We start from the raw sequence: 72089 nt of genomic DNA, 5'->3' as shown, positions 1-72089 counted from the left end.
AAATCCAGAAGTAATTTAGGACAGATCTATTAGCCTTGCAAAGTTATGATCCAGCCTTCTCTGGCTTGTAAATCATAGATAGATCTTAGTTAGAATATAGAATAACAGAATTGGAAGGGATCTTGGAAGTCTTCTAGTCTAACCCCTTGTTCAAGTAGGAAGCCCTATACCCGTGATGGCGAACCTATGGCATGTGTGCCAGAGGTGGCATGCAACGCCCACTCTGATGGCACGCAAGCCGTCGCCCCAGCTCAGCTCCACCGCGCATGTGTGTGCGCCTCCCGCCAGCAAATTTTCAGGTTTCTGCCACGCATGCGCTGAAGTGAGACACATGTGGGAGACGCGTGCGCATGTGGTGGGGTGGAGGGGGTCCTGTGCACATGCATGGGGGACAGAATGGGTCGTACGTGCATGCGCGGAGGTCGCACATGCATGCACAGGGAGCATGGGAAGTCGTACGTGCATGCAGGGGGTGGGGAGAGCATGGGAGCATGCACGCATGCGTGGGGTCACACATGCATGCACGGGGAGCATGGGGGGTCATGCACACATGCGCATGGGGTGGGGGAGCACGGGGGCAGTCACACATGCATTGCATTGTGGGTGCGGGGGGCACGCGCGGTGTCACACACACACTTTCGGCACGGAACGAGAAACAATTTAGCCATCACTGTCCTATACCATTTCAGACAAATGGTTGTCAATTCTCTTCTTAAAAGCCTCCAGTGATGGAGCACCCACGACTTCTGAAGGCAAGCCATTCCACTGCTTACTTGTTCTAACTGTCAGGAAATTTCTCCTTAGTTCTAAGTTGCTTCTCTCCTTGATTAGTTTCCATCCATTGCTTCTTGTCCTGCCCTCAGGTGCTTTGGAGAATAGCTTGGCTCCCTCTTCTTTGTGGCAGCCCCTGAGATATTGGAACACTGCTATCATGTCTCCCCTAGTCCTTCTTTTCATTAAAGTAGACATACCCAGTTCCTGCAGCTGTTCTTCATGTTTTAGCCTCCAGTCCCCTAATCCTCTTTGTTGCTCTTCTCTGCACTCTTTCCAGAATCTCAACATGTTTTTTTATGTTGTGGTGACCAAAACTGGATGCAGTACTCCCAACTGTGCTCTTATTACTTACATATTATAGAAAATTATGGGAATTCTAGCCCAATTGTGGTGGGTGAGAAAAACTACTTTCATTTTTTTATGGGGGTTTGAAAACATCTTTTCTGCCACTGCACATTTACTCTCTAATTATATCACCCAAACTTTTAATTTCCTGCAGGCAGTAAGCTACAAGAGTTTTCCAATTACGAAAGATCATCTTCAAAAAGCATGCTTGCTTTGTTTTCTTGGCAACAGGTCTAAAATGGTGACATCAGCAGCCACAAAAATCCAGCTGGGCTGGGATTGTGCGCTCTCTTAGCAACATTCTGGTAACAAAATCCGAAACTATATTCATGCATTTATGGAAATTTGTTCTGGAAGACATATGGAAAGAGAATTAGGTTTCACCCAAGAGGAAAAACAGGAACCATCAGAAGAGTACAGGTAGTCCTCTTAAAACAGGGGTGAAATCCAGCAGGTTCTGACAGGTTCTGGAGAACCGGTAGCGGAAATTTTGAGCAGTTCGGAGAACTGGCAAATACCACCTCTGGCTGACCCCCGTGTGGGGTGGGAATGGAGATTTTGCAATATCCTTCCCCTGGAGTGAGGTGGGAATGGAGATTTTGCAGTATCCTTCCCCTGCCACGCCACCAAGCCACGCCCACCAAGCCACACCCACAGAACCGGTAGTAAAAATATTTGGATTTCACCACTGACTTAAAACCATTCGTTTAGCAACCGTTTGAAGTTACAATGTAAAAAAAGTGACTTAAAACCAGTCCTTGCACTTAAGACCACTGCAGCATCTCCATCAAAATTCAAGTGCTTGGCAATTGGCATGTATTTAGGACAGTTGCCGTGTCCTGTCGTCTTGTGATGGCCATATGCAATCATCCCAGCTGACTTCCAACAAGCAAAGTCAGTAGGGGAGGTCGGATTCACTTAACGACTGCCTGATTCATTTAACAACTGCAGCGAGATTGTCTTAACAACAAGAGTTTTTTAAAAAGCTGATTAAAAAGGGGTGCTACTCACTTAACAACCGCCTTGCTTTGCAATAGAAATTCTGATCCCAGTTGTGGTGATAAGTCGAGGACGACCTGTACAGTCCAGTGTGATGCTTCTCAAGACAGATCGCTTCTTCCGTTGTGAAATATTCATAATTTGCAAAGGGATAGTCCTGCTATCTCGTTGCAGCAAAGCAAAATAACGGGGTTTGTTAGTACTTGCTGTGCTCTGCACATTCCTGGTGACGTCTGCCAGGGTTTTCAATCAAAGCTAGCTGTCAATCACAGGGCCTTAGGTGAGACACTAAGGCCTCTTTAACTATGATGCCGAAGGTGTGCTTAGCCAATCTCCTGAAAGGGTTTTGGGGTTATTAGTGACTAAGGTAAAGGTAAAGGTTCCCCTCACACATGTGTGCTAGTCGTTCCTGACTCTAGGGGGCGGTGCTCATCTCTGTTTCAAAGCCAAAGAGCCAGCGCTGTCCAAAGACATGTCTTCGTGGTCATGTGGCCGGCATGACTAAACACCAAAGGCGCACGGAACGCTGTTACCTTCCCACCAAAGGTGGTCCCTATTTTTGTACTTGCATTTTTTACGTGCTTTCGAACTGCTAGGTTGGCAGAATCTGGGACAAGTAATGGGAGCTCACCCCATTACGTGGCACTAGGGATTCGAACCGCTGAACTGCCGACCTTTCTATCAACAAGCTCAGTTTTTAGCCACTGAGCCACCGTGAAACTTAAAGCCAAGATGATCCACGTGCCTGAGGGAGGCAAGAATCATGTGATGCATTTAAGGTACTGAATTAAAAGTGGGGAGACCCAGGTTTTAATTTCCCCCCCTCTGCTATGAAAACGTTGGACCAGTCCATCTACCTCAGCGCAAGAACCAGGGTGGGATAGTATTGAAGATGTTAGTTTAGGAGTGGGTGAATGACCAAGGATGAAGCCCCACTACTTACCCGTGGTAGCTCTATGAATAAATTGGGGTTATTCAATTTCTAACCCAGTGTTTCTCAACTTTGGCCACTTTAAGATGGGTAGACTTCAAGTCCCAGAATTCCTCAGCCAGCTGGCTGGGGAATTCTGGGATTTGAAGTCCACCCATCTTAAAGTGGCCAAGGTTGAGAAATATGGCTCTAACCCATCTAAGAAGAAGAAAAATAAGACCACTTCAATATACCGATACACTCACACCCACTAAATTTTAACCATTTTGAGGATATGGCTTGATTGATGGAGTATACCAGTGGTGGGTTTCAAATTTTTTTTACTACCAGTTCTGTGGGTGTGGCTTAGTGGACGTGGCATGGCTTGGTGAGCATGGCAGGGGAAGGATACTGTAAAATCTCCATTCCCACCCCACTCCAGGGGAAGATACTGCAAAATCCCTATTTCCTTCCGATCAGCTGGGACTCGGGAGGCAGAGAATAGATGGGGGGCAGGGCCAGTCAGAATTTTTACTACTGGTTCTCCGAACTACTCAAAATTTCTGCTACCGGTTCTCCAGAACTGGTGCTGAAACCCACCTCTGGAGTATACCAGGGGTGAAATCCAGCAGGTTCTGACAGGTTCTGAAGAACCGGTAGCGGAAATTTTGAGTAGTTTGGAGAACTGGCAAATACCACCTCTGGCTGGCCCCAAAGTAGGGTGGGAATGGAGATTTTGCAATATCCTTCCCCCAGGAGTGGGGAGGGAATGGGGATTTTGCAGTATCCTTCCCCTGCCACGCCCACCACACCACGCCCACCATGCCCACCAAGCCATGCCCACAGAACCGGTAATAAAAAAATTGGATTTCACCACTGGAGTATACATTTACTAAATGAAATGTTTACGTTATGGTGTAAGTGTTCTGGCTGATTATTGCCCTTGGTTTCAGTATTGTGCATCTTTCATTCCAGTTTGAATGGGTATTGTTCACCACAATTGTTCTCAGAGTTGCGTTTTGCTTCATCCCTGTGGGATTGATGTAGCAAGACTGCCTCATCAGCAGATCAATACATATTTGTGTGCGCATTAAATGCTTTCCTGTATAGATTTATAGTTCTGCATCATCTGATGTTCTACATTGCTTTATTGACCAATGCCACAAGCTTGACTGAAAAGCTTCTAAATGAATCAAAGCTGGCTAACTTCAAAGGCATCCGATGGGAAAAAAAAAGCAAAGAACCAAATAGGAGAAGTGGGGCAGGGGAAATCTATAAATAGACTGTAATTATGATTAAAGCATTTGAAATATCCCAAAAAGGCTGCTTGAAGGAGCATGCCTACTTATTATATTTAAGTAATTAGCATCATTATTGTTCTTAATTTGCTATATATTTAAATCTAAGCACAACATGACCCATTCTTTAAACATAAAAGATATTTTCTGCCGTTCCATTTCCTAAAACTCATTTAACAATGGAGATACTCTCTTCTTAGCGAGACAAATACTGGTTTCTTAATTTTGTCAAGAACACAAAAAATGACAGAGTGACATTTTCTTTCTTTCTTTTTCTTTCTTTCTTTCTTTTTCTTTCTTTCTCTCACTTTCTTTCTGTCCTTCCTTCCTTCTCTTTCCCTTCCTTCCTTTCTTTCTATCCTTTCTTCATTCTGTCCTTCTTTCTTTTCTTTTCTTTCCTTCCTTTCTTTACTCCTTCCTTCCTTTTCTTTTTCTTTCCTCCTTCCCTCCCTCCCTCTCTCTCTCTTTCCCTCTCACCCCCTCAATATAAAATGGGACCCGATGGCCTTGAAAAGGGGGTCAAGGCGTGGCTGTTTCTCCAGGTGTTTGGGTCTAGATCAGGAGTGTCAAACTCGACTTCATTGAGGGCCACATCAGGGTTGTGTTTGACCTTGGGGGGGCCAGGGTGGGTGCCGCTAGCTCGATGTCAATCGTCTCGGGGGCATCTATGGTGGCCCGAGCACTCTGCCAGTGAAAACGGGCTCCAGAGCTCTGTTTTCGGCTGTGATAACTTCCTGCAACCCTCTGCCAGCAAAAACAGAGCCTGGAAGGCCACCCGAGCCCCGTTTTCACTGGCAGAGGCACCGTGGGATGGTCCTTTGCTGTTTCCAGGGCCAGATCTAAGCACCCCACGGGTCAGATCCAGCCCACAGGCTTTGAGTTTGACACCCCTGGTTTAGATGAATGGAGGCTTCTATTACATCTTTTAATCTATGCACTCAGGTTGCACATTGGCAGGAGTGAAATGCTACCGATTTGCTCCGGTTCGGGCAAACCGGTAGTGATAAAAACTACCGGTTCAGGTGAACTGGTAGTAAAAAAAAACTACAATCTGACGATCAGCTGTGCCGTGTGGTTTAGCTTTGCTAGAAAACAGGAAATCCTTCTTTCTAGCAAAGCCAAACCGCGCAGCACAGCTGATTCCTCCCCCCCCCCGTTCTACTTACCTTCCCAAGCCTCCCTTTGGCAAGCACTGCACATGCGCATTCATGCAGTGGCATGCGCATGCAGTGCACGTTTGGTGCACACGGCACATGCAGCACGCGTTTGGTGTATCATTCTCCCATCCATGTATCAATCAGTTACCAGTTCGTTCTCACAGGGAGGGACTACTCAGGGTACCGTCAGTCAAATTATGCTGACTGGCGACTCCCAGGGGGAGGGCCTTCTCTGTGAGGGCTCCAACCCTTTGGAATGAACTGCCCCCGGAGATACGGAATATCCCTGATCTCCGTGCTTTCCGCTGTGCCCTCAAAACCCTGATGTTCCAACAGGCGGGGCTAAACATATGAACATGTGAATGAATTTTTTAAATGTTATCTAATTCTGGGTTTTATTTAATTGACCAAACTAAGTAATAATTTTAATTAGCAATTTTATGATGTTTGTGTGTCTATATTTTTCTTGACTATACACCGCCTTGAGTCCTACGGGAGAAAGGTGGTATAGAAATATAATAAATAAATAAATAAATAAATAAATAAATAAATAAATAAATAAATAAATAAATAAATCAGATCTGGCCCTGGTTAGTTTCAGAACTTGGAAAAAAGTCAACCAGCTAGAGAAGGAAAGCTAACAGTCTACCAGTGGTTAAACCAGCGGTGAAATCCGGCCAGATCTATCCGGTTCACGTGAACCGGTAGTGCCAGTGGCGGGAGGCTCCACCCACCCGCCAAGACGTCATTGCGTCCCGTTTTTGACCCTCTGCGCATGCACAGAAGAGGCACGCATGCTCACATTCCCGAATCGGTAGCGAAAATAAGTGCATTTCACTCTCTCCAGCACAACAGGAAGTAGGAGAAAAATTCTCTCCAGTGGCCCAAAGTCATGGCAGGATTCCAAGAAGAAAACAGGTTAATGGTTTACTAAGGGCTCAAAGCTTTGCAGTAAAGAATGCACAAATGTTGATAGTAAAAGCACTCTCGCAGTGGTTGCTTTTCTGGAGGTCCTGGGATCAAGTGAAGTACAACAACCTTCCCAACAGGGGCCTTCCAGACATGCCAAACTACAACTCCCTCCTTTTGAGCTGGCAGGATCACCATGTACTTAATGAGAATTGTGGCTTCATGCACCTGGGAGAATGCAAATAAAGTTCTAAAAGGTTTATTTGCAGGAATGAAACCTCTGATGATTCTTTTTCAGTCCCACAGGAGTTGCTGTGAAGACACAACTGGAGGCAGGACAGAAAGCACACATTACCCATGATATGGATGATATCTAGGGAAAATAGCAATTGATATCCATCCATGCTAGATGATGTCTGGATTCATAGATTCCTTGCGCTTGCATTTTATGTCCATTCAGACAGAAACAAAAGAGACAAATGACTCCATTTTAACCACATGAGAATATTCAGCACAAAGATTCTCAAACATGCTTTGCTTAACCATAGTTTGCAGACTAAATTATAATTGCTAAGTTCACACGTTAAATAAAAAAAGCAAGAAGTCTGCATTAGATGGCTCATTGAATCCACTCAGATTGAGTTCACCTATCACATGAAACATTGATTAGTTGATTGATTGATTGATTGATTGATTGATTGATTCATTCATTCATTCATTCATTCATTCATTCATTCATTTTATATGCCACCCATCTCACTTTGAAAAATGAACTATGAAAATGGCTCTGGATGGCAGTTTGTTTGATTTTGGTTTAGCATGTTATATGAAGCTATCCACTGTAATTTGATAATCATAGCGTATGGCTTAATGTATTCTACAGAACCAGCCAAACAATGGCCTTAATGTATACTATAAAGCATGATTACATAATTGATGGCTTAGCATTTTGTACAAATATTGAAAAATGTTTGAGAATCTTTGTGCTGAATATTCTCATGTGGTTAAAATGGAGTCATTTGTCTCTTTTGTTTCTGTCTGAATGGACATAAAATGCAAGCGCAAGGAATAAACTGAAATTGTTCATAATTAAAATAATAACGGGTTTTATGGCATGAATGAGCAGGCCGTGGGCTTCCCATTACGGAAAATTAAAATATAACACTAAGAAAAGGAGCGGGGATGACAACACATCATTTGACCCACATCATTGCTGGGAATTTGGGCAGAATGAATCCTCTCTTTCAGGAACTTAAGACCGTAGCAAAACTTTTTAACTAGGAAACATGTGACAGCATGTTCTCAGTTACAGCAATTACACATAAAAACTGCCCAAGTAGATCAAATCAAGGTCCATCTTGCCTAGTAGTCTGTTTCCAGGGGCATCCAGCCAAATTCCTGTGCACTCATAAAATAGTACATACCTTAAGCTGAACACTTTTGCTTGTGAAATGAATTATTTTGGCTGTCAAACTAGAATGCAGACAAGGGAGATGGAATCTATATTCTGAATATGTCTCCGAAGAAAGCCCAAGGACCTACAAAAGATAACAATGAGAACAGTAATAGCAGGCTACAAATAACTGAAATCAGATGGCCAGATGGAGGCAAGCTGCATGGATGTGGCTTCTGACTAAACCCAAATGTTGTCATGTAATGAGAGCCAGTTTGGTCTAGCACAAGGGTGGGCAAATGTGGCCCTTTTACAACCTGTGGACTTCAACTCCCAGAATTCCTGAGACAACCAAGCTGGCTCAGGAATTCTGGGAATTGAAGTCCACAGGTCATAAAGGGGCCATATTTGCCCACCCCTGGTCTAGCGGTTAAGGCAGAGGTCTTCAAACTTGGCAGCTTTAAGACTTGTGGACTTCAATTCCCAGAATTCTCCAGCCAGCTATGCATAGCTGGCTGGAGCATAGCTGGCTGGAGAATTCTGGGAGTTGAAGTCCACAAGTCTTAAAGCTGCCAAGTTTGAAGACCTTTGGGTTAAGGCACCAGGCTAGAAAGCAGGAGACTATGAGTTCAAGTCCCATCTTAGCCAGGAAAACCAGTTGGGTGATTTTAGGTCAGTCTCTCTCTGACAGTCAAGCCCACCTCACAGGGTGGTTGTTGTGGGGAAAATAGGAGGAGGAAAGTGTAAGTATTTGTAAAAATAATAAAGATGGGATATACTGTAGGAAGTTAGCACCCACGTCTTTCCTAGAGGAATGAAATATTTTTAGGAAATATTAAAAAAGGCAGAATATTATATTTCCCTGGATGAGAAATGGATAAGCATGTTTTGAAGCAGCTCCCATCTTCCTGCCCCCACCCTTTGTCAATGGGCCATTAAGGCCTGGGCCAGTCTATTCTACATAACAAAGATCTACCTCCTTTAGGCAGAGCTATAGTAGGAATTACCAAAGATCCAACAAAGATAGGATTAGCCCTCTACACAATAGCAGCAGAAACTCACCACATGTGACCTGGGAAGCACATGTGACCATCAGCCAGCAAGGCTAGCTAAGACCCCCACCCCTTGGGAGTCTGACAACCAATCAGAATACTCTTTCGGGGCCCCATGAAATGCAAAGCCAGAGAGAGCATAAAAACTCGAGGATTCGCTGTATCTGCCCTTTTTTTCTGTTCAGGAACTCAAGCCATGTGATCCTGTCCACCATTAAACCATCTTTCCAAGCAGTCTCCATGTTTCCAGTGTCTTTTTCCCCACTTGGAGCAGAACCCAGAAGGATATTTCTTCCTACAATACATCAATTAAAAAAAATATCATAGAACTGAGGGGTGGATAAGTAAGGCCCTTTTTAGCAATGCTGGCTCAGGAATTCTGGGAGTTGAAGTCCATAGGTCATAAAAGGGCCATAGTTGCTCACCCCTGTTCTAAGTGGTAAGATCTCCTTAGCTAGAGGAAACAAAACTCATGCTAAAGGTCTGTCACAATGCTATCTTTGAACACTGTCAGTCACTGAAGGTACAAACAGACGACTTCTATGATCCCTTCCACTTCTAAGACCAAAAACAATGAATATAGATACCAGCTCCCAAGATTTGTTTAAATATCAAAATGAGATCTAGTCAACCGTGGAACAGTCTTCATATGGAGATTCTCCACGAATAGAGGTTTTTTACCAATAAGCTGAACAGCCATCTCTCAAGGATGATTTAAACTGGCTTTCTTGCACATTGCCAAAAATCAGTCTAAATGAGCCACGGTGGCGCAGTGGTTAGAATGCAGTATTGCAGGCTACTTCTGCTGACTGCAATTTGGCAGTTCAAATCTCACCAGGCTCAAGGTTGACTCAGCCTTCCATCCTTCCTGAGACGGGTAAAATGAGGAGCCAAAATTGTTGGGAGCAATATGCTGACTCTAAACCGTTTAGAGAGGGCTGTAAAGCCCTGTGAAGCGGTATATAAGTCTAAGAGCTATTGCTATTGCTAAATGATCTCAGCAATGTAGGTGTCAGTTTTGGAAGCCATATTAAGCCGGAGGCTTCCATGCTGCCACTTTCTCCTGTGTGGGAAAGTAGGAGGGGGGATTTAGTAAAAGGGTTGTCTTTAGACATAATAGCATTCTTCCTGTCAGTCAAGGTCAGGCCGATCCTGCATCTGGAGAAGGAGTGGTTGGAGTGATGTCTCGAGATGGGATGGATGGTGATTGGAGCATGTGATCGACTGAGGAGTGAGGGGATGGTTTTGGGGGGTTTGATTTACTGAGGGAAAACCCGGACCTCTCAGATTCGGGTTTTCCCAGATGTGCCAGTTTACCTATTCTAGTAAATAGAACTTTGAAAAATGCTTGCTTCAGAGTTTTTACTTGGAGTGGGGGGTTTTCTGGAATGCTGACAGTAGGTTTCTTACGGCAGGGTTCATGCATCAGCCTGAGCCATGATCTGTTCAGTTTGGTTTTGACTTGATTTGCTGCAGAGATCTAATACAGATCTCTAATTTGACCAGAAGTCAGTCCCACTGAGTTCAGTGCGCTACACTCTCACATAAATGTGCAAGAAGCCATCATTTTATTTTATTTTTTATTGAAAAGTTTTACAAAAAAAAAGATTTTTCCCCCAATACTCCCCCCACCCTTTTTCCCTCCCCCCCACACCCCCCACACCCCTTCCTCGCATCCCACCCTCCCCCCCAGACTTCCCAGAGCAAAATACAGGGTATTTCAGTTAACAATCATAAGCTAAATTAACCTATCTATCCTTAGACTACACAATCCCCCCCGAAACCTTAACTCCACTATAATAACGTACTTCTAAAACTTAACATTCATTCATAAGCTAGTTGATATTTTCTTGTCTGATACTTATTTTGAATATAATCAATCCATCTTCTCCATTCTGATACGTATCTTTCTTGTGTATAGTCCTTCAAATATGCTGAAATTTTCGTCATTTCTGCTAAGTTCGTTACTTTCAGTGTCCACTCTTCAATAGTAGGCAGAGTCCTTCTTCCAATATTGCGCTACCAACAGCCTAGCTGCTGATATTAAGTTCAAAATCAGTTTAGTCTCTAATGCCGTACAATCCATCGTTATGCCCAATAAAAACAATTGAGGAGTAAATTTCAACCTTTTTTTAAAAATGTTCTGCATCACCCACCAAATTTTTATCCAAAATGCCTTAATTTTCTTACAAGTCCACCATATATGATAATAAGTTGCATCATCACATTCACATCTCCAACATTTAGCTTGCAAGTTGCATAAGTTGCATCACATTCACATCTCCAACAAGAAGCCATCATTTTAATAAGGCACAAACTGGTGTACAGGTTCTCCTGGACTTATGAGCGCTCGGGACCAGAATTTTTGTTGCTAAGCAACAGAACCCAATTCCACAAGCTTTTTTTTTCCTACAGTTGTTAAGGAAATTACTGCAGTTGTTAAGTGAACCATGCGGTCATTAACTGAATCCGGCTTCCTCCATTGACTTTGCTTGTCAAAAGCCAGCTGGGAAGTCACAAAGGGCACAATCCCAGGATGCTACAACCGTCTAAAATACATGCCAGTTGCCAAGCACCCAAATTTTGACACATAGCTGTACGGATGCTATTTCTGGTTGTTTCACACTATTCAAACTGAAGTTGTTTCTCACAACTTCAAACTTTCACTAAACAAACAGTTATAAGTCAAGGACTACTTGTAATATTTTTAACAACTATGTACCATATTTTTTGGAGTATAAGACACACCTTTTTCCCCCCTAAAAGGGGGTAAAAATTTAGGTGCGTCTTATACACCGAATGTAGCCCTGCCCACCCACTGGCCCCCACCCTTTGGCCTCTGCCTCGCAGCAGTTACCTCCTTGCAAGCAAACAGCAAGAAAAAACAGATTCTTTCAGCTTCAGCACCGCCTAATTAGCACAAGTTGATTGGATTGGCCTCCCGACTCTCAGCTGATTTGCTCTCAGCGCAGGTCTCTGCTGCTTGCTGAAAAGAAGTAAATTGCTGGAGCAGATTTTTTTTTCCTTGTGCTAATCAAGTTATGCTGAAAACGAAAATGAAAGTAAAGCAGGCTGTTTGCTGTTTGCTGCAACCAGGCAAAATTGCTCAGAGGCAGAGGGAGATTTCTTTTTCTTCTTTTCCTCACCAAAAAAGGTAGGTGCGTCTTATACTCTGGTGCATCTTATACTCCGAAGAATACGGTAATCTAGTATCTATCATGAATTCCATAGGATAATAATATATATGTTTAAGTGTGCCAGTCAGTTCTACTGATTGATCCTAGTTTTAATTCTTACGACGAGGAACTAGATTAAACCCTAATTAAGAGTATACCAAGTGAAATCGGAAAGATTCATATTTAATCACTCTCAAAGCACTCATGGCTACTGAGATTCATTGATTTCAATGAATCTAACCTAAGCCAAGTATTTAAAATTTTTACTTCTGAAAACTTTCAGATAACATTCCCAATTCCTCCTCCATTTAATTTTCTCAGCAACCCTGCCAGCTAAATTAGATTCAGATTTCCTAAACTGGAAAATCTATCCAAATCCTTATTTCATTCTGAGAAGGAAAAGGAAGTCTTCCACCCCTCATCCTGATTTTAAAGGCATCTTCTGCCACCTCATAACAAGTCCCTAGTCCATTCTGATGGAAAGAAGGTGATTGGTTCCAGTCTCAAAATACCGCAGTAAAATTGGCTGGAACAGGTTGCTATTACAAATCCACCTTCTTTCTACAAGAGAAGAAAGCATATTTAGTGGATGATGGTTAGACAATACACTGGAAATGCACACCTGTTCCATAGTGGAAAGGTGTCCCGTTCTTTTACCCTTCTCCCAGATCCCACCAGGAGGATTCCAGTGACTAACAGAAGCTGTAAAGTGCCATGTGGTACTTTGGGTCAGAGTTTGAACAAGTCAACCAAAAACAGCTGTTTCACCACTGACTCACAATACTGTACCAGCTGGGGAGTGAAATTTGAGTTGGTTTTGGTTCTCAGAAGACCATGACAGCTACTTAATCCTACCCAGAACTTCTAGGGCCGGGAAAATGCAATTGGGCACCCTCCATATGATGAAACAGATGCTTGGAAGTTGTAATTTAGCAATATCCTTGGAAGCGTAGATTTCCTATCTATGTTCTAGTGAAAAAGGATGAAGGGTAGATAAATTTAAGACATAAATTTATGAAGTTCTATTTATTTATTTCTATTTTATGTATTATAAATTGTCAAACAAAAACAAAAACAGGAATAATATAAAAATACAATGACAGGGAAGATAGGCACCACTTAAGCAGTGGTGAAATCCAATTTTTTTTATTTTTTTATTTTATTTATTTTATTCAATTTGTATACCGCCCTTCTCCTAGTGGACTCAGGGCGGTGCACAGCCAGAACTAAAACACATACCAATACAAAATTTAAAATTTTTAAAAGAATTACATGACTTTGGCCCAAAATTTAAAACATTCAAACTAAAACCCATTGACAATTTAAAAAGCTAAAAAAAGGTGGGGGGGTTTACTACTGGTTCTGTGGGCGTGGCTTGGTGGACATGGTGTGCCTTGGTGGGCGTGGCTTGGTGGGCGTAGCAGGGAAAGGATATTGCAAAATCTCCATTCCCACCCCACTCTGGGGCCAGCCAGAGGTGGTATTTGTCAGTTCTCCGAACTACTCAAAATTTCTGCTACCGGTTCTCCAGAACCTACTGGATTTCAACCCTGCTCTTAAGTATGAAGTGAGGTCTACAGAAGTCAATTTGTGACTAAAACTGTGAAAATTTGTAGCTGAGACAACTGAATCAGGTAGAGCATTTTTATTTTATTTTTGCTTTTGAACAGCTTTTTAAAACATTATTTGCTATTAAACAGCTGTCTTCTTCTGCTTAGGATGCAACTACAGCGAGAGGCGATATTGAGATGAGACGGATCACTCTGAACTGGAAGGAGGAGCAAAGAAAGCGGGAACCAGAAGGTTACTATAACTCAACATTATGTCATATGTCAGGACTGAGAGCGGTGTGTATTAATGAGATAACAGAAATGGGGGAAAAAAGACCTTAGAACGACACCTAGTGGATTATATTATGCTAGTTCTTTAAATTAACATACACACAAATGCACACATCCCTTTCTCTCGTATAGTCTTCTAGTCCTCCAGTTCAAATCTTGAAAAAGTTCCTGTGTTCATATACAATATGAAAAAAATGTAATATAAGGCTATCAAGGATGCAGGTGATAGGATTCTACCAGTGGTGAAATTCAAATTTTTTTACTACCGGTTCTGTGGGCATGGCTTGGTGGGCGTGGTGTGACTTGGTGGGTGTGGCTTGGGCGTGGCAGGGGAAGGATACTGCAAAATCTCCATTCCCACCCCACTCCGGGGAAAGGATACTACAAAATCTCCATTCCCACCCCACTCCTGGGAGAAGGATATTGCATAATCTCCATTCCCACCACACTCTGGGGCCATCCAGAGGTGCTATTTGCCGGTTCTCCGAACTCAAAATTTCCACTACCAGTTCTCCAGAACCTGTCAGAACCTGCTGAATTTCACCCTTGGATTCTACCCATTATGGTGCAAAGGTTTTCATCAATGAATACAGGAACTAGTTTTAAAAGATCCGTTTATTCTATACTCATACCAAAGACTTAAAAAAAAAACCCTGTCTAGGTATCAGCTATATTTGTTAGAGTCCCGTATCTTATTTGTAAACGGCCCACAGTCACTTAGATGAGATGACTGATGTAGAAATTTGATCAATGAAATAAATCTCTAAAGTGAGTTGTCTGATCTATAAAACTCCTTATAGCTTAGTACCAGCATATCTCATGGAGTTCTTACATCCATGTAAAATTTGTCAGGTTGTCAAAATCATCAGCAATCATTTACAATAAGATAGACTAATTAGGATAAAAGATTGGGCTTTGTCAGCCAAGGCAGTTTATCTTTGACATTCTCTATTCACAAAAGCTAACACTTCTAACACATTTTTAAAGACCATTAGACCACGTTTTTTTTAAAGACCATTAGACATGCTAAGGGGTTTTTCCTTCCTGGACCAGCAATTTTAAGTACTGGTATTTAGTATTTAGTGAACGGCCCTTGTTATTATCATCTTTCATAGTACAATCCTGTACAGATCATCTCAAAAGTGAGCCTCTATAAATTGAATGATACTTATCTCCAGATCAGAATTTGCAACTTTGAAATGTTTTTAAAGTTACAGAATAACAGAGGTGGAAGAGACCTTGGAGGTCTTCTAATCCACCCATCTCGAGAATGAGATCAGTCAAATGGCTGTCCAATCTCTTCTTAAAAATCTCCTGTGATGGAGCATCCACAATTTCTGAAAGCAAGCTGTTCCACTAATTGTTCTCACTGTCTGGAAATTTCTCCTTGGTTCTAGGTTGCTTCTCTCCTTGATTAGTTTTACTCCATTGCTTTTTGTCCTGCCCTCAGATGCTCTGGAGAATAGATTGATCCTCTCTTCCTTGTGGCAGCCCCTTAGATATTGGAAGTTGTTGAAGAATGGGAAAGAATGCCATTCTGGGGTTTTATAGGGGGTCTTATTTTACAAAGGATTTTTAAATGTTCTCAGCCACCCAGGAGTTATTTATATGTGAATTGGGAAGCTATATACATTTGTTTAAAAAATAAATAAAAGCTGATCTATCATCTATCTATCTATCTATCTATCTATCTATCTATCACTATCTAACAAAATGAAATTCAACAGTGAAAAAAGTAAAGTTCTACATTTAGGCAAGAAAAACAAAATGCACAGGTACAATATATGTGGTACCTTGCTCAATAGTAGTAACTGTGAGAGGGATCTTGGAGTCCTAGTGGACAACCATTTAGATATGAGCCAGCAGTGTGCAGCAGCTGCCAAAAAAGTGAACACAGTTCTGGGCTGCATAAACAGAGGGATAGAATCAAGATCACATGAAGTGTTAATAACACTTTATAATTCCTTGGTAAGGCCACACTTAGAATACTGCATCCAGTTTTGGTCGCCATGAGGTAAAAAAGATGTTGAGATTCTAGAAAGAGTGTAGAGAAGAGCAACAAAGGTGATTAGGGGACTGGAGGCTAAAGCATACGAAGAACGGTTGCGGGAACTGGGTATGTCTAGTTTCATGAAAAGAAGGACTAGGGGAGACATGATAGTAGTGTTCCAATATCTCAGGGGTTGCCACAAAGAAGAGGGAGTCAAACTATTCTCCAAAGCACCTGAGGGTAGAACAAGAAGCAATGGGTGGAAACTAATCAAGAAGAGAAGCAACTTAGAAGGAGAAATTTCCTGACAGTTAGAACAATTAATAAGTGGAACAACTTGCCTCCAGAAGTTGTGAATGCTCCAACACTGAAAATTTTTAAGATGATGTTGGATAACCATTTGTCTGAAGTGGTGTAGGGTTTCCTGTCTAGGCAGGGGGTTGGACTAGAAGACTTCCAAGATCCCTTCCATCTCTGTTATTCTATGTTCTATGTTCTATGATAATAATAACCTTTAGCACCATCAAACAAACATTTGCCTACCCCAGGTCTTTGAAAATGACAAATCCAGTCTAAACATCTGGCTGCCTATGCGATGAACTATAATAAAAATATCTAGAGAGAGTGTTGCAAGTCTATCTCTCTATCGATTTGAATATAATTAGAAGACAAGATTCAACTGAGTTGTCCATACACTCGTGGAAAAAGTTAACCTCGCAGGTTCCAAGAAAAAAAATAATAAACAAAATGGCAATGGAAAAAAAGATTTAGATCTAGAAGTTAACAATTCTGATACATCCCACCACCAGCCCTCTCCTTGTCTAGACAGTTTTTAATATGTCCCTTTGAAGATAACAGAAGTAATAGCAAAATTTGAAAGCGGGCGCAGCTGGAAATGAGGACAAAGGAAATGAGAAGAAAAAAGAAAAACAAGTCTGTAAAGGAATAACAAAATTGCAAACTGTGGGGGTAAAAGGGAGAGGGGTGCAAAAACCCTGCCAACTAAGAAAAGAAATGCAGAATGTTGGCATTTGGGTTGCTAAGGGATGTCACGCAAGGCTCCCGATGAAGAGATGGTTTCTCTAATCCTTAGCTTTACATGACTATCTTTTCAAAATGGGGAAGGGGGGGGAGAGAGAGAGGCTAGGTGGGAGTTAAGAAAGTAGGCCTTGGTTTTAGCCAAAGTTGAGAGTCGGATCTTAAGAAAATGAATCTGTCTTGGGGATACGAAAGCTAATCGAAAATTGTTTTTCCATGAGCACAATGGCGACTGAATGATTTCTAAGCCCCTCTCATGCAGTGTTTCTCAACCTTGGCAGCTTTTAAGATAAGTGGACTTCAACTCCCAGAATTCCCCAGCCAGCTAAGATTGTTTTAAACTTAACACGGGTGTCAAACTTGCCGCGTCACGTTGCTGTCATGTGACGTATCGTGACATTTTTTCCCTTTGCAGAGCTGGGGTGGGCGTGGCCTACACGTGACGCATCCTGCTCGTGGGCCGCCATTTTGACACCCCTGAATTCTAAAGAATAGACAAGAGACAAGAGATGGCAGCGGTCGACCCCGAGGCACCTTGCTTGTGGGGTGCCACAAGGGTCGGTACTCTCGCCCCTTCTGTTCAACATTTATGTAAAGCCGCTGGGTGAGATCATCCGTGGCTTTGGGGTGGAGTTCCATCAATACGCTGATGACACCCAGCTGTATATCTCCACCCCAGGCCACCCCAATGATGCCCTTGAAGTGTTGTCCCAGTGCCTGGAGGCCGTGCGGGCCTGGATGGGGAGAAACAGGCTCCAACTCAACCCCTCCAAGACCGAGTGGCTGTGGCTTCCGGCGTCCCGATATAGCCAGCTGACGCCATCGCTGACTATTGGGGGTGAATCACTCGCCCCCACGGAGAGGGCTCGCAACTTGGGCGTCCTCCTGGACGCACGGCTGTCCTTGGAAGATCATTTGACGGCCGTGGCCAGGGGGGCTTTTTATCAGGTTCGCCTGATACGCCAGTTGCGTCCCTTTCTAGATCGGGACTCCCTACGCACAGTCACTCAGGCCCTCGTCACCTCCCGCCTGGACTACTGCAACGCTCTCTACATGGGGCTCCCCCTGGGGTGCACCCGGAGGCTCCAGCTGGTCCAGAACGCGGCCGCGCGGGGGATCATGGGGGCGACGAGGCGCTCCCACGTGACACCTCTCCTGCGCGAGCTGCACTGGCTCCCGGTGGTCTTCCGGGTGCGCTTCAAGGTGTTGGTGACCACCTTTAAAGCGCTCCATGGCTTAGGGCCGGGGTACTTACGAGACCGCCTTCTGCCACCAATAGCCTCCCACCGGCCAGTACGCTCACACAGAGTGGGCCTCCTCAGGGTGCCGTCCGCCAGGCAATGTCGGCTGGCGACCCCCAGGGGGAGAGCCTTCTCTGTGGTGGCGCCTACCCTCTGGAACACCCTCCCCCCAGAATTACGCATAATAACAGACCTCCGGATTTTTCGTCGGGCCCTAAAAACCTATTTATTCCAACAAGCTGGGCTGGCTTGACCAAATTTTTAATTTTTAAATTGATTTTAAATTGGAAATGGTTTTAATTCGGCCAAAACATTTAATTATTTTAAATAGTTTTTTTTTTTTTTTTTTTTTTTTTTTAGATTCACCATGTTTGTATATATGTCTTGTTTTTACCTTGGCTGTGCACCGCCCTGAGTCCTATTTTGGAGAAGGGCGGTATAAAAATTTAATTAAATAAATAAATAAATAAAGTGCAATCCATTTCTGAAAGAATAAAATGAGACTGGTTCTCACACTTACAACTACAGCATCCCCACAGTACATAAATTGCAAACCTGGGCACTTAGAAACTGGCTTGCCCTTATGAGTTGCAGCATCTAGCAGTCACATGATCATTTGTGAGAGTTCCAGTGGGGAGCCAATAAGGAAAGGCAAGCCATTAGGGAAGGCTGGAAGCTGCAGGCAATATATATATATATAATATATATACCAGTGGTGAAATCTAAAATTTGTTACTACCGGTTCTGTGGGCGCGGCTTGGTGGGGGGGGTGTAATGTGACTGGATGGGCATGGCCAATTTTTTTTTTTTTACTTTTAAAACCATTTTTTCTACAACCTCTTCAGCAAAGAGGTTGTAAAAAAATGCTTTCAAAAGGCTCTGACGATCCCAGCTGAGTTGCCTGATCGGCAGAGACTTTTTTTCTTTGAAATGCCTCTGACGATCAGGCAACTCAGCTTGGATTGTCAGAGGCATTTAAAAGAAAAAAAGGGTTTTTTTCTTTTAAAAGCCTTTGGATGATCCCAGCTGAGCCGCGCAATCATCAGAGGCTTTTTTTTTTACTTTTAAAAGCATTTTTTCAGCTGAAGCAGTTGTAGAAAAAATGCTTTTAAAAGTAAAAAAAAAGCCTCTGATGATTGTGCGGCTCAGCTGGGCATGGGGGGGGGCAGGGATTTTTGCTACCGGTTCTCCGAACCACCCACCTCCATTGCTACCGGATCTGGCGATCCAGTCCGAACCGGGAGCATTTCACCTCTGATATATACCCTGTTTCCCCCAAAATAGGACATCCCCTGATAATAAGCCCGATCGGGCTTCTGAGCGCATGGCACTAAGGCCAAGCGCTTATTTCAGGGTTCAAAAAAATATAAGACAGGGTCTTATTTTGGGGAAAACACGGTGTGTGTGTGTGTGTGTGTGTGTATGTATATGTATGTATGTATGTGTGTGTGTGTGTATATATATATATATATAAATAAATAAAATATATGATCATAAATCAACCTATACTAAAATTTCCCTTTCCTGAATGACTATGCCCCTGTAATTTTCTTGTCATAGAGGAGGTGCAGTGTGTTCTGTTGCAATGTCATTTCTATTTAAACTTCTCTGATGTACTAATGTGGCCTCTTATAAAGGAGCCTGCAGAGAGGGTATATTAATAATTTATTAAATACATATATTGCCCAAATCCCAATTACTTTGGGAGGAGAAACAAGTAGTACACTAGTACTACTAGTACACTAGTACAGGGGTGTAAAACTCATGTCATCATGGCAGTGTCACATGACGTATTGGGACTTTTTTTCCCCTTTGCTAAACTGGCGTTGGCATGGCCAGCGCATGACGCATCCGGCCCATAGGCTGGGAGTTTGATAGCCCTGCACTAGTACATTTCTTATCTTCTATATACTACGAAATCACTACAGCATTATGAAACTATGAAATCACTACAGCAAATCCTCGAGTTATGACCACAATTGAGCCCAAAATTTATGTTTCTAAGTGAAACATTGGTTAAGTAATGTTTTTGCCCCCTTTTCCGACCCTTCTTGCCACAGTTGTTAAACAAATCACTGCAATTGTTAAGTTAGTAACACAGCTTGTTAAGTGAATCCGGCTTCCCTATTGACTTTGCTTGTCAGAAGTTCACAAAAGATGATCACATGACCCCGGGACATTTTACGACTGTCATAAATATGAACCAGTTGCCAAGCATCTGAACTTTGATCTTGTGACCATAGGGATGCTGCAATGAGCTTTGGTGGCGCAGCAGACTAAGTGCTGTTAAGTAGCACCAGCTGCCTGCTACTACTGCAAGTTCAAATCTCACCAGGCTCAAGGTTGACTCAGCCTTCCATCCTTTTGAAATAGGTAAAATGAGGACCCGGATTGTGGGGGCAATAAGCTGACTTTGTATAAAAAAGAACATCGCTTAGGGGGGCCCAAAAGCCCTACTAAGCAGATATATACAAAAGTATGAAGGCTATTGCTTAACGCATTGTAAGCCGCCCTGAGTCTCCGGAGAAGGGCGGCATATAAATCGAACCAATATATAAAATAAATAAATGGTCATAAGTGTGAAAAACGGTCGTAAGTCCCTTTTTTCAGTGCTGTCACTACATAAACTGTTGTAAATCAAGGACTACCTATAGTACAATAAGGGCATTGATCATTCAGGTGATTGCATGTCATAGGTAATTTGAGCGATTGCAAATCTTCTCCACTGCTCCTTTTTAAAATTCTGTTTTAATTGTTAGTCACTCCGAGTCACGATGCGCGATCCATATAATTATTCAATAAATAACCCAAATAACCAAATTTTGCTTCACCTGCCATGAGGTCGAGGCAGCGAAGATGGTCTAATAAAACTGCATTTCTCGAATACCTTCCAATGTTTATCCTTTACGTTTATCCTCCTCCTTATTTTTCTTCTTTTTAATTCTCTTTATTTTGTCCCAACACAACAGCAATTTAAAAAAAAAAACAAAAAAACCTCCAAAACCTTATTTTGCATTCACGGAACAGCCTCACTGCGGGAGACTAAAGAATCGCAGGCGACAGGCTCCGCCCCTCGCCCCGCCCTCCGAACGCGGGAAGAGCCAGTGAGCGAGGTCGGCGCGTCCAGCCAATGAGAGGAAGAAGGGAGGAAATTCGGGTCCAGGCGCGCAAATCCCAGCAGGCTTTGCGTGGGCGGTGGGTGAGCTCGGCGGTGCGGAGCGGCGGGGCAGCGGCAGGCGGGTTGCATCCGTCGGCATCGCCTCGGCGGAGCGTGTTTGGGGCTCGGCGGGCAGGCGAGGCGTCTGGACGGGCGTTCAAGCAATTTAGGAGAAGGCGGCCGCCGGGCTTCTCCGAAAACCCTGTTCGCACGGGAGGCTCGTTCACCGGGCAGCCCGGCTGCTCTTTTCCCCCCGAAGTCCGTGCAATGCTCCGGCTGCCTGGGAGAAAGCGGTGAAACAAGCCGGGTAAGCTCCGTCCGCGATGTGGGGGATTCCAACTCCCATCCCTAACCAGGCGGCACCTCTAAAGATCTGTTTGGGGGAGAGGCTGTCCTGGCTCTCTGGCGGGGGATGATGGGATCGGTTGTCCAGCGCTTTTGCTTGGTCCCAGAACTGCTATAAGAGGACAAAATGATGATTGCCGAGAGCTTGGTTTTTTTTTTTCCCCCCCTTGGTAGGTGACGTTGCTGTCACCCGATGTCCCCTCTGCATCCGTGGTGTGTGATGTTTAAGAAGGGCCGGAGATGGATTCTGGAGTGGTTTATTATTTTTTTTTATTAAAAGTTTTACAAATTTTTTTACAAATATTTCCCCCTCCCTTCCTTACCCCCCCAGCCTCCCTCTCCCCCCCCCCCCCCCCGAACTCCCCGGAACAAAATACAGGGTGTAACAATTAACAATCATATACTAAACTAAGCTAACTATCTATGGACTCCTATCCCCCCTTCGCACTTTAACTCCCCCTTTTTTTTTTTTTAAATTTGATTTATATGCCGCCCTTCTCCGGAGACTCAGGGCGGCTTACAGTGCGTTAAGCAATAGCCTTCATACTTTTGTATATTTTATACAAAGTCAGCTTATTGCCCCCACAAACTGGGTCCTCATTTCACCTACCTTAGAAAGGATGGAAGGCTGAGTCAACCTTGAGCCTTGGAGAGATTTGAACCAGCAGAAATTGCAGGCAGCTGTGTTAATAACAGGGTGCACTAAACCACTGTACTATCAAGGCTCTTTTACTTAACTAAATATGAATACTCTTAATTTTTCTATTCATTCATAAGCTATTTGATACTTTTTAGTCCGATATTTGTTTTGAATATAATCAAAAAATTAACGCATTGTAAGCCGCCCTGAGTCTCCGGAGAAGGGCGGCATATAAATCAAATTTAAAAAAAAAATCCATCTTCTCCATTCCGATATATATCTTCCTTGTGAATAATCTTTCAGATATGCTGAAATTTTTGCCATTTCTGCTAAATTCGCTACTTTTAATGTCCATTCTTCAATAATAGGCAGATCTTCCTTCTTCCAATATTGCGCCACCAAAAGTCTAGCTGCAGTTATTAAATTTAAAATCAATTAACGGTACAATCTGTGATTATACCCAACAAAAACAACCGTGGAGTAAACCTTATCTTCTTTTTAAGAATATTTTGGATAATCCACCATATTTGAATCCAAAATGTTTTAACTTTTTTACAAGTCCACCATATATGATAATAGGTGGCATCATCGGAATCGCATCTCCAACACTTAGATTGCAAATTCGGATACATACTGGCTAACTTTTTAGGAACTAAATGCCATCTATAAAACATTTTATAAAAATTTTCCCTTAAATTTTGCGCTTGCGTAAATTTCACATTTCTAACCCATATTTTTTCCCAAGTTTCCATCATTATTGGTTCCTGAATATTTTGTGCCCATTTTATCATACAATCCTTAACTAATTCCGTTTCTGAATCTATTTCTATCAATATATTATATAATCTTTTTATATGCATTTGGCGTTGATCTCTAATTTGTTTTACCAAATTTTCCTCGTTTAGCCTCAAACATTTGAGATCTGGAGTAGTTTATTTTAATGCAAAGGGCCAAATGTGAACAGGGGTTGCAAACGCGGCTGGGGGAAAAGGACACATGTGTTCCTGATGTCATTGCAGCTCGGGAAAGACACTTGTCTTACAGCCCTGCAAATGTATGAAATAGCAGATTAACAGTTGGAAGGGACCTTGTAGGTCATCTAGTCCAGCCCCCCACCCAAGCAGGAGACCCTACACCATTTCTGACAAATGGCAGTCCAATCTCTTTTTGAAAGCCTCCAGTGATGAAGCTCCCACAACTTCTGAAGGCAACTTCTGTTCCATTGGTTGATTGTTCTCACTGTCAGAAAAATTCTCCTCGTTTCTAGATTGAATCTCTCCTTGTTCAGTTTCCATCCATTATTCCTTGCCTGGCCTTTGAGTGCCTTGGAAAATAGAATAGAATAGAATTTTTTATTGGCCAAGTGTGATTGGACACAAAGAATTTGTCTTGGTGCATACGCTCTCCGAGTACATAAAAGAAAAGATACATTTGTCAAGAATCATAAGGTACAACACTTAATGATAGTCATAGCTTGACCCCCTCCTTTCTGTGGCAGCCCCTCAAATATTGGAACGCTTCTCTTCACTAGACTAGCCATGCCCAGTTCCTGCAACTGTTCATCGAATGTTTTAGTCTCCAGTCCCCTAATCATCCTGGTTGCTCTTCTCTGTACTATTTCTAGAGTCTCAACTTCTTTTTTATAGTGGTGACCAAAACTGGATACAGTATTCTAGGTGTGGTCTTACTAAAGACTTACTTGAGTCTTTGGAGTCTTCTGAAGGCAAGCTGTTCCACTGGTTAGTTGTTCCCACTGTGAGGAAATTTCTTCTTAGTTCTAGGTTGCTTCTCTCCTTGGTTAATTTACATCCATTACTTGTTTATTGTAGAGAATTTGATTTGTGTTGTTTTTTTTTTTATCCTAACCTTACGAGTAATGTTCGCCAGCTTCCTGTGGAGAATTCTGCTCGACATATGTTTATCCTTATGGGATGAGGAGGGGTGGAATGTCTTCAGCATCTTGCTGCTCTATATCTGGAAGGTGTGTTTAGAAAAGACTTACTAGTGCAAGCATATCTTGTCTAAGGTGTCCCAATACTCAATCCTTGGGTTGAGAGCGAGAGAGAGTAGCTTGTGAAAAATGTCCAAGTATATTTAGTTATATTCCACCTGAGGCCTCATTATCATTGAGCTATTAGCAGTCTCGGAGTTCAATATTAGAAGCATAAGAACATTCCTTATCGTTGATGTCAGCATTTGCTGAATATAAACTAAGAAAGTTAGAACTAAGAAAGCGAGCATATCTGGAATCAGAACTGTTGGAAGAAAAATCCATTTGGTTCAGTTCCAAGCCTGGAGAAAGGCACTGGAAATAAAATGGAGGCTAGCTGCTTAGGAAAGAAGGTCCGTTTATTGATGAGTAGAACCAGCATGTGGTTCTGGGACAGCTGACAAAATGGCTGAATGAATGGATGGATCTTTATAGGTTTCTGGGGATTTGTGTTTGAAATGCTTCAGGAGGTTGTGTAATTGTAGTGAGTCTGGTATCTTTTCCTATTCTAATGGGGTTGGCTTAATCCGATTATGTCTTAAAAGTAATATCCTGTCCTTCTTAACCCCGTCACCCTGGCACTGAAGATGTTTTGTTTATTAAGAGATTGGCCCGGATTTCTTAATGGGCATAATATCTCCACCTCTAAAGATTTCAGGCATCTGCTGGGGGCTGTGTTATTATGTAGGAAACTGGGGCTGCTTTCTGCCTTTAAGAGCATGTTTCTCCATTTCTCCTTTGGGGAAATATAATACAGTATTCTGCCACTTTTAATATTCCCCAAAATATTTCATTCTCTAGTTTGGGGGGGGGGGGGCGTGATTACTATTTACAGAACTGTTAGAACAACACTGAATATGATATCCCTGCAGAAGTTAAAACTGGAAAAAGAAAAACCGAAAGATTTCATATTGGATTTAAAAAAAAAAAATGAGAAGCAGGATTTGTGAACTCTTGTTTGTGTTTGGGAGCAGCTACCAAGAGACTTCCTGGTTGAAAGGATTAACCGGTGACATCACCGCAACAGTGATGCCTGAGAGAAACCAAGGTGGTACCTATTTATCTGCTTGCATTTGCTTTCAAACTGCTAGGTGGGATGGAATTAGAGTCACGGGAACTCATTCCATCCTATGGCTCGGACTCGGGTTTCGAACTGTCAACTTCAATATCTTGTGACCCAGCATTCTAACCACATGAGCCACTGTGGCCCCTAACTCAAGAGTTAATGCCAAGGAAGCAAAGGTGGTTGGTAGCTTCAGGTTCTTGGACCCAAGAGTGGGTAAAAATGGGTGATGAACTGATGGTGTGAAAAGGCACGCTTGAAAACAAAGAGACGGAAAAGTTATTTATTTATTTATTGGTTCGTTTTATATGCCGCCCTTTCTCTGGAGACTCAGGGCAGCTTACAATGCGTTAAGCAACAGCCTTCATACTTTTGTATATACCTGCTTAGTAGGGCTTTCGGGCCCCCCTAAGCGGTGTTCTTTTTTATACAAAGTCAGCTTATTGCCCCCACAATCCGGGTCCTCATTTTACCTACCTCGAAAGGATGGAAGGCTGAGTCAACCTTGAGCTTGGTGAGATTTAAACTTGCAGTAATTGCAGGCAGCTGGTGCTACTTAACAGCACTTTAGTCTGCTGCGCCACCAAGGCTCTTATGAAGGATAACATGCTCCAATGACAATAAATATTGGAACAGTTATTGTAGCAGTGGCTTTTCAAAGAGATAATGTATGAATTTGGAAAATGAGTACTAAGAAAGACCAGCGCTTTCAAATTATGGCTTTGGAAAGAAGTACTGACAGTAGTGTGGATTGCAAGAACAACTTGTTCACTTAAAATCTGACTGTACTTGAGGTGATGGTCTGCATAATATGTCAGATGACTGTCATAACTTGGATGCGGGAGATGGGAAGTTGAACAGAGAGAAATGATTTAAGTTCAGCAAGATTGAAAGAAGTAGATAGGGTTGATAGACAAGATCAGGAATTACCTCAGTGTCCTTGAAAGAAATGCAAGTGGCAGTAATCATTATCATCTTTTAATGACCCCATAATCCCTTGCGGGGTGAAGTTTGGGCAACTGAATGGAGCTGAATGTTTACTGCCCGGATGCCCTTCCTTTCGCCAATGCAGAGTTATATTCAGCAGATATACACTCAGTGTGCCCAGAGAGAGAAATATCTGCCTCTACCTAGGATTGAACTCGCAGCTTCCTGATTGTGAGGCAAGAGCTCCACCTCTAGGCCACTGCACCACTCAAATGCAAGTGGAAGTAATATTCCTGTCAAAATGGCAAGTATTTATTTATACAGTCGGTACGAGTTGAGCCCAACTTGGTGACATCAAACAAATTACCATGTGATTTCCTTAGATATTTGTTCTTTAATATACATTGTTGTTGTTAGTTGTGAGGTCATGTCGGACCCATTGCAACCCCATGGACAACATTTCTCCAGGCCTTCCTGTCCTCTACCATCCAGTTATAGTATAAAAAAGTAAAGGTTCCCCTCACACATATGTGCTAGTCGTTCCCAACTCTAGGGGGCAGTACTCATCTCCGTTTCAAAGCCAAAGAATCAGCACTGTCCAAAGACGTCTCCGTGGTCATGTGACAGGCATGACTAGATGCCAAAGGCTCATGGAACGCTGTTACCTTCCCACCAAAGGGGGTCCCTATTTTTCTACTTGCATTTTTTTATGTGCTTTCGAACTGCTAGGTTGGCAGAAACTGGGACAAGTAACAGGAACTCCTATATAGTATATAGGAAGGATACTTCCTATAGTATGGGAAGTATTAATACAAATGGATCTCACAACCACATATTTATAGGAGAGTCATCTTTGGGATTGCCTTCATGTAGCCTTGGCAACCGTAATTTAACAAGACTGGGGAGCTTGAGGTTACACAAGATTTTTGTTTTCTTGTGTATGCTTTGCTTTGTGAAAATGTTTTTAATTCCAGGTTGTCTTTTTTTGGTAACTAGAGTAGGCTTTTTAGAAGCTATTCACAGAAAACGAGTCTTGATATGGAAAGTACTGGCAATGTGTAGCTTGGTTTCCTTTGTTACTCAAGTGGCGGTGTGAGGTTAGGTTGCCCTTGTGAGTGCATGAAATTATACTGATTTTTCTTGTGGCCAAAAGGGACAGGCTGTTCGGTTGAGTTATATTAAGAGTAAAATATAAAATTAAGAGTAATTTGGTTTACAGCTCAGTGATCAAGCAGATCCTTTCACAACTGTGTGCTTTCCAGTTAGGTGGTCTTCAGTTCCCAGAAGCACCCGAGGGCTCTCAGATAGTCCTTGACTTACAACAGTTCATTTAGTAACCAAAGTTACAACAGCACTGGAAAAAATGACTTATGACCCTTTTTCATACTTATGACCATGGTACCATCCCTGTAGTCACGTAATTTACATTTGGATGCTTGACCACTGGTTCATATTTATGACGGTTGCAGTGTCCCGGGATCATGGGATCCCCTTTTGCAACCTTCTGACAAGCAAAGTCAGTGGGGAAGCCAGATTCACTTAACAACCGTGTTACTAACATAACAACTGCAGTAATTCACTTAACTGTGGTGAGAAAGGTTGTAAAGTGGGCCAAACTCACTTAACAACCATCTCACTTAGCAACATAAATTTTGATCTCAATTGTGGTAGTAAATCGAGGATTACCTTTACTGCAAAGTTGGCTGATAAAGAAATTAAGGAATTCGGGAAGGTTCCTAATTTTTTTTATCTGTTGTCGGGCAGATTGAGAATAAGATAATAATGACACCAATAACTATAATTGTGGGTCACAAAAATACAGATAGTTCTCGACTTATGAGCACAGTGGAGTCCAAAATTTATGTTGCTAAGCAAGACAGATGAGTTATGCTCCATTTTACAAACTTTCTTACCACAGTTCTTAAGTGAATCCTTGCGGTGGTTAGTAACAGGGTTGTTGAGTCAATCTGACTTCCTCACTGACTTTACTTGTCAGAAGGATACAAAATGGCTGGCTGGGGAATTCTGGGAATTGAAGTCCGCACATCTTAAAAGTTGCCAATCTGGAGAAACCGTGATGTAAAGGCTCTGGCATACTATATAGCAGTGTTGGCAAACCTTTTCAGCACCAAGTGCCGAAACGGGAGCGCATGAGCGTGCAGGGGGGAAACCGGAAGAACAGTTCCCGGGCATGCGCATGCTTGTGGCAGGAAGCTGAGCTTCTGGTGCCCAGTGTGCGTATGCATGCCAGTCACCTGGTCTTCCGGTTTCTACCGTGCACACCGGAAACCAGAAGCTCGGCTTCCTGGCATGTGCATGCATGCCAGGGAGCTGCTCTTCCGGTTTCCTGCACTCCTGCGTGTGCGAAGACCAGCTGGCCGGCACGCATGTGTACGCCTGAACCTGGAAGAGCAACGGGTGACAGCTGGCGTGCCCGGAGATATGGCTCTGCATGCCACTTCCGACACATGTACCATAGGTTTGCCAGCACGGATACATAGCATTGTAAAATTGAAATCTGTTAGGAAGGGTGAGTGAGTTTGTTCGGTGTCTGACATTTTGGTACTACTTTTGATTTACTACAGGTGACCAAACGAATAGCTTTGAACCAAGTCAGTTCCCAGCGTATTGGAAACTTAGCACTCCCTGGCCTGTAGAGTTCACACTATGAACTTTTAACCAGAACGCAAACTTAATGAAACGGGTCGCTTACCTCAAATCCCTCTTAACCCAAGTTGGCCGGTGCTTCACATGAGCCGGTTAAGGGCCGGGGGTTAAAATGATGGGGAAACCTACGGCTGGGGTTACTTTTCTTTGCCACCGTGACTTCGGTATACACTAACCCCAACATGGCAGTGGGCGCGGCCTTCCTTTCCACTCGGCTGGTTGTTGTTTTTTTTTTGTTTTGTTTTTTTTTTTTGTCTTTTTCTTCTTCCTGTTCTGTCGAAATGTTCTTCTGGTTCCATCCTGCAACCGCTGGAAACTCATGCCTTTGCTTCTCCCCCAGCCGTTTCAGGACCTGCCTCAGAAACATCTCTGCTTTGTGTAGCCTAAGTGTCCCTCACGCCAGCCCTACAGGCAAGCTTCTCAATGTGATACTACGTTTTGCATTCCGCCTCCTGGGAATGTTCAGGTCCTGTCAGAGCATTTCACGCGCATGGCTCCTTGTCTCTCTTTTCGCAGTGCCCAGTCCTGTCTGATGAATGCCTCTTGCCTCGTTTCGTTTTATTTTATTTTCAGTTGTTTAAAAGTCCAAATAAAAGTTGCCCCCTTGAGTTTCCCCTGGCACTCAGTCTGCACAAGTAAAACAGATTTCATCGCTCATGGGCTGCATGCAAAACGTTGGCTTCTCTCTACGTGCAAAATTTTGACGGTTGGAATGGGGTAAGTGATGTCCTTAGTTTGTCTCTACCAGGGGTCAGCAACCTGCGGCTCTGGAGCCGCATGTGTCTCTTTCACACACCTGCTGCGGCTCCCTGTCAGTCAAAATATGCGTCACAACCGCCAATGTGCGACACCCGCCGGCATGAGCTTTTCGACCCCCGGTAGGCCAACCATGGATAAACCCAAGAAAATAAAAGTTTCAGAAGCAAACAGAATGTTTAATTCAACTACATATGCTAGTTTTGTAGCTGCTCAAGAAATAGTCAGGCACGGGAAGGGTTTTGTGGCTCCCGGTGTTTTCTTTTCTGTGGGAAATGGGTCCAAATGGCTCTTTGAGTGTTTAAGGTTGCAGACCCCTGGTCTATACCAGGAGTCTCCAGCCTTGGCAACTTTAAGCCTGGAGGACTTCAACTCCCAGAATTCCCTAGCCAGCTTGCTGCTGGCTGGGGAATTCTGGGAGTTGAAGTCCTCCAGGATTAAAGTTGCCAAGGTTAGAGACCCCTGGTCTATACTGTTGATCTCTAATAAGACCAGAAGAAGAAAAAGTCGTCTCAAGAAATTTTACGGTTATCATCCACACCAGGGACTAGCAACCGAAGGGGTGCTTACTCAGAAGTAAGTCCAGTTGATCTAAATGGGGCTCCTTTGTTTGTAAGCATGGCTTGAATGGCAGCCTCGGTCTTGTGTCCAAGGCAGAGTTCCTCGTTGTGTTTTCTCTTCTGCTCAGGTGGGACACCTTCGTGCGTTCCTGGGATTCATCTGTGCCGCATCTTGTCGTTTCGAAATACAGTGCTACGGGATCCTGCCGGAGTCTTCCAGAAAGGTGATTCCATTCCTCCTAAGATAGCAAAGCGCAGGTAGTCCTCGACTTACAACAGTTCATTTAGTGACGGTTCAAAGTTACAATGGCACTGGAAAAAAATGACTCACGACCATTTTTCAGTTACAACCGTTGCAGCATCCTTGCAGCCATGTGATCAAAGATGCTTGACAACCGATTCAAACTTATGACCGTTGCCGGATCCTGGGGTTGAGTTATTCCCCTTTTGCGACCTTCTGACAAGCAAAGCCCATGAGGAAGCCAGGTTCACTTAACAACTGGGTTAATAACTTATTCAACTGCAGTGATTCACTTAAGGGTTGTGACAAGAAAGGTCATAAAGTGGGGCAAAAATCTCAACAACAGAAATTTTGGGGCTCTATTGTGGTCGTAAGTCGAGGACCACCTGTAGAATTTATGATCCCTGATTGGATTCACACATTCCGTTTGTTTGAGGGGGAAAAATTATTAGCTACCCATCTTCCCACATGGGATAACCCTGGGCAGCTTTACAATATTAAGAGATAATGTTTAATTTATAGTAATATAAACGCAACACTATAAATACTATACAATCATCCTAGCTAAAAAGATGGGAGGGAGGGAGGGAATATGATGAGAGGGTAGGACCCATCAACCACTCCCAAGCCAATTGGCAGAGCTAGGTCTTTAAGCTCTTACAGGAGCTCAGGAGGGTTGGAGCTGACCTCACTTCTGAGGGGTAAAATGTTCCAGAGGGCAGGCTCAATTCATAAGATGTTGGTGCTACGTATGAATTCAGTCCTTGCGGCTTATTTCACAAACGATGGGTACAACAAATCAGGGTTTAGGATGATGTTGAACAAAGTTGGATCAGAGTTCTTTCATGCTACAAGACACTGAACGGGTTCTAGCAAGACCAGAACTCAGTTGGTGGACTCTCAACAATGCCAAGACGGTTGCGGCCTACTTCAACCAAAATTACGGAGATTAAACAAGGATTGAAAACCAATCAGTCCTTTCGGAGAAGGCCTCTGAATAAGTGATTTGAGAAACAAGCTTGAACCCGCAGATAATATTTTACTCCAGGCTAATGTCCGTTCCTGCCAAAAACCAGAGCAGGCTCAGTTAGAAGTTTTGAAGCGGAAGATAACGTAAGTGAGATTTGATGGCAAATTACCTCCTACAAAGGCGTGCCTTTACTTCCCATGTGGAGGCACGTAAGAAAAGGAGGCAGATTACATGGAATAAGACACAACAAGAGCACTGCTGGTTTCTGGACCCTCCCGTGCTACCGTCTTCAGTCCTACATGAGATCAGAGATAATGGGATGGGATGGGAAAGTGAACAAGTAGTCCTCGACTTACGACCCATAAGGGAGACTGCCATGATAGTTGTAAAATGGGTGAGTCAGTTTTTTTTTTTCCTGCAATCGTTGTTAAGCAAATCATTAGTTTGCTGTGGGCTCAGTTTTGCCAAAACCCAGAAATGAGTGTCAAACCTTTGTAAAAACAGTCATGCGGGACTCTGCAAACAGCCGTCAATGCAGTCATGTTGCCAAGCACCTGAACTACAGTCATGTGACCACCAGGGGGCTCAGCCGACACGCTGAACTGCACATCTGGGTTGTAAATAGCCCCATGGTAGATCCATCCTAACTTCGAACAATTGCTGTGCGACTGGTCGTAAGTCAAGGACTACCTGTATTCTCTGATACAGTCCCTTCTACAGAATCTTCTCAGACTGGCAGGTCCCACTTTCTCTGACCAAAAATTGCCAAAAACACATCCTAAGTAGTGGTGGAAGTAAATCTCATGTTTTGAAGACCTTACGTAAGGGAAGGTTGGCCTATGGACTGATAAGGGCTTACACAATTTACTTTTTTATTCTGAAAATGCCTTATTTTTCTTCCCCCTCTTGGGCAGGTCTCCTCTCCCAGACGGCACTGTAATCCCAGGATTCCTCAGTCTGAAGAACAGAAATGCTGTTCCAAAGAGCTATTTCAGTAGGTCTTTTTAAGATGCAAAACCTTGCACTCTTTGATTATTATGCAGGATATTTTTGTATGTGTTTTAATAAAGAAAACGCAGCTAAGAAAAAATGCTTTCTGCTCGGTTGGTTTTAAAATTCATCACAGTCTGCTCACAAGTTGAATTTCAAGCGTAGACATTTTCCAAATGAAAGGGGGGGGGAGCCACAGAAACATTTATCCTCCAAGCTGTGGACTTCATATGCAGATTATTAAGGGATTGGAAGGGGACATGAAGAATAAAAATAGCGCTTCTTTTACGTTGGTAGAGATCAAGTTTTCCAACAAGCTCCTGGAAGTTTGGACTACAATGACCATTGTTCCCAGCTTGACAGCCTGTATATAGGGTATGATAGGAACTATAGTCTAGCATAGTATGAGATTGCCAGTGGTTGGTTTTGTTCATTGAACCGAACAAGACTTAAAAAATCAGAGTCCTTGTGTAGATTATAGGGAAAGTCCAAATGCTTGAGGATGATAAAGATAGCAAATACATTTGTGGCAAGCTAAGCCATTCTTTGTACATGAACAACACAAATAAAAAAATTTTTAAATTCTGCCAGCAGTCATTCAACCAGTTATTTCAAATCTCTCTTTTAAATCCTTATCATTTCCCACAATAAACATGACAGCATGTTGGGGAATCTGGGTCTCCACCATGGGTGAATTCCAACCTGGCTGGAGAATTCTGGGAGTTGAAATCCACACATCTTAAATGTTGCCAAGATTGGGAAACACTGGCCTAGAATATCCTGGCCTTTGCAAATGTTCTCCCTCTTCATTTACGATGGATGTTGTAGCCTTTGGCATTCTGATCTTTTCCATCTTTCAAGAATACGTGGAATGGTATGACATCACAGCAGTCTATCCAACCAAGTCTATCCACTGATAGATAGATCTGTCTTAATAACTAATTACTGAAAAGATTGCAATTGTAGCCTCCCACAAAGGTGTGCCTATTATCTTCTGTGAGTGGACACGTAAGAAATGGAGGCAGAACAACTGGACTGGCGACGTTGCACAAAATAGACAACTTTCTTTGCTATTTGTAGATCTCCGGTCCTACATGTCCTGTAGAGAATGTAAAGGATTTAAATCCCTGTTTGATTAAAATGGATTTAGGTCTGCTCGTTTAATTAAAATGTTCCGATCTCTATTTGAAGATTTTACTAGTCTTCCAAATGGTTTTCATTTTGAGAGCAATAGAAACAGATGTTTTTTTAAACTGCCTTTTTTTTTAAGGATTGATTGAAAGATAGCTCCACAGTAAGTTCTTTCATAAATCAATTTCATGAAGCTGTGTGTCTTTTTTTCTAACAGTTGCTGTTTTTCTTGAGGATGACTGAATTATACTGAAAGATAAATACTTCAACATGGTTCTTGGTGATTTTTTTGTAGTTTAAAAATAGTTTTCTACTGTCTACTCAGTCAAGGGCATGTAAGGAAAATCAGGACGAAAGACAATGATATTTCAAGCACATACAAATATCAAGAAACATGTTGTTACATGGAACATACCGTATTTTTCAGAGAATAAGACACACCTTAATTTTTTGGAAAGAAAATAAGAAAAAAGCTGATTGGTAGGTGGATCAAATACCCCCAATCAGCTATTCCCAGAGGTGAATTTTAGCAACAGGTTCCCTGGTTGTGAGCTCTGTGCCTTGCTTTTTTTTTCTGCCTCTGAAACTTCTGAAACTGTTTCAGTAAAAACTTTTTCCTGCCTCTGAAAGCCTCCAAAACAGCTTCAGAAAAAAAGCCTCTGAAGCTGTTTGGGGACTTCTTTTCTGAAGCTTCATTTCTGATGCTTTTTTCAGCCTCTGAAACTGCCGTTTGAGAAACTGGGTCGGGCTACATTCGGAGTATAAGGCGCACCCAGATTTTTGCCTTCTTTACCCAGATTTGCTTAACGACCTTGTTATTTAACAACGGCAGTGGATCTGTGTCAGGAGATCTGTGATTATTAGATACTACAACTTAGGAGTTTCTAAGCAATTTTGGAGGCCCTCAGAGCTGTTCAAATTGTCCATTGTCTTGACAGCTCAATAAGGAAATGGTTATGGTATATATCTCTACACTTCAGTTCCCTGAGACAGACAATATTTCACACAATGGATTGAACTTCAAACTCACAGGATTTGCTTTAGTTTTCATGTTTCCAAACCAATGCATTTTGGAATTACAAAGTATGCCTGCCTGTCTAAAGGTAAAGGTAAAGGTAAAGGTTCCTCTCACACATATGTGCTAGTCGTTCCCGACTCTAGGGGGCGGTGCTCATCTCCATTTCAAAGCCGAAGAGCCAGTGCTCTCCAAAGACGTCTCTGGTCATATGGCTGGTATGACTAAACACCAAAGGCGCACAGAACACTTATCTTCCCACCAAAGGTGGTCCCTATTTTTCTACTTCCATTTTTTACGTGCTTTCGAAATGCTAGATTGGCAGAAGCTGGGACAAGTAACAGGAGCTCACCCTGTTATGTGGCACTAAGGATTCGAACCGCTGAACTGCCGACCTTTCAATTGACAAGCTCAGTGTCTTAGTCACTGAGCCACCGTGTCCCTTTGCCTGCCTGTCTAAACTCCCCTAAAACAGAACATAATGGGACTCTATTTGATGTAGAGCAAGAAACTAGAATCATTAATTAAATAAATAATAATAAAGACTGGATATATATGAATGTTCTAAAAAAATGGGCTGAGGCTACAGAGCAAGGGTGGGAACCATGGCCCCTTTATAACTTGTGGACTTCAGCTCCCAAAATTCCAACAATGCTGGCTCAGGAATTCTGGGAGTTGAAGTCCACAAGTCATAATGGGGCCATTCCCCATCTCTGCTATACAAGAAAAAAATCCAGGTTTTCCCCAAATACATGCTGATGGGAGGAAGTCAAGAATTGGTTTTGTATGTTGCCGAGTACTCCATCCTAAAAAAAAAACCCCACACACACCTGATCACATAATTCTGAAGCATCAATTAAGGGCCTTGGTGGCGTAGCGGACTAAGTGCTGTTAAGTAACACCAGCTGCCTGCAATTACTGCAAGTTCAAATCTAAGCAGGTATATACAAAAGTATGAAGGCTATTGCTTAACGCATTACAAGCCGCCCTGAGTCTCCGGAGAAGGGCGGCATATAAATCGAAACAATAAGGGGGTTGGAAAGGCAAAAAATGAAAATCACCCAACCGAAGCCTGAAATAAGTCAAAATGGTAGATTTAAAGAATTTTGGATCCAGGTCAGGGGGAAGGCTGCTGGGGGTTCGGGAGAAACTCTAGCCAAGATTCTGTGCTGTTCGGAGAACCCCCAAATCCCACTCCTGGCTGGCCCCACCCTGCCCTCCCAGCGGCCCATTTTGGGTGCAGGGCATGCATGGAGGCTCAGGCGAAAAATGGGCCTACTGGAAGTTTGGGAGAGAGCCTTCGGAGGCCGTTTCTGCCCTCCCAGAGGCTCAAGGAAAGCCTCCAGAGCCTGGGAAGGGCAAAAAGCACCCCCACCGTGGTGTAGGAGACCCAACTAGGCCATGGCCACGCCCACCCAGCAACCCCTTGCTAAAATTTTTGAAGGCTACTCCTGGTCCAAGTGTTTCGTTCTATACCAAACATCCAATGCTGCAGCTCAAAAGCCTGGATAACTCTGCAGACTAAAGCACTGTAATTTAACACCAGTTAAAGTTCGAATCTTGCCAGGCTCAAGGTTGACTCAGCCTTCCATCCTTTCTAAGGTAGGTAAATTGAGGACCCAGTTTGTGGGGGCAATAAACTGACTGTATAAAATATATAAAAATATGAAGGCTATTGCTTAACGCACTGTAAGCCGCCCTGAGTCTCCGGAGAAAGGCGGCATATAAATCAAATTTTAAATTTTTTTTAAAAAAATTTAAAAATGCACCCCCCAAGATAACAATTTCAGTTTTAGATTTCAGCTTCCAAATTTGGGATGAGGAAGGCTTATGTCCTTGTGCAATTTAACAGTTGGCGTCAGAAATTTTTGCCGATCTGCTAGAAATCAATAAAAGCTCAATCTCTTATCAAAGCAAGGCCCTGCTAGAAGTTGAGCTTTTATCTAGTGATTATCTCAGATCCAAAGAAGTAAGCTATTTGGTCCATGTTTTTACTGGAAACTAACACGACTGACAGGGAAACCTTTACCTTTTACCTCAATTCCTATTTTATTTTTTTTAAAAAAATACAACAAACACTTTTTTAAAAAAAATTAACTTCTGTGTTCTTTTTTAGGCATTGCACCCCAGTTCTGCCCATTTTTTGGAATTCAGTCTTTGACAGGCCGTTTCAAAGCTGTCGCAGCTTTCAAGCTGACTTAATTGCCCATTTTAGGGGCACATGTGTTTATTTTGGCATTATTGCGATTCCAGTGGGTTACCCTAACAGTAAAAGAGACATAGAAGTCGCTGCCACGAGGGCTACCTTTTGATCGCTATAATGATATATTATAAGGTGCTGATGCCTAAATTCTTAATAAGCCCATTAAATTTAAATTTCTAAAACTAATTAAACCATTTAAATTGGATGTCCAACCAATTTTAAGACCTGTGGACTTCAATTCCCAGAATTCCCCAGCCAGCATGGCTGCCTTGAGAATCTTGGGAGTTGAAGTCCACAGGTCTGAAAGCTGCCAGGGTTGGATTGCCCCCAATTTAAATCTAAATTTCTAAAAAATATATATATATTAAACCATTCCCGATTTAGAAAGGGGTTTTTTTTGGTCTCCATCTCCCCCATTTAGCACCCAGTCCAACTGCTAAGACCTCATTCCAAAACCATCAAAAGTCTTTTCATACCCCGTTTATTGGCAGCTGAAAATAATAATAATAAAAAAAAACCAAAATCCCATATGTACAATTTTAAGGCAGTGCTGCCCTTGGGGGGGGAATCAGCGTCGTCTCTTGGCTGTGCTGGGCGGAGCTGGTGCCGTCTGTGTGGCTGCCCGCCTCTTGCTGGTTCTGGTAGAGGGAACGAGGGGGCTGGAAGTGGGAGATAGTCCCACACTTCCATGCAGGCGGTGAGCCTGCAAGTCCACCGTCTGCTGCAGAATACCCATCAGGATGAACTCCGCGTTGGTGATGGGGACTCCGGCCTCCTGAGCTGGTTTGCAGCGCGACAGGTCCTCGGGGCAGGACACTACAATACGCTTCTCCTGAAATAGGTTACGAAAAAGGTCAGATCGTCGAGTCACGCATTTCTTGCAATACACTTCAATTTGCCTGCCTGCTGGAAAACCAGTATACAGGGAGTCCTCGACTTAACAACAGTTCACTTATAGCGACTGTTCAAAAGTCACAACGGCAGCAAAAAAAGTGACTTAACGGCCCTCTTCCCCCCCCCACACACACACTACTGTGGCAGCAACTCCATGCTCACGGGATCAAAATTTAAATGCTTGGCAACCGTCTCATATTTATAATGGTCGCAATGTCCTGGGTCATGTGGACCCTTTCGCCATTTTCTAATACGCAAAGTCAATTTGGGGAAGCCAAATTCACTTAACAACTGTGTCATTAATTTAATTTAATTAATATTTCTATGCCGCCCAACTCCCAAAGGACTCTGGTCGGCTTACAACAGAAATAATAACAAACAGTGAACATAAAAAATTTGATTAGCTTAACAACTGCCGTGATTCACTTCGTAACTGTGGCAAGAAAGGTCGTAAAAGTGGGGCAAAGCTCACTTAACAACTCTCGCTTAGCAACGGAAATATTGGGTTCAATTGTGGGCGTAAGTCGAGGATCACCTGTAATTAAGTTAACCAGGGTTATGGTGAAAGTGTTGAACCAGGAATGGGGAGACCCAAGTTGTAGTCCTCAACCATGGAAGCTTCCTGCTAAACGAGTGATAGCTAACGTTTTCCGGACTGAGTGCCCAAAGCATGCACACGGCCAAACCCCAAAATGCAATGTGTGTGCAGCCCCCGCGCATGCGCCCCATGCATGTGTGCGGCCCCCACGCACGGCCCCGTCACGTGCACCCCAGTCTCCACACAGGCCTGCACAGCCCTCTGCATGCACCCTGCCCCCCCGCGCATGCGCGCAGAGACCTGAAGACCAGCTGGCCGGTGGGGGATGCGCATGCATGCATGGCGGAGCTGAACTGGGTCGACGGCTCGCGTGCCCACAGAAAGAGCGCTGCGTGCCACCTGACACATGTGCCATAGGTTCGCCATCACGGTGCTAGACTCTGGGCCAGCCACCCTCTCTCAGCCCAACTTATAACTCGGTGTAGTAATAAAACAAAAACAACAACCAAATAACAGCTCCGACTCACCTTAAAGGCCCGCGGCATTCTTGGTAATAAGGTCCCACCGCTGCATTTAACAATGTCTTTCATGTGTTCTGGTTCTGGCTTCACGTTAGGAGTGACATGGATCTCGTAGCCCTGGGAAAGAAAGAAACTCTGGAGTACTACCACAAGCAGTCCTCACTTAACGGCCAGTCACATAGCGCCCATTTGAAGTTAACGACACACCTCACCAAATGCCCTGATTTTGAAGTTCTGATGGCCATAAGACTTTTGTCTCTGGTGGTCGGTCATGTGATCATGTTTTGGGAGCCAGGGCTATTTGCAGTGTCCTGCAGTCAAATGATCAGTTTTTTTCTTTTTGCTGGTTTCCAGCAAAAAAAACACGTTGGGTAAATTGGATTTGCTTAATGATCACTGCCTTGGCTTAACAACATTTACTCAGTGGCATTGGCATTTGTTTAACAACTGCCACCATGTACAATCAGGCGTGGTCATGTATGAGCCACTGAAGGACCACAATGACTTAGCTGTAATTGCAGTCTCAATTATAGTGATAAGTCGAGGATTACCCATGTTTGCCAGGGATGTGGGCAAAAAAAAAGGAAAGGAACATCATATCATATAGCAGGCTGGCAGCTGATGGGCCTAAAGCCAAACCTGCAGCTTTCACACAGCCTGGTTCCCTTCCCTTTACAGGTGCGTTGACTCAAATCGCATTCCCCACAATCCCCCAATACCCTGTTCATAGGTGTGTGTGTGTGGACTTGTGATTTTGGAGCTGTTGTTTCATGGGCCTGGAGGCCGCTAAACTGGGATGAAATTGATCTAGGTGGGGAACTACGGCCCTTTTATGACTGGTGGGCTTCAATTCCCAGAATTCCTGAGGCTCAGGAATTCTGGGAGTTGTAGTCCACCAGTCATAAAAGGGCCATCATTCCCCACCTCTGTTCCTGAGGCTCAGGAATTCTGGGAGTTGAAGTCCACCAGTCATAAAAGGGCCGTCGTTCCCCACCCCTTGTTTAGAATGTGAGAAATTCAAACGGGTGCTTGCTTTTGCTCCAGGACCTTCTCAGCATCGGGGAAAACTAGGGAGTGAGGAGAGGATAACTCTCTCTCATAGTAGTCAGGATACTGGATTCTTGAGGATTCACCTGGGCCCAAGACAGCAAACGATGGGCTCACCTGGAACAAGGCTCCTTTCTGCTGTGCTTTCTGCAGCGAGCTGGAGAGGCTGAACCGCAAATTCTCCTCCTGCTCAGGGTCCCGAACGACGAAGTTGTTTGGTGCCAGGAAAAAAGCATTCCGTCTGCTCTGTGGGGTGGAAGCATGAATAAAAGGGAGATCCAACCACATACAGGAAGTTCTTCCTTTCCCGCCTGGAAGCAGGTCACCTCATTCCTGGAGCCATTAAATCAAACCATTTACAACGTGCTGTAAATTGGGAGCTCTGCGGAAGAGGCACTTCATACTGGCAATGCTTGGGAGGCTCATTAAAGCAGCTGCACCTCTGTATAGGCTTTGTGACTTTCCAGCGCATCGCCCTTCGGCGGTGCCTGTGCCTCACATAGGTGAAGTCATTTTAAGGAGTTGCCGATAGAAGCTGCATTTGTTACACAGATGCAATTCTAATGAGTTGCTGATGGATGCTGCATTTGCATACGGATGCGGTAATTTTAAGGAGTTGCCGACAGAGGCATTTCTCTTTCAAAAACCTCTTCCAAACTGCATCCCAAACACTTGCTTGACCCTTAATGCACAGGTGTCGAACTCGATCGCGTCACAGGCTGGATCGTGACGTATCGTGACGTTTTTTGCCTTTGCAGAGCTGGGGTGGGCGTGGCCTGCATAGGACATACCAGGCCCGCGAGCCACCAATTTAAAAGGCCTGCCTTAATCAACGGGTCCTTGTCCACAGTCCTACTGTTGAGCTCTTAGCCGTCAGAGGCTTCCAGGTTTTTCTCTATTGGAGAATATTTAAATTAAAATACAGCTAGTCCTCAATTTACAACCACAAAAATTTATGTTGCTAAGTTGGAAATCTGTTAAGTGAATCTTGCCCCAGTTTACGACTTTTCTCTCCACATTTGTTAAATCGCTGCAGTTCTTAAAAGTAGTAACACGGTTGTTAAGTGAATCTTTTTTCCCCTTTGACCTTCCTTGTGAGGTCGCAAAAGGGCGGGGGGGGGGTCACGTGACCTCCGGGACACTGCAACTGTCATAAATGTGAGTCAGTTGTCAAGCATCCGAATGTAAAATTACATGACCACGGGAATGCTGCAACGGTCATCATCAGTGTGAAAAAAGGGCCTAAGTCGCTTTTTTTTTAATGCCAATGTAACTTCGAACGGTCACTAAACGAACTGTTTGTAAGCCGAGGACTACCTGTAGCTGGAGGCAAAGCTTGCCTATTTCCACTGAACCAGTGGTGGGTTTGTATCGGTTCTATCCAGTTTGGGCGAACCACTAGCGGCGGCAGGAGGCTCCGCCCACCCGTCCGGACGTCATCACGGACACTCTGCGCAGGCGCAGAAGGTTCTGTGCAGGCACAGATGTGGCACAGACGAGCAAAGCAAGTGCACATGCGCTCACATTTAAGAACCGGTAGCAAGGGTAAGTGAATCCCACTACTGCACTGAACTATCCCATCCGTTAAGGCAGGGGTCAGCAACCCGTGGCTCTGGAGCTGCATGTGGCTCTTTCATCCCTCTGCTGCGGCTCCCTGTCGCCGGTCGGCTCCACAATTAATAGGGTTTTCTGTTAGGACAGGTAAAGGAAAAAGGATGCTGCACTAGAAAGAGACTCTATAGTGGGGAAACCAGACTTCCGGTTGGCTCCAGAATTGACCAGGGGGCTTCCAGTTAGGACATTTGTGGCTCTTTTGAGTATTTAAGGTTGCCGACCCCTGTGTTAAGGGATACTCCCATTCCAAATTCAATACGCCAAATTCAACTCAACACACAGCAAATTCAACTCAGAAGCACACTCTTATACTAAAAAAAAAGATTAAATGGCTTATCTTCAGAGAAATGGCCTCCTTGAGCTCCTGCACAAGTCACTGTTCTGAAAGATCTCCAGTAGCACAAATGCCTCCTTTGTTCTAGGAGTCCTCCCCCAGAAATACATATTTCTGCTACCTAGCCTTGGGCAGACTCCTCCAAAAGGCAGACGCGTATGTATTGGGAAAAATAACCTATTGTGTGAAAGTATTCCTTGGCCTCAGCGGACGCAGGATAGGTAGAAACAAGAGCCAGAGCAATAAAACATGCAGAGAAGCAGCATGAATCCTCCCTGGGAGTGACTCGCAGAGGCCAATCCTTAATATCAATTTATTTCTCACAAAAATCTACCTGCAGCTGCCTTGCAAGGGCTTTAAACTGGAGTTTGTAGAGATTCTTGGCTTGTAGAGATTCTCAGTCATCCAGGACATGGTTGCCTTAAAGGTAGGTGTTTTTTTTTTCAGAAAGCAACTGGACTACAGGAACCATTAGCACCACTCAGGTGACCCTGAGGACACAGATAAACCTCCAGGTGGCCTCAACGTCTCTAAAAGGATGCAAATGACCAGCTGTCTGCAAGGAATATAAATCCTTCCATTCCCTACCATTCAATCAGAGCTGAAGAAGCTTCTTGGATGAGAAGTGAAACACCTTCGAAAGAAAAAAAGAAGAAAGTCCAGTTGCTTCCTGAAAAAAAACCTCCTTTGGGATGATTAATCTGGCTTGGAAAAAAAAAGTGGGGAAATTCAGGTAGTTTTTGGCTTACAACCAGTCATTTAGTGACTGTTTGAAGTTACGACAGACTTCCCCAGGGCTACTTATGACCCAGATTCAAAGTTCCAACAGCTGCTCTACCTTGCAGTCATATGACTATTTCGGGCACCCGGCAATCAGCCTGTACCTCAGCCATTTTCAACAACCCACAGTCACATGTTCACAATTTACAATGTTTTTGGTGGAAAACCGAGTTTACTTCCAGTTTCTGGCAAAAAAAAACGGCCATTGTGGACAAGGGATTCACTTAACAACCGCAGTGTTTGCTTTATGACTGCCACATCTACTTAACCAACGTAAAAAAAAGGTGGTAAAATTGGGCACAGACAAGCGGTACAGCCCTTCAATACTTAGAATGCAGTATTGCAGGCAGACTCTGCCCACCGTCTGGAGTTCGATCCTGACTGGCTCAAGGTTGTCTCAGCTTTCCCTCCTTCCGAGGTTGGTAAAATGAGGACTTAAAGATTGTTGGGGGCCATATGCTGACATTGTAAACCGCTTAGAGAGCGGTGTAAAGCGCAGTGAAGCAGTCTATAAGTCTAAGTGCTATTGCTATTAACGATTAACGATGACTTACGATCATAATTCCGGATATCAGAAAAGTGAGTTACCTTCTCCAGCCAATCAAGCGTCACAATGGGGATTCCCCGAGCCAGGGCACACAAGAACTTGACGGTGCGACGTACGCGGTCTGTCACAAGATGAGTGCAGTCAAAGACAGATTCTGCCAGAGTACCCCCCAACTCGGCCACTACCCGCTCTCCTTCCTCATCAATCACACCTGTGAACAGCACCTGAAAAGAGGAGGGAGGTAAATCGACAAATTTGTCAGATTATTCATGAACTGGCAGAGACATGGTAACAAGGTCAGCCAATGAATAGGCATGGCAACTAAGTCAGCCAATTGGGAGCTGAGACAGACTGGAGCCAGGGCGTGTCTTAGTCTGCAGCTTCTGAGTCTTGTGCAGAGAATGGAAACAGAAACTAAACAAGTCTGGACTTGCTTGCCTGCTCTGTGCTCAGATCTAAAATGAAACTAGCTTGTCTGCTCTGCTGAAATGAAACTAACTGTTCTCTCCTGCCTGTAACTTCTACCACGTTGGAAGAATCAACTACTGGTATTGTAAATACCTCATCTGTTATTATGTATATAAAGAAGTTAATGAATCCAGATGAATCAGTTATCTGTGTGTGCTTCTGGATTTGATTTTTGCAAGGAACTCTGATAAAACTTTCATGTTAATGATGGAGCCAATGCAGCTCAAGTGGCCATCTTCCTTTGTCCAGCCCCAAACCCTCCCCTGCTAACATAATAATGCACACGCCATACCTTGGGGGCAGGGCTGCCAGGTCCAGTGGTGCGCCGGGTGCGACTGCCTGATGAAGCCTTTTGACTTGTCGCTTTGCTCTCTGGGCTGTGACGCCGCAACCTCCTTCCTGAAGATGGAGTGAAGACGAGTTCCTGGCGAAAAAGCCCATCAGCCCCCAATTGTATGAAGACTTGGTGAAAGAGCGCCACAACCTCTGGCCCCAAGGCTCAAGCACACCGCTTACCTCCTGGATGGGGGCGCCCTGCCTTCAGACACCTCACAAGGCCTGAGCAGTCGCACAATCCAATGACAGATGGCCTTGCACAACAACCCCCAAGTTTGTTGGCTTCACAAAACCAAGGCTAATCAGGTTGGATTCACTCCCAAACTTCTAGAATCCATTTTTACCAACAGGTATTTTAACATAGACCTGCCAGCTTGCCGATTTCCAAGACTCGGTTTATGCAGCTGTGTACTTGAAGCCCTCGAATTAACAACAGTTCATTTAGTGACTGTTTGAAGTTAAAGCAACACTGAAAAAGTGACTTACGACCGTTTTTCACACTTAATGACCGTTGCAGCATCCCCATGGTCACATGACGAAAATTCAGCTGCTTGGCCACTGACTCGTATTTATGACGGTTGCAGTGTCCTGATCCCCTTTTGCGACCTTCTGACCAGCAGTCAACGGAGAAGCCAGATTCATGATTGAACCGCCGTGATTGATTTAACAACCGTGGCAAGAAAAGTCGCAAAATGGGGCGAAACATGCTTGACCACTGCCTTGCATAGCGACAGAAATGTTGGGCTCAATCATGGTCGTAAGTCAAGAACTACCTGTATGAAATGATCAAAAGCCGGGAATTGTAGGAGTTGCGGCCACAATGCATCAAGGGAAGGCAGCAGGTTGGGGACGGATACTCCCCAGGGATGAAATGCTCCCGGTTCGGACCAGATCGCCCAATCCGATAGCGATGGCGGCGGGTGGTTCGGAGAACCAGTAGCAAAAATCCCTGCGGGGGCCCCCCCATGCCCAACTGAGCCCCGCGATCATCAGAGGCTTTTTTTTTACTTTTAAAAGCATTTTTTCTACAACCTCTTCTGAAGAAAAAATGCTTTTAAAAGTAAAAAAAAAAAGCCTCTGATGATCGCGCGGCTCAGTTGGGATCATCAGATGCTTTTCAAAGCATTTTTTTCTGCAACCTCTTTGCCGAAGAGGTGGTAAAAAAAATGCTTTGAAAAGTCTCTGGCAACTCCCAGCTGAATTGCCTGATCGCCAGAGAGGTATTTTTTAAAATGCCTCTCTGACGATCCCAGCTGAGTTGCCTGATTGGCAGAGGCTTTTCAAAGCATTAGAAAAAATGCTTTGAAAAGTAAAAAAAAAAAAAAAAAGTTAGCCACGCCCACCCAGTCACATTAACCCCCCACCACCACCACCAAGCCATGCCCACAGAACCGGTAGTAACGAATTCTACATTTCACCCATGACGCTCCCCATTGGTTCACGGAACCCTGGAGACCCTCCCATTTAAGATGACTGACTAGCAGGACCCTGTTAGGTCTGCCTAAGGCCACTTACGACACCTGTGGCTGTCAAGGGCCGGGTTTGAATGGGAAAGGATGTGTGGAAGAGCAGCCACATCCACCAGTCTAAGCAGCTGTAGATGTATGAGGCCTAGAGGGGGACGTGGCCCTTCTATTGATTCAATTAAGGGTCCATTGCCCTGAAATGGGGGCGGGGAGGGGAGGAAGCTTTCTTAGGGCAGCTTTTTTTTTTCCTTTTCTTGGATACCTACCTGCCCAAGCTTGGCACCTTTCCCAGAATCCTTTGGGCTTGGGGTGCTCACGGAAGTGCTGCTGCTGTTGCTGGAATGCTTGCTGGCCCGAGTCCTTGGATGCCCTTCTAACCTAGGGTCAGGAGCCGGAGCCCTCCGGACCTGTTTTGTGGGTTCCCTGACCCCAGGGCTGCTGCCAGAGACGGCTTTTGCTACTTCTGTAACTTTGCTGGCAGCCCTGGATGCCCTCTGGGTGCCCCTCGTTCGACCTTGGGGGACAGGAGCAGCGTTCAGGTCTCCATTCCTGGCCTTCTTCCTGGGCCCTTCTTCTCCGGGCTGTTCTGGCCTCTCCTTCACTTCCCTCATTTGCTGACTTGCGTTGCTGAGCTGCCGCAGCCCCCTACGCCTGCTCTCTGGGGCAGCCGGGGTGCTGGATGCAACCACGGCCCCAGATCCGTGACGGCGGAGGCTTCGTCTTTCTGGGACCGGAGTGGGTGAAGCGGAAGTGGTTGAAGATCGTAGACTGCGCCGCAACTCACGGGCAGGGGTTGTTGCTGAAGCTGGATCCTCCTGGGCTGGCACCAACACCTAAGGGTATCAAATGGAGCTCGGGCATCATACCAAACCATGATTCGGTTAATCAGATTGGGGAGGGGGGGTTGCACAAACCACAATTTGCTGAGTTCTCATAACAAACCGCAGTTTACCAATCACGGTTATCCTGTTCTACCCCATGAGATAAGAAAAATGTGAAGGTTAGCTTCACCAAATCAGTCCTTGGTTAATAAAGTATGCCAGTCACCCTCAGTCCAACCCACCTCACAAGGTTGTTGTTGTTGTGGGGAAAAGAGCAGAAGGGAGTAACATTAGGTATGTTCACTGCCTTGAGGTATTCATAAAATAACTCATTTATAATTATCTATAATATATACGAGACCACCTTCTGCCACCGATAACCTCCCACCGGCCAATACGCTCCCACAGAGAGAGTCTCCTCAGGGTGCCATCGGTCAAGCAATGTCGACTGACGACCCCCAGGGGGAGAGCCTTCTCTGTGGGGGCACCCGCCCTCTGGAACAAGCTACCCCCAGGGATACGATTGATCCCGGACCTCCGTACTTTCTGCCGGGCGCTGAAGACTTTTTTATTTCAGCAAGCCGGGCTGGCTTAAAATTTTTAATTGGTTAATTTTATGGGTAAGGGGTTTTAAATTGGGGATTTAATTGATTTAATTATTTTTAAAATTAATTTAATTTTCATATTGTATGTATTTTAATCCTGGCTGTTCACCGCCCTGAGTCCTTCGGGAGAAGGGCGGCATAAAAATTTAATTAATTAATTAATTAATTAATTAATTAATTAATTAATTAATTAATTATAATAATATATTTATTAGCATTGTCATTAATAATAATAATAATATATTTATTATCATCATCATTTATCCACTGCCTATCCACTGTAGGATGAAGGCCTTTTCCGTATGTTTCCAACCAATATGGTCCTGAGCTTTTTTTTGCCAAGTGGGCCCACAATACTTGCTGATATATATAAATATATATATAAATATATATGTGTATTACATATATTAACAAATAACTATTATTTATATTGCGCCTCAGTGGCACAGTGGTTAGAGCGCAGTACTGCAGGCTACTTCTGCCGACTGCCGGCTGCCAGCAGTTTGGCAGTTCGAATCTCACCAGGCTCAAGGTTGAACTCAGCCTTCCATCCTTCCGAGGTGGGTAAAATGAGGACCCAAATTGTTGGGGACGGTATGCTGACTCTGTAAACCGCTTAGAGAGGGCTGTATAGCACTGTGAAGCGGTATATAAGTCTATGTGCTATTGCTATGTTTAATATGTATGTTTTATATTTTTATATGTAATATTTATTATTTATCAAAATAATAAAGACAGGATATTAAATAAATAAAGGCGAATCTGATGTTTACCTTCTTAGAGTTCTTTGTTTTTCTTACTAATTCCGAGTTTTCTTCCACCAGGTCATCCACAGGAGCTAGAAAAAGCCAAAGGATGAAACAGCCTGGATTGAAAAACACCATTTCAATTTTTTGCCACCAGGGGGCAGAGCAGAGATTCGGACATATTAGTATAATGCAGGCCGTGCTCCCTACCTCACATAAACCAATGGGAAATGGAACTCTATTCTACACTAATATATTCCTGCCAGAGTTTTTGGCTATAACAGATAATTGGCTTATGACTGGTTGCTTAGCAACTGTTCAAAGTTACAATGGACCACCCCCCTCAAAAAAAAGCTATTTATGATATAAGGTGCTGAAGTTACGATGTTCACCCCCGCTCCAGTCACATGGCCCCATTTTGAGCGCCCGGCCACTGGCCTATATTTACAATGGTTTTTTTCCCCCCGTTTCCATCCCATAGCAAACAATGGATTCACTTAACAACCAGATCCTTCACTTAACAACTGTGGCATTCACTTTACCACTGTGGCCTTTGCTTACTGACTACTGCTGCAAAAAAAAAAAAAAGTCATAAAATCAGGTCCAGTCACATGATGACCCACCATCCTGATTCATGACTGTGACTGCCAGGCCTCAATGATGGTCGTAAGTCGAGGACCACCTGTACGCAACTCAAGAAAAACAGCAGCCTGGAGCAGGAAGGCCTGGGGAATCACATTCCTGTCTCCTCATCCTCAAACCTACAGCATCTCTTTGGGCTTGGAGGTATCAATTTGAGCCTGGTGGATCCCCCAATATGGATTGCAGGTGATGGTTCCCCAGGAGCCCTCAATCCAGATTGCATGTGGCCCACAAGATGACCATGGCTCATCTCGAAAGGAATCACAAGCACTGCTGGAATGCCGCTAAAGACCAGTTCCAGCGGGCGCATGGAATATTTTGGATTTATGCTGGAAGATGAAAGCTTCAAGGCTTTCCCTGCCCAAGGAGGGGAATGAAATGGTGCTGAAGCAGGGAGAGAATCTTTTTGCAACAGATTCTCAACAACTGTGAGGATAAAAGGTAAAGGTTCCCCTCACACATATGTGCTAGTCGTTCCCGACTCTAAGGGGCGGTGCTCATCTCCGTTTCAAAGCCGAAGAGCCAGCGCTGTCCAAAGACATTTCCGTGGTCATGTGGCCGGCATGACTAAACGCCAAGGCTGCACGGAACGCTGTTACCTTCCCACCAAAGGTGGTCCCTATTTCTCTACTTGCATTTTTTATGTGCTTTCGAACTGTTAGGTTGGCAGAAGCTGGGACAAGTAACAGGAGCTCACCTGGATTCGAACTGCTGAACTGCCGACCTTTTGATCGACAAGCTCAGCATCTTAGCCACTGAGCTACCGTGTCCTGTAGTGAGGGTAAGAGAAGCCAAAAAGAACTCTGGAGAAGTTCTGAATAAATGTGGGAGAAGACAGAAAGGAACTTTGGCCCCGGAAGAGAAATATGACCCCCCCCCCCCCCCAGTTTTAAAAAATCTGCATCTGATTGAGAGCAGAGAGCCAGTTTCCAAATCCAGGGTTGCAAAAGCTCTGAAGTTCCACTTAACGGTGTTTTGAAAACGCCAATAAAACAGAAATAAAACTGCCCCCTTTCTGAGAAAAAGAAAATATTCGAGAATTTTGGATACTTGGCTAAGGTACCCAGGCCTGTGGCTCAAAATGTTGTGAAGAGCCCCATTGCTTGGCTTCACTATTAACAGATTAATCTCATGACTGCTGTTTATGTTTGTATGTATTTGTTTTATGGGTGTTTTTGATTGGTTTAATATCTTTTAAATCAAGAATCACTTGGTTGAATTGGAGAGGCCATAGAAACTGGAAAAAAAAAAAAAATAAGTTTCCAAAGCAGAGTTTGGAGCCTTTGCCATTTGCAACATAGCCCCTTGGTGTCACCCTAAATGTAAACCGCAGCCTCTGGCTCAGTGTTTCTTAACCTTGGCGATTTGAAAGAGAGGTGGACTTCAACTCCCAGAATTCCAGGAATCAGGGGAATTCTGGGATTTGAAGTCCATACACCTCTCCAAGTTATCAAGGCTGACAAACACCGCTCTCGCTCTTCCAAGTTTCCTCACCTCTTATTCAGAGCTGAGGAGGCGGCGCAGTGGCTCAGCGCTTAAGATGCTGGGTTTGTTGGCTGGAAAGCCGGCAGCCCAGGTTCGAGACCCGAGCTCCACGCAACGGAGTGAGCTCCCTTCCTCTCCCCAGCTCCTGCCAACCTAGCCGTTTGAAAGCTTACAAAATGCAAGTAGATAAATAGGTACTCCTTCGATGGGAAAGTAACAGCTCTCCGTGAGGTCATGCGGGCCACATGACCACGAAAACGTCTTCAGATAGTGATGGCTCAATGGCATTGAAACGAGATGAACACTGCCCCCTATAGTTGGCAAAGATTAACAAAGTAAAATCTGCAGAGACTCCTTTTTTCAGAGCCAAACTGTATTTGTGTGTGTAAGTAAGTAAATAAAACGGGTTCAACTAAGATGCCCCATTATGCATTGCAGCCTCCACGATGCCTTGCAGCAGTGAGAACCATAATCCACTCATTCCCCTTATGACAATCTTTCACATGCTGCCACTCACTTGCCTCACTCTGTCTCGGCACCACCACCTCTGAAGAAGGGCTTCCACTTTCCGGGACCTCCTCCCTCTTCTCTTCCTGTGAAGTCAAGGACCCCTTGCTGACCACAAGGGGAATTTGCACAGAACCGAGAGGCTGAGTTTCCTCTTCAGGGGCGCCCTCTGGTGTCTGCAAGGGGGACTGCATAGCAGGCAACCCCACAGCCTGAGGCGGAGGGTTGTCTCCTGGAAGACTGGAGGTGCTTTCTTTTCCTGGAGAGGTTGCAGCTGGGAAGTCAGGTTGAGGCACCTGCTCAAAACATTTGTCCCCTTCGGGTTGGTTCTGGACAATCCGTTCTGGATCCAGCTTCTTTTTGTCGCAGGGCTCTGCTGAGACTTGCTGGGGCTCCTCACAATATGGCTGGGTAGCTTCCAGCATGTCATCTTCCTGGTCAGAACTGTTGTCTTTCAAAGGTGAGCTGGTCACTAGGAGGACAACGGGTAGAGACATATTGTCTTCATTTGCTCTTAAAACTAAGCAGGCCTTCCCTGTCTAATGTCCTTCCAGATATTCTGGGCTACAATTGCCTTGATCCATTCCAACATAATGGAATCTGGAATTTCCATTTTAAGTCATGAAAGTCATAAAGTCAAAGCATCAAATGACCCGATTTTACAACTTTATTTTGTAGTGGCCATTAATCCAACGCCATAGTCATTAAGTGAACGTGGCGGTCATTAACACAAATTAATGTGTTCCTATATGCATTTTTTTTTGTGGAAAGCAACTGAAAAGGCTGGAAACTAGCCAGTAGCAATCCTTGCTGAAACAATGGGGACTAGAGTCCATGTATTTATTTAGAAGGGGAATCAGGTGAAGGAAACCTTTGAAGTTCTACCAGGATCTTCATGTTTATCACACCAAGTTGCAATCACTTCCCTCCCCCTCTATTAGAAGTAGCCCAGCTACAATTTCAATCAAACAGAATAGAGCTGGAAGGGAACTTGAAGGTCTTCTAGTCCAACCCTCTGCTCAAGCAAGGAGACCCTATACCATTTGAGACAAGTGGCTGTCCAATCTCTTTTAAAAAAAACTCCAGTGATGAAGCACCCACAATTTCTGAAGGCAAAGCTGTTGTACTGGTTAATTGTCTTCACTGTTAGGAAGTTTCTCAATTCCAGGTTCCTTCTCTCCTTGATTAGTTTCCATCTGTTGTTTCTTGTCCTGCCCTCTGGTACTTTGGAAAATAAGTTGACTCCGTCTCTTCTTTGTGGCAGCCCCTCAAATACTGGAAGACTGCTATCATGTCACCCCAATCCTTCTTTTCTCTAGACTGGCCATACCCAATTCCTGCAACCGTTCTTCGTATTTTTTTTTTTTTAATTTGATTTGTATGCCACCCTTCTCCGGAGACTCAGGGCAGCTTACAATGCGTTAGGCAATAGCCTTCATACTTTTGTATATTTATACAAAGTCAGCTTATTGCCTCCACAAACTGGGTCCTCATTTTACCTACCTTAGAAAGGATGGAAGGCTGAGTCAACCTTGAGCCTGGCGAGATTCGATCTTACTTTAATTGCAGACAGCTGGTGTTAAATTAAGTGCTCTGTCTGTTGAGCTATCCAGGCTCTTTGGAGGCTCTATCCAGGTTTTTGTCTCCAGGCCCTTGATCATCCTAGTTGCTCTTCTTTGCACTTTTCCAAAGTCTCAACATCTGTTTTGTAATGTTTTTACAAATAAAATTTGTAACAATAAAAATTGTTACAAAATAAATATAAAAAATTTTATTTTATAAAAATAAAAAAACAATAAAAACAATTACAAAATTTTTATTTTTTTTGGTAATTTAAAGGTTTTTAAGCTCTCACTTCCTTCTCCTTGGCAATTCTGTTGTCCACTCTCTACCTCAGGTGACAAGAGGTAGATCAAGCCTGAGGTTCAGGAAACTGGACTCCAAAGGCAATTCTTGATGCAGATGTAAACAAGGGCTGGCCTTCCAAGCTATTGCTGAACTACAACTCCCAGTTTCCCTCACGATGGGCCACGCTTCCCAAGGGAGGTTGGGAGATGAAATTCAAGAAGGAATGGAATGCCACAGGGGCAACATCCTTGTAGGCAATTGCTCCCAAAATTGCTCGTCACTGCATCGTTTCTAGCTGGTCATTATAACAACTATTATTTAACACATGCAGAATTGGTGAATTGTTTCTAAATTTCCTTTACCCTTGCCCAGCTTCGATGGGGATCCAGAGATGCTGGCGTTCTTCCTGAACAAGGTATGGGCCCACCTGGGCCAGTATGCACTGGCCTACCCTATTGTGTGTCACGTCTTTCCAGAATACAGGTAGTCTTTGTTTAGTGACCATTCGCAGTTATGATGGACCCCTCACTTCCCCCCAAAAAAACTAATTACAATCAAGTGTCCAACAGCTGCCCATATCCTCAGTCACATGACCGCATTTCGAGCACTTGGTAACTGGCTCATCTTTACAGTCAGTTGCAGTATTCCAGCCATATGATCACAATTTACTATTATTATTATTTGCCAGTTTCAGCCTTTTTGGCAGCCTTTTCCACCAAAAACACCCAATCTTAGTTACTTGCGAAGCCATGTCCGACCCATCACAACCCCATGGACAACATTCCTCCAGGCCTTCCTGTCCTCTACCATCCTCTTGAGTCTATTTAAGCTCACGCCTACTGCTTCAGTGACTCCATCCAGCCACCTCGTTCTCTGCCGTCCCCTTCTTCTTTTGCCCTCAATCTTTCCCAGCATTAGGCTTTTCTCCAGTGAGTCCTTCCTTCTCATTAGGTGGCCAAAGTATTTGAGTTTCATCTTCAGGATCTGGCCTTCTAAAGAGCAGTCAGGGTTGATCTCTTCTAGGATTGACCGGTTTGATTGCCTTGCAGTCCAAGGGACTCACAGGAGTCTTCTCCAGCACCATAGTTCAAAGGCCTCAATTCTTTGGTGCTCAGCCTTTCTTATGGTCCAACTTTCACAACACCCATAGGAATACATTAATTTGTTTAAATGACCGCCATTTTCACTTAATGACTATGGCTTTGGATTAAATGTCCACTAAAAAATAAAAGTCATAAAACTGGATCCGGTCATGTGGTGTTTTGATTTATGACCATCATGACTTACCGTGGAAATTCCAGATTTCGTTACATTTGTAAGTTGAAGGCTACCTTGTATGAGCAGAAACATAGGCCAACTATATGAACCTCAGACAGAAGTTTCTTAATTGAGGAACAGGACTTCCAGTGCTTTAAGCAAATTAAACACCAGACTCTACATATAGAGGCCACATTTGCTGAAATGCTCTTAATTATATTTCTGAAAATCCAGGATTCCTGCCAACCCACAAACAAACATCTTCCCTTCCTCTATAATTTTCTTCTTTTCCCAGACTGCTTTCTAAGAAAACTTGGAAAGGTTCAACTATGCAAAGACATTTTTTAAGAGCGTATTAGAAACAAAAGGATGGGGTCTGAACAAACCTCACATGCTATAAATACAAATAATTTCTCCCCCATTCTGGGACATTCCCCTTCTAGAAAAGAGTTGTCAGATACAGCTGCTTTAGAATACAGGTAGTCCTTGACTTACAACAGCTCATTTAGTGACCAAAGTCACAATGGCACTGAAAAAAGTGACTTATGACCCTGTTTTCACACTTACAACGGTTGTGGCATCCCCATGGTCACATGATCAAAATGAGGACACTTAGCGATTGATTCATATTTATGACAGGTGCAGCGCCCCAGGAACACGTGATCTGCTTTTGTGACCTTCTGACAAAGTCAGTGGGGAAGCCAGATTCACTCAACAACCGTGTTACTAATTTAACAACTGCAGTGATTCACTTAACAACTGTGGCAAGAAAATGGAGCAAAATTCATTTAATAACAGTCTCTCTTTGCAAAAGAAATTTTGGGCTCCATTGTATAAGGATTATCTATATTGTGATCTTGAGAAAATGTGATCAGATCCTAAAAAATTATTCAGGAATGTTCAGGTACAATCAATGAAAGGAAGATAAGCAAATGAGAGATTTGGGGCAAGTGCAAAGAGATTAAACTGATTAAAAACAATAGATCACGATCCAAATTCAATGCAAGTAATGCAATCTAAAAGAATGTACATTCCCCTTTTTCACCCTGTCGTCGAGGTTAGCCCTGGACAACAAATTCCATCATGGAAAAATCTCCTCTCGTTGGAAAAGAGACTCACCATTCCTGAATTGACGTTTGGTGGGTAAAAAAGATGGACTGAAGTCAAATGCCTGAGTGGGCTCCTCTTCTAGAGCACAATCGGAATCAGATACTTGGGGAGTGGAAGAAAGAAATCCATATTATAATAAGTCATGGGAAAGAAAGAACTGTTCTGGAGCAGGGGTGTCAAACTCAAGGCCTGGGGGCCAGATCCGCAGGATCTTAGATCTGGCCCATGGGGTCACAGTGCAGCCCATAGTGCCGTGATGGCGAACCTATGGCACACATGCCACAGATGGCACGTGGAGCCATATCGGTGGGCACTCGAGTGTTGCCCTATCTCAGCTCCAGCGCGCATGCATGCGCTGGCCAGCTGATTTTTGGGGCCTTCCGGTCCTACCAGAAGCCGGGAAATGGGCCTTTTCCGGCCTCCGGGCGGGTGGGGGGGGGGAGAATGCTGTTTTCACCCTCCCCAGGCTCCAAGAAAGCCTCTGGCGCCTGGGGAGGGTGAAAAACAGGCCTACCATGCCATCATGTGCCAAAAGTGGGGGGAGCGCAGGTGGGGTCACATGCACATGCGCGAGGGGGTGGGGTGCAATGAATTATGGGTGTGGGCCCGCACACGCACGACCACCCCGCATTCCCCCCTCTTTTGGCACGCGACAGCAAAAAGGTTAGCCATCACTGCCATAATGCCTCTGCCAGAGAAAATGGAGCTCTGTTTTCTCTGGCAGAGGGTTGCAGGAGGCCATCGCAGCCAAAAATGGAGCTTGGGAGCCTGTTTTCGCTGGAAGAGCACTCGGGCCATCACAGGCGCAACCGTCACCGACATGAGTGACATCGAGCTGGCCACGCCCACCCCAGCCCCCCCAAGGTCAAACACAACCCTGATGCGGCCCTCAATGAAATCGAATTTGACACCCCTGTTCTGGAGGATCGGGCTAGGGGTCCATCTAATCTAGAATTCTGTGTCATGCATCGGCCAACCAGGTATATTCCAGAAGTTCTAAATCACAAGCCAGGAAAGGGGGGAAAAAAAAAACCATCCGTTTTAAGAAAGCTAAAATAAAGAATGTAGGAGTCACTGAACCTTTTCTAACTGAGCTTCCAATTCTGTGATTTATCAACTGCCATTCAAAATGCTCCCCACGCATTCCAGAAATGCCAATGATTGTGGGGTCCTGGGTGCTCCCTGAGCTTGCTTGTTTTCAGACATTTCATTACCCAACTAGGTAACATCATCAGTATATCTCAGTGATTTTAAGGGGGTCCTTGCTACTAGGTCTCTTCTCTTCCAGATGATCCAGAAGTTCGGCAATGTTTCTTACCTGTAGCTGGGATACCGCCAGCTTTTTCAGGTCCAGATGGTATGGTTGCAGTTGGCAGGTAACACTGTGTAGCTTGCAAGGACACATCAAGCTCATCTGAAAGAAGAGAAACAGTGGAAAGAAATGCGCCATGTACATTGTGTGCTTACTCTTGAGTAAAGATGGATAAATAGCCCAAACAGTATTTCGTACATACCAGACAGTAGCAGAAAACAAGCAACTGAACAATGGAACGTCTTGAAAAACATATTTAGAACCTGCCAATCTTTGAATGAAACTCTGTTCAACAGAGGGAATGATCTGGGCGTATTTTTCTGAAGTTGTTTTGTGCACAGTATAACTTTCCAAATATTTTTCCTTTCCTTTTCTCCCTTTTTCTTGTTAACTTTAAATCCCAAAAGAACTGAATTCAGATTACATAATTACATACCCTGTTTCAGGGTTCAAAAAAAAAATATAAGTCAGGGTTTTTCAGGGAAACACGAGTAGTTACTATTAATGCATTAAAATATACCGGTAATTATTTTATAATGTGCACATCTGCCTTTCTAACTACAGGTAGTCCTCAAGTTACGACCGCAATTGAAGCCATCGAAGAAGCTTTTTCAGTTCTAACCTTGCCAGAACTGCCCTGATTTTGCCCTGGCTTGCCAGAACTGGAGAAGCTTCTCGGACGAGAAGTAAAACATTTTCAACAGGGGAAAAACCCCCCAAGTAAGTCCAGTTGCCTTTTAGAAAAAGCAGTTTTGGGACAACCATGACTTGGATGATTGGGAATCTCCATAGACATATGGAGACAACAATACTTGAAATTTCTCTCTCACTCCTCCCTTTCTCCTTACCATCGGTATTGCTCTCGTCTGCTGAATAGGATTCCTCTCTCTCTGCATCCGTATCTTCGTTGTCTTCACGAGATTTGAAGGACACTCCAATTCCCACTGTGGAAGAGTGTTCTCCTCCCGCCTGGGATCTCCCTGGGATTATTATCTGAGCGCTTTTCTCTTCTAGGGGCTTTCTTAGTAAAGATGGAACAACGTCTTCCGCGTCTGTATCGCTGTCTTGAGCCGTGGATTTATCACGACCCATGGATGTCACTTCCGCATCAGTATCACTGTCCTTGTCTTGTCCAGGTGAAGGTTTTTCCAGAGATCCAATATCCGGATCCCCCAAACGGCTCACTCTACTTCCTTTACTGGACTCTGCACCGGAGACTTGTTGGCTCTTCGTTGATTCCACATCTGGATTACCTGCCTCCTCTTCCCCATCTGTATCACTACCTAGAATGAGCATGGGAAGGTTGTGTTGCATAGCATTTGACGAGGGCTCCTTCTTGTCGAAGTCCCTAGGAGATTGGTCACCAACTGCATAACTCATCTCGAGTTCAACATCAGGATTTTTTGTCAACCCAACCACATCACCGTGTCTCTCACCGACACTATGACCTGCTGGTATAATCCTCTTGAGGGGAACATCTTTCATGTCTGTGCTGCTCTCCTTACCACTTGAAGAACAGGTCCTTTGAGGAGAAGTATCTTCTGAATTCTCCAGCTGGGGTTTAATCGCTTCCTCCTTGGTATCATCACCATTACTGTGTCCACCAGCTCCATGGTTCTTGGCCCTACCTGGAATCTCTCCCTTGACAGACAAGTCTTCCACATCTGTGTCAACATCTTCACTGTCACTGTGTCCACCAACTACACGGTCCTTGGTCCTACTTAGAGTCTTTCCCTTGGCAGATGAATCTTCCACATCTGTGTCAACATCTTCACTGTCACTGTGTCCACCAACTACACGGTTCTTGGTCCTACTTAGAGTCTTTCCCTTGGCAGATGAGTCTTCCACATCTGTGTCAACATCTTCACTGTCACTGTGTCCACCAACTACACGATTCTTGGTCCTACTTAGAGTCTTTCCCTTGACAGATGAATCTTCCACATCTGTGTCAACATCTTCATGGGCAGTGGGAGGCAGGGCATTCACACCGCTTTCTGGATTATCCAAATCTTCCTCCACATCTGTGTCCTCATCCTTTTTCCCGCCAAGTTGGACGTTGTCTACATTGTCTTCCAACTGTTTGCAGTCACCTTCTTTTGGGGGAACAGGCTCATGTTTTCCTGGACAAACAACGCTTGGATTTTCCACTTCTGCTTCCACATCGGTGTCATCCTCTTCTTTTTCCATAGAAGTAGAGGGGAGCTTTAATCTGAATACAGCTGGGCTTTCCACGGTCTCCTCCGCATCCGTATCACTGCCCAGCTCCATTGAGGTTTGGGGACAACGGACAACTGGAGCCACCACTGAAGACTCATTCAGATCAGTGTCAGGGTCCACTTCTGTGCCCCTATCCCTTTTTTCCGGGTCCAATGAGGCTGGCGCTTCAGAGATGCCACCCATTTGGTTTTCATCCTCTACATCTGTATCGCTGTCCAAACGAAAGCCTTCCACCAGGCCATGTTCTGCAGCTGTGGATTCTCCACGGTCTTCTCTGTTGGAGGAAGGACTACCACCATTCTCTACGGGGCTCCGCTCAGCCTCCTGGCTCTCAAAGGAAAGGCGCAGAGCAGGGCAGAGTGGGCCATCGACCGAAGGGTCTCCAGTTTCATCATCACTTGAGAAACAAACAGAAAGCAGAACAATTTAAGCTCACGGTAATTAACTGGAGTTGTCTACATTGCTATCTAGAACTATTCTAATTAGAAAAATACAGGTAGTCCTCAACTTATAACAATAGCACTTAGACTTACATACCGCTTCATGGTGCTTTTACAGCCCTCTCTAAGTGGTTTACACAGTCAGCATGTTTCACCCAACAATCTTGGTCCTCATTTTACCCACCTCGGAAGGATGGAAGGCTGAGTCAATCTTGAGCCAGTCAGGATTGAACTGCTGGCAATGAGCAGAGTCAGCCTGCAATACTACATTCTAACCACTACGCCACCACGGCTCTTATAACTCTACAACTGGGACCAGAAAAATGTATCGATAAGCGTTGAGATCATTAAGCGAGGCATCACATGACCACTCTCAATTTTATGACTTTCGTTGCAATCGTTAATATAATCACCACCGTCGTTAAGCAAAACCAACTTCGTTTCTCCCATTGACTTTGTTTGTTGGAAGCTGGCTGGAACGGTCACAAATCACAATCAATGACCACAGGAAGCTGCCGTTGTCATAAGTGTGAGCCAGTCGCCAAGCACCCAAATCATGATCGCGTGACAGTGGGGGCGGTGCAACACTCACAACTTTGAGGATGCGCTGTACGTCACGTTTTTCAGTAACTTCAAACTGGTTTTAAATGAACGGTCATAAGTCAAGGACAACCTGTATTAATTGAACTGTACTCCCAATCTGGTATCCATTTGATGGGGTGGACTACATACAATACCTGGTATCCCATATTTAAACAGTTAAACAAATATCCAAAATAGTTTTCTTATTTTTTTTAAAGAGTGTCTCATTTGTTTTTAGTAGGGACTAAACAGTGATGGTGAACCTTTTCGGCACCAAGTGCCAAAAAGGAAGCACTTCGTGCACCCGCAAACTCATCAGGGCCACAACCCGGAAGAGGAGTTGCCCAGGGGCCATGCGCGCGCCAGCTAAGGTACTTCCAGTTTCCGGTGCACGCATGGGTGCCGGTCAGCAAGTTTTCCGGTTACTGCCGTGCATGTATATGGGCAGATCAGCTGGCCGGTGCGCATGCTCACACCAGAAAACGGAAGACCAGATCTTCCAGTTTCCGGCAGTGCCGCACGCACAAAGTCCAGCTGATCATCGCATGCACATAAGTGCCAGAAACCCAGAAGAGGAACAGGCGATGCCACACGTGCCAGGTAACATGGCCCCACGTGCCACTTTGGACACACATGCCACAGGTTCGCCTGTTGTGGTCCACCAGCAGCCTGAGGAGCTGGCAGCGGAGTCGGAGAGCGATGAGGCTGAGGTAGAACATGGGCCAGTCCTGGAGGCTGGGGAAGGTCCAGATGAGGACTCTGCATCGGAGGCAGAGATGGGGCCAGGGCCATCGGGGAGTGATGTGAGGACTCCGGAGCCTCCAGCGGCTGACAGTAGAGAGGCAGAGGAACAGGAGGAGCCTGTTCCTAGTGCACCTATGAGAAGAGCTGCCAGAAGGCAAGAGCAGCTAAAGCAAAGAGGACGACTTGGGAGTAGGGCCAAGAGATGATTGGCCCCTCCCATAAGGCTTAAAAGACCAGCAACGGCTCTTGGGCTCTTTGTCAGAAAACAACGTTGATAGACTTTCAAGAACTTGTCTTGCTGCACTTAGTGTCTTCTGCACTGACTTAGTGTCAGTGTCTTCTGCTTTTGAACTTTAGCCAAGAGAAACCTTTGGCAGTTTGCCTAATTATACCACGGTTGGTGATTAGACTGAAGAATTTGTGTTAAGAAGAATTTGTTTTAATTTAGTTTGGACTACGCTGAGAATGAGTTACTTCTCAGCTGTTCTAATAAAGTCTGTTTGTTTTGGAACTGTTGGCATCTAATACTACCTACTTGGGCCTGGGTCACAACATCGTGATCACAGGACTAAGATAACAAGATCTCCACCTTCTGATGATTGAAAAGCAGATACTTTTTCTAAGATACCACTTGTTCCCTGCATGGACTATAAATATTTTATATATTTCATGTGAAATACTTCTGCTCTTATACATAGCAACTATTGTCCCAAAGGTGCTTCTTTTCCCCTTTTTTTCCAAGATGCAACTGGACTTTCTGTTTTTTCTTTGAAGACATTTCACCTCATCCAAGGTGTAAGTAATAGGTGTAAGTAAAGATTCCTGACTCTAGGGGGCAATGCTGATCTATTTCTTAGTGAAGGGAGCCAACTTTGTCCAAGGACACTTACATGATCATGACACAGAACACTGTTATCTTCCTACCAAAATGGTACCTATTTATCTACTCGCATTGCCATGCTTTCGAATTGCTAGGTGGTCAGGAGAAGCTGGGGCAAGAACGAGACCTCACCCCATCAGCCATCGGCGCTCGGACCCCGAGGCTGTCAGCTTTCCAGCTGACAAGCTCGGCACCTTTAATTGCCTTTGATCATCTTTAATTGTCTTTAATCACTGAACTGTTGCACTCCCCCAATACAATAAGTTTATCTGCCCATGTTTCCTGTCTGACTACCTGGTTAGGTTGACACCATCTGGATGCACCAAGGATGCTCATAAGCCATGTGACTGGAGGGCAAAAGTTCCCATTTGCTGTTGCTACCTAGTAACTACCTTAAAGACCGGCTCCCTTTGGTACAGGAGGCTGGAAACAGCCATAAATAAACCACTGATAACTTAATCCTTCTTAAACTTTCCCAATCCTCTTTAAAGGCATTTAAATTGGTTGCCATCATCACAACTCCTACCAGCAAAGCCTACAACTAACTCAGCACTATAGATTCCAAATCTTCCTGCATTTAGTTATCCTTGGTTTTATTGACCTACAAGCAGTGGTGGGATTCATCCAGTTCATCCAGGGAGAACCGGTTGTTAACTTGCTGAGCAGTTTGGCAAACTGGTTGTTGGAAGAAATCATTAGTGCAGAGAACCCGTTGTTAAATTACTTGAATCCCACCACTGCCTACAAGGCACCCGCGACCCACTGAGTAATCATTTACAAGGTATTTCCTTACCAGATTCTCAAATGAGTGCCTTCCACAACGGCAGAGATTCTAACTTACAGGCAGTCCTTGACTTACGACAGTTCACAATTGAATCCCAAATCCCCACTGCTAAGCAAGACTGTTGTTAAGTGAGTTTTGACCCATTTTATGACCTTTCTTGCCACGGTTGTTAAGAGAATCACTATAGTTGTTAAGTTGGTCACCCAGTTGTTAAGTGTCCCAAAAGTGCTTTTTCAAAAGGCAACTGGACTTCCTGAAAAAGTGGAAAAGTGGATTTTGCCTCTTGAAAAAACCTTTGGGACAACCATGACCTGGATGACTGAGAATCTCCATAGACATTTAGTTGTTAAGTGAATCTGACTTCCCCATTTGTCAGAAGATTGCAGAAGCTGATCACATGACCCTGGGGCATTGCAATCATGATAAATACAAACCAGTTCCAACTTGTTTCCCCTTCCAACTTGTTATTCTATGTTCTTTGTTCAAGTGTGTTGTGTGAACCCAACCAACTGCTATTTAGTCCCTAAATAATGGTTGTAACAAACCATAATTTAACCAAATGCATGACTCTTGCCTTACACTCCTTTTGAAAAATGCAAAAATATTCCAGGTTTTAACCCGGAGGAATTTGTTACATGACTTACCTTTCAGGCACCACAGTAGCTGAAGGAGAGGAGACACCAAAGGAAGCCAAACTCACTTGTCCTTCTCCTGAGCCATTTTTGTTAGAGCAATCGGGCTCTGTTGATAAAGATGGAAATAAGAAATATCAGCATTAAAGCATTTTCTTTCTTTTTTTTTTCACTTTAACTGTGTTCAAAGCAGTGACTGTGGGGAAAAAATGCAGGAAAATGTTCCATGGGAAAATTTCATCCGACATCAATTGCCTTTCTATACATATTTCTTAAATTTATTGGGAAAACGCACATTAATTGATCTCTAAACAGCATCTTCTCCGGTTAAGAGATTAATTTGAGTGAATGTATAAGGCTGCCCATCTCTCAAATATAAGACCTTGACTTATGACCGTAACTTGAGCTTGCCAATTACAGCCTTAAGTCGTGACCTTTGTAAAGCAGGACATCATGTGACTGGCCCTTTATTTTGCCATATGCTAAATAATGTGACTGACCTCGAGGCCTCTCATTTGTGGAGTGCCGCAGGGATCGGTCCTCTTGCCCCTTCTGTTCAACATTTATGTGAAGCCGCTGGGCGAGATCATCCATGGCTTCGGGGTGAGATACCATCAGTACGCTAATGACACCCAGCTGTACATCTCCACCCCAGGCCACCCCAACAATGCCCTTGAAGTGATGTCCCAGTGCCTGGAGGCTGTGCGGATCTGGATGGGGAGGAACAGGCTCAAACTCAACCCTTCCAAGACTGAGTGGCTGTGGTTCCCGGCATCCCGATATAATCAGTTGACTCCATCACTGACTATTGGGGGTGAGTCTTTGGCCCCCACAGAAAGGGCACGCAATCTGGGAGTCCTCCTGGATATGCAGCTGTCCTTGGAGGAACATCTGACGGCTGTAACCAGGGGGGCCTTTTGTCAGGTTCGCCTGATTCGCCAGTTGCGGCCCTTTCTTGATCGGGATTCCCTGTGCACAGTCACTCACGCCCTCGTCACCTCTCGCCTTGACTACTGCAACGCTCTCTACATGGGGCTCCCCTTGAAGAGCACCCGGAGGCTCCAACTGGTCCAGAATGCAGCAGCGCGGGTAGTGACGGGAGCAGCATGGCGCTCCCATGTAACACCGCTCCTGTGCGAGCTAAACTGGCTCCCGGTGGTCTTCCGGGTGCGCTTCAAGGTGTTGGTCATCACCTTTAAAGCGCTCCATGGCATAGGACCTAGCTATCTTCGAGACCGCCTGCTGCTACCGACGACCTCCCATCGACCCGTGCACTCCCATAGAGAGGGCCTCCTCAGGGTGCCATCAGCCAAATAATGTAGGCTGGTGACCCCCAGGGGGAGAGCCTTCTCTGTGGGGGCACCTACCCTCTGGAATCAGTTGCCCCCAGAGATAAGGAGAATCCAAGACCTCAGTGCCTTCCGCCGTGCCCTTAAAACCCACTTTTTCCAGCAAGCCGGGCTGGCTTAAGAAGAAATTTTTAAAAGTTTTAAATTGGTTTGTGATTTTTAATTTTTGGGCCAAATTTATATATATATTAATTGTTTTTTAATATTTGTATTTCATGTTCTTAATTCTGGCTGTACACCGCCCTGAGTCCTCAGGGAGAAGGGCGGTATATAAATTGGAAATAAAATAAAATAAAATAAATTTTACAACCTGTTTTGTAGCAGTCGTGGTGGTGCAGTGGTTAGAGTGCAGTACTGCAGGCTACTTCTGCTGACTGCTGGCTGGCTGCAATTTGGCAGTTCGAATCTCACCAGGCTCATAGTTGACTCAGCCTTCCATCCTTCCAAGGTGGGTAAAATGAGGACCCAGATTGTTGGGGGGGCGATATACTGACTCTATAAAACCGCTTGGAGAGGCTGGAAAGCACTGTGAAGCGGTATATAAGTCTAAGTGCTATTGCTAGTCACAAAGGAAACACTGTGGTCATAAAGCAAACCCATTTGTTCACTGTGAGGTGTTGTTTTGTTTTGTTTTTTGCTGGAAACAGAGGTAGCAATAGCACTTAGACTTATATAGCGCTTCATAGTTGTCAAGTTTCCGAAAGATGCCCTAATTAATTCATGAGCCATGATCCAAACTTCAAAGGAAATATAGTCATTTATTAGGAGCAACATTCCGGCAATACTTGGATGCAGTTAGGACTGATCCTACGTAGATTTATGTTCCCCTATGACCCTGTCTCTCCCCTCCTCTCTGGCCATGTCATAAATCACATTCTACAATTAACCACTTTGGCTGGCTGTGAAACCTAACACCCTCCTTCTGATTGCGGTCAGAAAGAATGTATGGAATTCACTTCAGTTCTCCCTCCCTCCTGCTCATGGCAACTTGGAAGCTTTGCAAGTTGACAATAGTGCTTTATAGCCCTCTCTAAGCGGTTTACAGAGTCAGCCTATTGCCCCCCAAAACTCTGGGTCCTCCTTTTACCCACCTCGGAAGGATGGAAGGCTGAGTCAACCTTGAGCCTGGTGAGATTCGATCTGCCAAACTGCTGGCAGCCAGTGATCAGCCGAAGTAGCCTGCAGTACTGTACCAAGTAAATACCGCTTTTCAGCAACGTCATAAATTGCAGTCAAGTGACCATGTGACATTGCTAATAGCCACAAATGTGGGTTGGTTGCTGAACACCCCAAATGTGGTCACGTGGCTTCGGAGGAGGAGTGGGCAACCATTGTAAACTTTGGAACCAGGTCGTAAGTACCTTTTCGGGAATCCGTTGTAACTTCAAACAGTTGCTAAGTGACTGGTTGTAAGTCAAGGACTACCTGTATGCTTTATATTTTCATTATCTTATATTTTAATCAATCACGAACGGGAGTGAAATAGAGAAGACACAAAGTGTCACAAACTTTGCCGTCCCTCCCGGGAAACCTTTCCAACTCAATTTTCAAATGTAATTCACAAATATTAGGAACTTCTTGTATTATTCTAAAGGACGGAATGACAACATGGAAGCCTGGATTCTCAGAAAGAGGATTTATGAGTCAATCATACAATCGGGGTTTTTTTTGTTTTTTTTTTTTGCTCCCCGAAGAATCAAAGCATACCTTCGTATTCAAAGACCTGGTTATTTTAGTTGAGGAATTTAACACAGGTAGTCCTCGACTTGCGACCACAATTGAGCCCCAAATTTCTGCTGCTAAGCGAGACAGTTGTTAAGTGGCTTTTGCCCATTTTATGACCTTTCTTGCCAGAGTTGTTAGTAACATGGTCGTTAAGTGAACCTGGCTTCCCCATTGCCCTTGTCAGAAGGTCACAAAAGGGGATCACATGGACACACGCACACCTCGGGACATTGCAACCGTCATAAATACGAACCAGTTGTCAAGCATCCAAATGTAAATTATGTGACCATGGGGATGCTGCAATGGTCATAAGTGTGGAGAAAGGTCACAGGTCACTGTTTTCAGTGTCGCCGTAACTTTGGCCAGTCATTAAACAAAGAGTTGCGAGTCAAGGAATACCTATAGTACAAGTCCTGCAGTTGTGTTGTGGCCCGTCAGCGGCCTGTGCAGCTAGTAGCTGATTCCGACAGCGAGGAGGCTGGTGTGGTGCTGCGCCAACAGCCTTTGCAGCTGGCACTCGAGTCAGACAATGAGGAGGCTGGAGAAGATGTGGTGCCAGAGGCGGGGATTCAGCCAGGGCCTTCAGAACCTCCAGAAGCTCCCATAAGTGAAGAGGAAGAAGAGGGGGAGCCTCTTCTCGCTGCACGGGAGCGCAAAGCTGCCAAAAGGCAGGAGTGGTGCCTCAGGAGGAGGTCTCCTCGAGAGTAAGGCTTGGGGCTAATTGGCCACTCCCTTAGCCTATTTAAGGAAGGACGATGACTGAGGCAATTTGCAGGGAACAACTTTGTTAACATTCCTTCGCATCTTGATCTTAGTTCTCTTATCAGTTTCCTGCAAATTGCTTCTGGGCATTCTGCCAACCATAGTAAGATTACGATTATTTATTCTTTGGATTCTTGTAGGCTGTTAATAAAATTAATTAACAGACTTTCTTTGTAAAAGACTGGTTTATAGTAAACTAAGGTTTGTATAGACTTTGTGTGTAATGCGTTCCTTGGGGTCCGTAGCTGGGGCAGAACAAGTTGCCAGAGCAAAAGTCACAGTCTGAACACAGATTCCTTACCATCTTTTGATGTGTGGTGCAGGTAGCTTCCTCTCCCATTCATCACTTCCTCCCCTTCCTCTTCCTTGTCAGAATCCTGGACCAAAACTTGCCCAAAGCCTATTCTCCTGCCCGGCGCAGGCGTTTCCTCAATGGCCAGCGCACTGGCCTCCACTCTTCCCTGGGTCGGCGGCACCACCATGGAGTCGTCGTGGGAGTCACAATCGATATCCGGGACCAGGATGAAGTACTGGCATCCCACATCCCCAAAGAGCAAGGTGTCCCCATCCTGGAGGCTGTACCGGACCTGCGGGACCAAGTTCATCCTCTGGCGCCGAGTCCGGTTCAAGCTGCCCTGATCGTACAAAAGGTGGGGCCCGTGGGAGGAGGGCACCTCGATCACCGCGTGCGTTTTGGAAACAGAATTAGCAGGCAAGCAGACGTGACAGCTTTCCAAGCGACCAATGGTGTTCTCGCCAGGGTAGATCCAGAAATCTAGAAAGAGAAAATATTATATGAAAAAAATCTTTCTTTTACTTCCAGGCAGACGTGTCAAACAAAAAATTCAAGATGACAGCCACAACGATGTGACCAAAGGCCCACGCCTTTTAAAACTGCATCTCAATGAACGTAAACAGGGGGCGGGCTTTGATTTGATTCCCCTCCATGCCGATATCCCTACTTTCGTGGTTGCCCCATTGGCATCCTACAGTCTCAAGAGACTATGGTATCGTGCTCTGGAAAGAGGTCCTAAAACAGCATCTGGTGTGACTAAAAAGGCCAATTTGAGAGTGGCAATCCCTTCCACACTGCGGGCAGATACATTCTGTCCCCTGCCCAACCCCCGGATGGTTCCGGGACTGCCTCTTTGCCTCAGCCTGCCGAACAAGTGTCTCTTCAAATTGGAGAAGGCCATGCTGTGTCTTTAGCCTCTAAGCTGAACGATCGGAGGTCAAGGTTTCCCAGTTGTTAATATCCATTCCTAGCACACACATGCACATACTATTTGAATAGGATATTTAAATAGAACAACAAATACATAAAGCAATCAGAATATAGTCATTAAAATTAAAAATACATACATACATACATACACACATACGTGTGTGTGTATGTGTGCATAGATAGGTAGATAATTTCAATTTTAATTACTTTTTATATTCTTTTATATTTGTTGTTCCATTTGAATATCCTATTCAAATATTATATTCAATACTATTTGAGTATACCACCCAGAGTCACTTTTTGGGGGAAAGGAGGGCTATATAAATGTGATTAATAAATACATATTCAAATTTTTCCCCCATCCCCAATTTAGATCCTGGTAATCTAACCAGGCTTTCATCAAGGTAGGTCAAAAGGTTTGTTCCACTGTTTAGTTATGAAATAAAAGAATGATTATAAGGAATTCCATCCTTCCTTGAATTTTTAGACTTACTCCCATTTTTGTCATTCGGTACAAAAAACGTCACAAAAGGCCAGCCATGCAGAAATGAGAGCCAGCTTGATCTAAGTCATGGTGCTAAAATAGAATCTAGGGAACCATGAGTTTTAATCTTGATTTGGGCATAGAAGTCATTTGGGTGACTTTGGGCCAGTCACTCTCCTCCCTAATACAAAGGTGGGTAGGGCAAACCATTTTATTTTATTTTATTATATTTCTATACCGCCCTTCTCCCGAAGGACTCAGGGCGGTGTACAGCCATATTAAAACAAACCCATCACAAAAATTAAAAACCGTTAAAATAAATTAAAGCAATTTGGCCGTTATTAAAACCCTTAGCTAAAACCCGTTTAAAACCAATTAAAACCCATTAAAATTAATTTATTTCGTCAGGCCAGCTTGATTGAACAATAGAGTTTTCGGAGCATGACGGAAGGCGCGGAGGTCGGGGATCCTTCTTATATCCGGGGGCAGCTCATTCCATACGGCAGGAGCCCCCACAGAGAAGGCTCTCCCCCTGGGGGTCGCCAGCCGAAAATCTCACCAAGAAAACTGCAGGCATCTGGTCAGCTTAAAGCAGGGGTCAGCAACCTGCAGCTCTGGAGCCACATGTGGCTCTTTCACCGCTCTGCTGCGGCTCCCTGTCACTCAAAATATGCGTCACAACCGCCAATGTGCGACACCCACCAGCATACGATTTATTGAGCTTTTCAACCCCCAGTAGGCCAACCATGGATAAATCCAAGAAAAGAAAAGTTTCAGAAGAAAACAGAATGTTTAATTCAACTACATAAGCTAGTTTTGTGGCCACTCAAGAAATAGTCAGGCACAGGAAGCGTTTGTGGCTCCCGGTGTTTTTTTTTTCTGTGGGAAAAAAATTTGGACCAACGGGTCCAAATGGCTCTTTAACTGTTTAAGGTTGCAGACCCCTGGCTTAAAGAATGACAATGACCAACTGTCTGCAAGGAATATAAATCCTTCCATTCCCCCACCATCCAGTCAGAGCTGAAGAAGCTTCTTGGATGAGAAGCAAAATGTCTTCAAAGAAAAAACAAGAAAGTCCAGTTGCCTCTTGAAACAAAAAGCATCTTTGGGTTCCTCAGAATGTGATTATCCACTACTAGACAATCCATGAAAAAGATATACTTGCCATATATGGAAAACAACTCTGAAACTAGTACACTCCCAGGCACCACAACAATCTATCTAAAGCAGTGGTTCCCAACCTTTTTTTGGCCATGCCCCACCTAAGCATCTCTAAAATCCTGATTGCCCCCCCCCCCCCCGGACATATAATTTTTACTATTCAAAAAGTGAACTCCTACTCACGCAGAGGAAGCCTAAAAGGCCATTAACTTGTTTTAAACAATGTTCCAAAGAACATGGCATCCATGAAAGAGAAAAATAAAAGAACGAAAGACAGTAGAAATACTGAGGAACTTAAAAAATAATAATATGAAGGGATATGAAAAAACAGCAAATAAAGTTTAAAAACATACAGAACTGAAATGCATAAATATAAAATAATTTTAATGAAAGCTTTTTGATCATATTAATTACTATACATATTAAAATAAACGTACCTAACAAATTCAAAATACAATTTGAGCTCACCTCAAGATCATATTTACAACACAATTCTATTCATGTCTACTCAGAAGTAAGTACCATTGTCTTCAATGGGGCTTAATCTCAGGAAAATGTTGTAGGATTTAGTCTACTTAGTGAGATCCTTGTGCTTAGTGGGAACACATCTGATTGGCTGGCGTGGGAACCACTGATCTAAAGGATCCCAAACAAACTCAAAAAATCCAACAGCCCAAGTACATGTTATTTCTGTGAGGGCAGATAGATAGATAAACACATCCATGAAAACTGGGAGTTGGAACACATGAAAATTCCTTCTTTTCAAACATACTAATACATTTTCATCAAGGAAGCTGTTGACATCTTACACCAAACCACATCAAAAATCCCAGAGACTTCTTAGAGTTAAAGTCAAGAGTCAACCATTTAAGAGACATTGAAATCTGTAAATGTAAATTCTCTCTATAAACCCTTTTAAGAAAGGAAGCAAGACCAAGGCCAGGAGCAAAGATCCCTAACCCTTCATTAGTTCCAATTATCACATGCCAATTAGCCAACAGCCAGATAAGCAAGGACAGGCTCCAGAGAAACAAGACCAATCAAAGAAGAAACACCTTCCCGACAAAAGAGAATATTTGTAGCTCCGGGTTGAAACGAGGGAACTTTGGTGCTCTCTGAGTTTGTTTGTTTTCTTGCAGAGATTTCATTACCCAAACTAGGTAACATCATCAAGCGCTGTCCCAAACAATGTCCCATCCCAAAAACAGTCAAGGAAGAAATAATACCCTATCAAAGCTGGTAGGGCAAGGTATCACATGTCCACATGTAAACCGCCTATAACTACTCCCCCACACCTTGATGAAGTTAGGCAGCCTGGTAATGAAACGTCTGCAAGAAGTGAAGCAAGCACAGAGAACCCATTATTCATCCAAAATAGCAACAAGCAAACATGTTGTACACAGACATTGTAACACAGCTTATTACAGACCGTGGCTTAGGAAGGGAGCACACACTCTATAGCAAAACACACTTTCATATCAATAAATATGAATCTGAAATGATCAATCAATCAGGATAGTGTTGGAAGGGAAGTTGGAGGTCATTTAATCCAACCCCCTACTCAAGCTATAGGTAAAGGGAAAGATTCCCCTCACACATATGTGCTAGTCGTTCCTGACTCTAAGGGGGCGGTGCTCATCTCCGTTTCAAAGCCGAAGAGCCAGCGCTGTCCAAAGACGTCTCCGTGGTCATGTGGCCGGCATGACTAAATGCCAAAGGCACAAAGAACGCTGTTACCTTCCCACCAAAGGTGGTCCCTATTTTTCTACCTGAATTTTTTACGTGCTTTCGAACTGGTAGGTTGGCAGAAGCTGGGACACGTAACAGGAGCTCACTCCGTTACACAGCACTAGGGAGTCGAACCGCACCTTTTGACTGACAAGCTCAGTGTCTTAGCCACTGAGCCACCGCACCCCTCAAGCTATACCTATACCATTTTAGACAAATGGCTGTCCAGTCTTGTCTTAAAACCTTCCAGTAGTTGGAGCATTCACAATTTCGCAAACAGTTCCACCGGTTAATTGTCCTCACTGTTAGGAAGTTTCTCCTTAATTCCAGGTTGCTTTCTCTCCTTGATTAGTTTCCATCCAGTGTTTCTTCTCTTGCCTTCTGGAGCGCTTTGGAGAACCTGGGACTTGCCATTCCACAAACCTGGAAGAAGCCACCAGGTCACCTGCGGCTCTAAGGAAGAAGACGCAGCTCCAGGAAGGCCCTTACCTTTCTCAGGGCCGTACTTGCTGCTCAGCAGATGCAGGCGCCCCACCGGCTTAGGGGTCTCCCTTGCAGCAGCATCAGACCCATCCGTGGAGTCGCCTTCTCCATCCCACTCCAGCAACTGAGTTTGTTCCATCCTGCAATTGAAGACAAGAAAAAAAAAAGAACTCAATTCTCCTGCAGAGTGGAAACCTGCCCCGCTCCGCTTTATTAGATCCAAATCTAATTCCCTTCCTTGCATTACTCCTTTTCCCCAATTTTGGCGATGCCCCCAATTCCTGGTGTCCCCCCCACCCCACCCCACCATCTTATATGGCAGCCAACTTTTTTTTTTTTTTTTTAAAGAGGCATGGCCCCTTTAAGCCTTAAAGCCGCAGTAGCCCTTTCCAGATTAAACTCCGGGGAAGCAGAGGAAAGGGTCCGCAGCTAAAATTAGAAAAGCCGCTGGGGGGGAAATTACCTTCCTTGCACCCCTCCTCCGGGCACCCTAAAAAGCGAAGGTGGACGATCGCTCTTTCTAGGCGCGCCACCCCTCTCTCGGCAGGAAGAGTTTTCATTCGTTTACTCCGCTGCCGTTTAAAAGCCTTCCTTCTCTTGATTGGACCATTCGAGTCCTGGGAAGACGGGAGAGTAAACGGTCCCCGCTTGTCCCAGAACCAATGAAAGACCCAGGGGAAAAAGACCATAGAAAAAGGAAGCGCCAGGCTAGAGAGTATTGTCACGCAACCCACCCCTTTGGAGGACAACCATAGAGTTGCCTTTCAAGTCTGGCCTCCCAAGTTTTCTACCATCTGTTTTTGTCTCCGCATAGCGGAAGTCGATGCCGTTCATAGGAAATAATATTGATTAATATTGCGCGAAATGCAGCGATCTAGTGGCAAAAGGCTTCGACTTGCACGCTTAAAGTAAAATTGCCAGATTTTAAAATTGCTGCAAAATCCGAACGATCGCTGGGTGGCGGCAGAGATGCTAGGTGTCCCCGGATTTTTTTCCAGCCCACAAGCAGAAGCCGTACTTTTTGCATGCAAAAATTCATTTAATTTTCTAATCAAATCCTTTTGAGAGGGGAGATCCGAGACCTCCTTAAATGAAATAATGGAGACTTTGCATTTCCCCCCCTAATTTTGTCCACCCGTTTATGTTTCCCCTGAATATGCTGCTTGCAGTTCAGTTTAAATTTATAATAAGATTAGCTAAAGCTTGTTTCTGAAGATCCCCATTTGCCTCATCATCA

General features: G+C 44.3%; 1 protein-coding gene across 3 annotated transcripts; it reads right to left on the bottom strand.

Annotated features, from left to right (window-relative positions):
- Positions 1-37242: 37242 nt before the first annotated feature.
- On the bottom strand, positions 37243-71377 carry MDC1 (mediator of DNA damage checkpoint 1). 3 transcript variants are annotated; one of them, XM_070936671.1, is made up of 15 exons: positions 71316-71377; positions 70859-70992; positions 66073-66546; positions 61948-62044; positions 56505-58270; positions 55663-55758; positions 54354-54446; positions 50140-50601; positions 47523-47587; positions 45590-46156; positions 43814-43945; positions 43095-43277; positions 39896-40024; positions 38738-38848; positions 37243-37610 (listed from the first exon to the last, which is right to left on the bottom strand). In XM_070936671.1, exons 2-15 carry the CDS (start codon positions 70989-70991, stop codon positions 37347-37349), a joined length of 4572 nt encoding a protein of 1523 aa, XP_070792772.1. In that variant the 5' UTR covers position 70992; positions 71316-71377; the 3' UTR covers positions 37243-37346. The 3 variants fall into 3 exon arrangements, with proteins under 3 accessions (XP_070792772.1, XP_070792775.1, XP_070792774.1); XM_070936674.1 differs by lacking the exons at positions 50140-50601; positions 54354-54446; XM_070936673.1 differs by lacking the exons at positions 37243-37610; positions 38738-38848; positions 39896-40024 and adding an exon at positions 42274-42360.
- Between the last annotated feature and the right edge of the window lie 712 nt (positions 71378-72089).

The sequence above is a fragment of the Pituophis catenifer genome, unplaced genomic scaffold (assembly GCF_029215685.1).
Source record: "Pituophis catenifer annectens isolate HBS135680 unplaced genomic scaffold, rPitCat1.0.hap2 SCAF_2, whole genome shotgun sequence".
NCBI lineage: Eukaryota > Metazoa > Chordata > Lepidosauria > Squamata > Colubridae > Pituophis > Pituophis catenifer.
This window is presented reverse-complemented; position numbering and strand designations above follow the sequence as displayed.

Coding starts and splice junctions, on each gene's coding strand:
- MDC1 (XM_070936671.1), bottom strand. CDS start 70,991: ATGGAACAAACTCAGTTGCTGGAGTGGGATGGAGAAGGCGACTCCACG. Junction 66,547..70,858: donor CAAGTACGGCCCTGAGAAAG/GTAAGGGCCTTC, acceptor TTCTCTTTCTAG/ATTTCTGGATCTACCCTGGC. Junction 43,946..45,589: donor AAGGTGCCAAGCTTGGGCAG/GTAGGTATCCAA, acceptor CTTTTTCGCCAG/GAACTCGTCTTCACTCCATC.